The sequence below is a fragment of the Aegilops tauschii genome, chromosome 5, assembly GCF_002575655.3.
Source record: "Aegilops tauschii subsp. strangulata cultivar AL8/78 chromosome 5, Aet v6.0, whole genome shotgun sequence".
In the NCBI taxonomy this organism is placed as follows: Eukaryota; Viridiplantae; Streptophyta; class Magnoliopsida; order Poales; family Poaceae; genus Aegilops; species Aegilops tauschii.
This window is the reverse complement of record NC_053039.3, coordinates 183,454,396-183,526,484: the sequence shown is the minus strand read 5'-3', so window position 1 is coordinate 183,526,484 and position 72,089 is coordinate 183,454,396. Positions and strand designations below refer to the sequence as shown.

General features: G+C 42.8%; 2 protein-coding genes across 2 annotated transcripts; one reads left to right on the top strand and one right to left on the bottom strand.

Moving 5' to 3' along the window:
• Positions 1 to 36,344: 36,344 nt before the first annotated feature.
• On the top strand, positions 36,345 to 40,991 carry LOC109747980 (uncharacterized). The gene is made up of 5 exons (XM_020307027.4): positions 36,345 to 36,752; positions 37,657 to 37,809; positions 37,890 to 38,031; positions 39,465 to 39,706; positions 40,513 to 40,991. Exons 1-5 carry the CDS (start codon positions 36,408 to 36,410, stop codon positions 40,717 to 40,719), a joined length of 1,089 nt encoding a protein of 362 aa, XP_020162616.1. The 5' UTR covers positions 36,345 to 36,407; the 3' UTR covers positions 40,720 to 40,991.
• A 1,938-nt stretch (positions 40,992 to 42,929) lies between these two features.
• On the bottom strand, positions 42,930 to 47,224 carry LOC109747979 (proteasome subunit alpha type-5). Its single transcript, XM_045228604.2, has 9 exons — positions 46,982 to 47,224; positions 46,763 to 46,844; positions 46,171 to 46,251; positions 45,356 to 45,469; positions 45,178 to 45,279; positions 45,035 to 45,093; positions 43,711 to 43,813; positions 43,379 to 43,444; positions 42,930 to 43,292 (listed from the first exon to the last, which is right to left on the bottom strand). The coding sequence occupies exons 1-9, from the start codon at positions 46,993 to 46,995 to the stop codon at positions 43,200 to 43,202; spliced, it is 714 nt and encodes a 237-aa protein (XP_045084539.1). The 5' UTR covers positions 46,996 to 47,224; the 3' UTR covers positions 42,930 to 43,199.
• Between the last annotated feature and the right edge of the window lie 24,865 nt (positions 47,225 to 72,089).

Sequence of the window (72,089 nt, the reverse complement as noted above, 5' to 3'; positions counted from 1 at the left end):
AGGCCCCGGACGGGAACGACTCGGAGATGGGAAAACGCGGCAGTGGAGTCGCAGATTGAGAAGAGGAGAAGGGTTATAACTGGTTCTGTTGCGGCGTGGGGCTGTAGTCTGTGGAGAATAACAGGAGGTGTCGAGGGGTGGAGGGATAGCCTGGCCGGCGGTGGGGTAGCGCTTCGCAGCGATGCGTGCTAAGCAGAGCCGCTAGCCGCCGAAGGCCGGACCAGGCGGTCCCGGTGACGCTGGAGGAAGAAGACGAGAGATTGAAGGTGCATGCCGACCGTTGGATATAAATCCAATGGTTGTGGATGACACAATCATTTGTTGACCAAGTTGACAACGCCCTGCGTAGGCTTCGACCTATTGGCCCACATGTCAGCCTGCAAAAATGTGGCATATATTTAACCCATGTTTTCTAGAATGTACAGTCCATTTGCTGGGGTGGGTGAACAAATAATTTCGCGTCAATCAGGCCCATTTATATTTTCTAAGAAATCCCAGCCCATTTGCACTTCCTTGAAATACACGTATTAGGTGGGCTCGTTATATATATAATGTTATGTTAGAAGGAGCAATTAATATCAAAGAATAAACCGGAGAGGCACATTTTATATATATATATAATTAAGAAATTAGCGAGTTATTGCTCAAAATAAAAATGAGCGCGTTATTATTAAATTGGTCCTTAAAATCTTCGCAAGCTTTTGTACGCAATCACCAGGATTTTCCTTGCCTGTGAGTCAAAAACAACCAGGATTTTCCTTGCCAACTTCCGTTAAACATTTACTTTTATAAGTTAATAACACGTGGGATGTTTTTATAATGTATGTATAAGTCTCTATAAAATATACGATAATAGTAATAATATAAATATATGTAATGTGGTTAGAAGGGAAAACATAAATTGGACACAGCATTACTTTTATAAGAGACCTGCGTTTTATACCCCACAGTAGGCATACTAACAAGTTCACACACAAATACAACAGAAAAGGTAAACATTCATATCAAACTCAGGTTCACAGGACACATTCATATTCATAGCCAACATTCACTATCAACAACTCAAAAGATTCATATATACACAAGCTCAGCATATCTATGCATCCAAATGATTGATAGATCACACGACAATATTCATACATAATTCACAAAAAGATTCAGATATACACATGTTCGGTATGTTTATGCATCCAAATGATTGAGATCACAGCCAATATGATCCATGGACGAACTTTAATTACCTAGGGTACAGACTGGTAAATGGTGTTCAATCGGAGGTACTTCTTGCTAAAATTAGTTCTTGTACGAGTAAACTTTCGAGTACATAAGAGGCAGCACAGACAATCTGAACTTTGCTTGTAGGTTTATCCTCAAATAGTGGCCTTATGCTGAGGGAGGTTTGAGCAACTTGGACACTACTTTCATCCAACTAGTTTACTGGCTCATCTTGGTCCTATATCTCGCCAAAATTCTACATTGCAGACGAGAAAGGAGGCGGTTGAGAAAATGAACCACCCAAATTTTTTGTGCAGTTCAACTGAAATGGAGCATCCTTGGCGTGCAGACTGATTAAGTGCCAGATGAATATATGCGTCAACCAACTTGTCTGGAATCTTTAGACTCCATGCCATATAGTTCGCTACCATATGTGCCGATAACCAAAAGGCACAAGTTGGGACCAAAGACTGGACTGCGTTTTTCTGGGCTATGCACCAAGCAATATTTTTGGCGTTCACTCTCCTAATACTTGGAGTTTGACAATTGGTTGACGCCGGTTGATACTCGAATGAATATAGGCACTTCTTGTCAACATCGATGCTTGTCTGAGTGAACTTTGGAGTACATAGCAGCAGCATAAGTACCTGTCCATCTGATCATTTTGTGCAGTTCTACTGAAATCACCCCATGTAATGATTTTCCTGCGAGTTCAGGCTCCAAATTACTCCTTTATGAAATTGGCAAACAGTAGCACAATACCAAATTACCAATACATATGACAGGCACAATAATCAGGATAAAGACCAGTACCAACCTGTGTGAGGTAGCATATCAATTACTATTTCCTTTGACTGGAAGCCGAGATAAGCCAAGCGACTGACAGCAAAGGAAGAAAGCAAGCGGAGATTAGCGACTGACATGAAAGGACGGAAGCTGTTGAGGCAATGAAGCACCCAAAGTTTTTGTCCAGTTCCACCAAAATCGAGCATCCCTATTGGCACATATATTGAGAGAGTGAGATTACTGTAATAGTGGGACTAGTTGATGAAACATACACTAACAAATAGAAGCACCCTCATTATCTTAATGGGTAAAGTTAGCAACATAGTAGTCTTGCTTAAAGAGAGGTATTAGTTTATTTAATCAGTGCCAATTAGCTCAACTCAACACTCAAAGCATTGCCATTTATCATAGGTTGCAAAACTTTAACGTGCAAAGATAAAGGAGTTTCTCATGACAGTAGCATGATACAAATAGAGATGACAGCAAACTAATATGGATGAAGGCCTTAGGCCCGTACCAACCTGAGAAAAAAAGCTTATTCATGTAGTCCCATAAGAGATGATAAAGCACTCACTGGAATCACACAATAGAATATATTTTTGTGCACTTCAAATGTATGGTTGAAATCACTCTTGTTTACCAGTGCTGAGATTATATCGAAAGATTATCAAGAACTTCCAGCAGAGTTAAAGCACTAGCTGGGATACAGTTCATTGTATTGTCTTGTGTAGTTCCACTAAAATGTATGATTGGCACAACATGGTCCCTGTTTGCACAAGTAGGAATAAGGTGAAACCTTCATTAGCTTAGTGAGAAAGGATAGGAAGACATTAGCATATTACTCAAACAGTAGCATCAAATTCATGATGGACAATACGCAAAACATTGCCTCATTGAACCAATGGCAATAAATTGACATGCAAAACAATAGCACTATTATGTCATGACACTAATAATATTCCCTCCCTGCTCCACCACATGATTCACCTCCATAGACAAACATACACACGTACATGATTCAGCATAGGGTCCTACTAAAGATTTGTTTAACTCCAACAGGAAAATTAGGCAGTAATAAATTAGTGGTACTTAAGTACTCCTAATTAATTAAGTGAGACAGCAGAAGTGGAAGGGCTCCCTGGAGGATCGTCTCACATGTAAGGTAGTCATTGCCGGAGCCCTTGAATGGCCTCGACTGAGGCCTCTGGCTTTAGCAAGATCGCCTTGGCACTGTTTATTCTTCTTCTTCTTCCTCTTCATGCTCTGTTTCTCTTTCTCCTCACCAGTTGGTGAAACCAAGTACATGATTGGCCTTCTAATTCAGAATTGGTTTTGTCAGTGAGGGAGTACAAGTGTACTAGTAAAAAACAGCATTATTTTCTCATGGCAGTCAGAAAATAGAGATGAACACATGCATTAAATATCATTCTTACCTAAAGGAAGGTTATGGCGCCAATATGGATGATGAGGATTGGAACACAGATCTCCCTTTGTGCAGTTCCACCAAAATGAACCAACTGTTCCATTCTGACATTCCAGTTAAACAGCACAAAAGTCACTTCTTTTAAGAAGAGTTTTGTGCAGTGCACCAAAAGGTCACAACAGCAACCAGGTGAATTGGATATCCCTGTTTGCACAAAAAGGCACAGAGGAAACAGTCAGAGTCTCAAACAATTACAGGCAAAAACATTTGGCTAAACTTGTCATGGCTTATAACAGTGGCATGGCTTCATTTTTACCAGGGACATTAGATTAAGAACAGCTAAGGCTGCATTCGGTTCACAGGTTTGGTGCAGGATTTTCGTAGGAACACAATTCCTACGGTATTCTTTCCCTTCCAACCGTTCGGAACACGGGAAAGGTGAATAGTGTTTCATAGGAAAGCTGGTCTGGTAGTACTGATTCCATAGGATTAGAAACATCCACGCGCTGCTCATTTTTTGGGCGGAAGCCCGAGGCAGGCGCTCGCTGCCATGCGTTAGACAGGTTGCTGTGCTGTGTTGCCGGAATAAAAAAATCAACCTATGTGTGGTACGTGAGGTGAGGACAAGAGTAGTCACTGTGCAGCTGAATAAACAAATAGCATCTCATACTGCCAAGCATGCTACTCTAAAAAACAAATCTGTACATTCGTAGTCCATCCGAGCACATTCTCTTGAGAGTTTCCTCCGGTTCGCTGTTCCATAGTTTTATACCTACATTCCTTTCCTATTCCTCTATTTTCATCAAGACCTATGTTTTCTGCCCCTTTATTCTGAACGGAGCCTAAATATTTGGTATAAGGGCATGGGACAGTGGGTGCACCAGCAGTCCAGCACCATGTACGTAAACAGGGGCATAAAGTGGTGATTCATAGTTTGTTGCCCCGAGAAACAAACATCCAAGAAACATATCTGGGTTGGTCCCATTTTTGTTCACTCTAGCCACCTACTCCTATGTGTGGATAGCAAATCTAGTCCTGGTCATACCACTGTGTACAGCGTTACCCCTATATTTCCCTTTTCGACCAAGAGACCGGTTGGATGACCAGTCTGTACTACTTTCACCCACTTTCCTTCCTGTTTGTACCAAGTCCGATGTACATACTAAATTCCCCCACCCCTACTTTATTTCTTGTTTGAACCAAGTACTCCCTCCGTCCGGAATTACTTGTCATCAAAATGGATGTGTCTAGAACTAAAATACATCTAGATACATCCATTTCAATGACAAGTATTTTCGGACGGAGGGAGTACAAGATTCGACTCCATGAAGTAGCTTTACCTCTAACAATAGAAGAAAAAATATATGTGACGTTGGACCATCCGATCGAGAGGGGCTGAGAGGTAGAAAATGATGCACATGCAGCTACGTAGCGAGCTGGGGAAGTAGAGCTAAGGCGGTTTCGAACGAAGATATACCTGAAGGTCGTCGGGATGTGGATAGGTGGGCGGCGGGAGGCCGGATCCGCCCACAGGCAACAACGAAGGGATCGGAGGACCTCCCGCGCCGGCGCTCGGCCAGAGATAACGGTGCGGCCGGCAGTGGGTCTCCTCCCTCGCTGTCGACGACGGCCTAAACACTACCCCTCCTCCCCTTCACCGACAGAGGGGGATACGTCCGGATCTGTAACCAGCAGTGAGGATAGAAAGCCAGTGTTTTTTGAAGGGAGAAAGACAGTGTTACTACCCCTATCTTGTTTAGATCTGGAGAGGATGAGAGTGTGTGAATAGAGCAACCCTAGCAAGCAAGCGCGGAGGCTCCGGCCTATATATACGTAGTGGGGTAGTTTTCCTTTTTCACTCCATCAAAACAATCGTTTAAAATTGTGTACTACTACATGCCAGGTCGCGGTTTTTTTTAGTTGTTGATTGTTTTTTGAGATAGCTACCCGCTTGTTCCAAGTGGTTTTACGGTGTGCCAAGTCGCACTTTGTATCGTGCAAGTCTGGTACTACAAGTCCCTCCATTAAATGAACAACCGCCCCCTCGTAAAAATTGTGAACAAGCCCACGGCTAAAATTAGCGGAAACGTGGGTTGCCCCAACATGCATTATTATTTATATTTTCTACTCCCTCCGTTCCTAAATATAAGTCTTTTTTATTAGCCACACCTAAGACAAGAATTTTTTTATTAGCAGTGAACCCCACATGTCATAGACACAAAAATTGTGGCAAGATTCCCTTAGGCAAGCCAAAGTGTGTCTAACAATTTGAGCAACTCAGGTTAGGCAAGTGTGGCAAGTGTGGGAAAAATAATGTGGCAACATAAGACAAACATAGTCACAATCCAAACAGCCCCGTAATTTTTTGTGACATGCATGAAAATTTGGTTAGTTAAATTTATAGTCAAAATTTGGCAAGGTGCATCAAATCAACACATGCAAGTATCAAAAGGAAAGTCACGGCATGCATGCATGCGCTGTACTCCCTCCGTTTCCAAATATAAGTCTTTTTAGAGATTGCAACAAGTGACTACATACGAAGCGGAATATGTCTACTCCTACATACGAAGTAGCCCATTTGAAATGTGTAAAAAGAGTTATATCGAGTGCAGTGCTTTGATCTGTCGCGTCAACTCGTACAAGACCGAGAAATTTGATTACTACAACGCCCTCTCCCTCGCGGACTGAGCTCCGGTGCCTTAACTGCACCTGCCTTTGGCTGCATGACAGGAGGGTCAACCACCTGTTGGGCCCACCTGTCATAGACGCAAAGGCAGGAGCAGTAAGTAGAAGCTTTCGCTACATGCTATCGCACCCCCACGAGGTGGACGGACATGCAGCAGTGGATTCGATACTGTAGAAGTAGGAGTAACATCATTGTTCGTCTTCTCGAAGAGGCGAAGAGCCAAGCGCAACCCAAACGTGGCAGTTGCGAACGCTCGCGTGGTGCGGTTCCTTGGAGTACTAGCCAGGCTCTTGCATGAGACAAAATTGCTATTGTTTAACAATTAAACTCCATTATCCATTGGTTGATACTCATTCTGCATAGGTCCACGCGCTTAGCACCGTTTCCTCCTGGGGTCACCAATGTTTATTTGCTAATTAATAGCATTGCATGCAATGAACTAGCCATTGCAAGTCATTAAAAGCATGCACACCTCTCATCTCTTATTGGTTGATATGTCAAGAAACAAGAAACAAGGTAGAAGTTAATGCACCGCGCCTAAGTATTTTTGGACTATTTGGTTTTCGTAAGATGACTTACACACCTAGACGGAGGGAGTAGTACAGCCTTGTAAACCGGAAAGGAGTATTTGCCTTTCTAGAGATTTCAACAAGTGACTAGACTACACCGTGTGCAGTACTCCCTCCCTTCTGGTTTATAGGGCTCAAATCTCAAATCTCATGAACCAAGGCATTTTGCGATTGGAGGAATGTATCTCGTACTTTACAAAACTACCCTAATTAAACTCATGCATTAATTACGTAGTTCTCTCGTTTTCCTCTCCGCCTTGGTCACAGTGCACAATATTGAGCACTCCTATATGACTAGCCGCTCTATCTACATGTGGGACATTTCAAAGCATCCGGGCCCGCGTGCCATCCACCAAATCACAGCTAGGTGCTACAGTCGAGACTCACCTGTCACCCCGGTGTGGCCGTCATGACCCGTCATATCACAAAACCCACACCTTTACCAGCAGTGGTAAGGTGGCCTCCAAGTTGGACTGGACGAAGCAACCATCATTTCACTGGAACGCTCGTTCAAGACCTTTCTTCCCTTTCTTGAAGAAAACCTCACTCCAGGCTACTCACTTCTGCCATTTTTCTTCTGTACCGATGAAGGAAAGGTGGGCGAATCAGTTATGCTGCTATATTTTCATTCCAAGAATCTTCTTTTTGCGAAGCACCGACCGATTCTCATATCCTATTCTTTTCCCGTTTTCATTGCGATTGTGGTTTCCTTTCGATTGCTTTTTGTTTGTTAGTTCATTGATGGATCCTGGAGCACTAGGCAAAGAGTTGCCGGCGGACAACCCACTAGAGACAGCGATCTCCAGGAAGCAAGCACCGACCAACGAGTTGACCATGTTGGCGGGCCAACCCATGGAGACGAAGAACTCCAAGAAACAAGCATTGGCCAAAGAGTTGAGAACGTTGGCGGACGAACTCCTCAAAGAAAGTTCGAAGAACAGCAAGGGCCCCACCGTGCCTACCCAGGAACTCTGATTGCCACCTATGTGAGGCTCAAGACCGAGTTTGAGGAGATAGTCGCCGTTGAGAAGCAGTATTCCCCTGGCAAGGTGATGGCCCCCATCGAGGACGAGGAGATGGCCCCCGGAGGGATGAGATCCCCCGGTGAGCTGCACAAGGTAAAAAATAATGGCTTATTACCATAGTTGTGGTTTTTGATTATTTGCAATGTGCTTGCTAATATGTTAGGGTTGTGCAGGTGCCGGTGGACGTCCTTGATGATTCTGATGTCGTGGCCCGTCCTGTTGGCATCGCCCCGGAGATCGATTCCGATGCCGCTGTCATCCTGTGGACATCGCCCCAGAGATCGATTCCGATGTCGCGGTCAGTCCTGTGGACATCGCCCCAGAAATCGATTCCCATGCCATTGTTCGTGCTGTGGTCATTGCCCGAGAGATCGATGACAAGAAATAGTTGGCCGCGCTAATCCTTCAGGGTAGTTTGCATTGCCCTGTGTTTAATTACCAGAACGATGCGTGTTATCAAACCATCTTAGGGCTAGTGCACTGTCTTGTGTGGGCGGATCTTGCTACTTTTGTTTGATAGTGAATCATGCGATGAATCATGCGAACCCTCTCCGAGTTATGGAAACAGATGTATCCTCACCAGCTTTTGATGTAATATATGGCATGCTTAGATGTAAGTTTGAACTGTTTATCATATCAGCAGGGTTTGTTTGATGATTCTTGGTGTTAGTAGGCTAGCTACTGTGCGAGCTATAGTACTTGCAAAACACTCACCGAAGAGAAACGTTGGGGCTGATGAGCTCGTGGTACGCTTATACTTATCCCTCGTTGATCGACCAATAGCCCTAGCTCCTAAAATTGTAGGCTTAGCGATCGATCAGACAATAGTCGACATACATTCAGGCCTCATTTGGTTCATAGGGTAGAAAAATCGTAGCAAAAGTACAAAGAACGTGCAACACAAAATCATAGCAGTGCAGAGACGTACTCCCTCCGTTCCAAAATAGTAGATGACCTAGGCGGGCTAGTTTGGCCTAGTGGGTTTCAGTGATATGACGTGGTACATTGCCGTCCAGTCTTCGCGTGTGGTAGTAGTATTGCGGGTACAGTAAGTTTTCTTGAAGAAGCGGAATTCAACGAAGTCATGATGGTTCCTTCGTCCGAACAACTTACAGTGGGAAAGGTTGGGCCTGCGATACGACCGGGGTAGACCAGGATAATTTTGTGCATGGCAGGTGGACCAGGATGGTCGACGTCCCACATGTCGGCGAATGAAAGTATTCTTTCCGATATAGAGGACGAGCAACGAGTATTCATTGTTTATTTTTGATGAAAGCTATTGTCTCCACTGTTACGACGGAGGAGTGTGAAACACGGCAGCCCAGTGAACTTGGCATGTGCACCACTCCCTCCTTCCTCATGTAATGCCCAGGTTACAGCTTTTTCTCACTTTCTATCTATCTATTTCCTCTCAAATGTTTTTTACCTTTCTTTTTTTAAGACACAATTGTTTTTTATGCCTTTTTTTAGAATTATTTTTTTATACCTAGGAGCACGTGTAGAGATGGGCTCTTGCAGAGCCCACTCCTTGACTTTGTCAATGCCTCTCTCTCCTCCACATAAGGAGTACTACTTGCTATGCATGCATGCGGCGGGCAGCTGGCGTCTTGAGGGGCCAGGGCGGTGAGAGCGGGCTCCGAAAGCGGTCCGGACTCCAGCATGGCCCACCTCACATTATCACCATATATTTCTTGGAGTCCGTGCGCGGCGGGCGGGCGATCTCTTCTCCCTCCCCCGTTTCTCTCTTCTCAGCCGACGCCCGCCGAGCGATTAGATTTCGGCTATCAACGGTTTATTCAATTACGGTCCCACATGTCAGTGAAATTGCAAGACAACGCGTGTCCCCTCTGGTGAGCGGCGTGTGAGCCGGAGTGTCGGGGTTGCGACGCGTACGAGTCGTAAGTGTGCCGCCTTTTCCTTTAGAACTTGCGAAGCGTAACATTTTCGCGCGATCGATTGATAGAAATCCAGAACAAAATGACGAGGGCGGTGCTTTCCCGGTCGTTAGGCGGGCTAGTTCGAGTGATATGACGTGCTACAGTGCCGTCCACTTGCTCCATTTTTATGTAAGCAAGAGTTTACACTCCTACGCGGGAGGAGTGCGAAACACCGCGGATCTGATTTTGATCGAGGGATAACTGTTCCCTGCCAAATAATGGAGGATTGTTAGCGATTATAGCATGATAGTTAGGGCATCTCCAGCGCTGGCCCACAAATTTACATCGGCATCTGTCCGAGGACACTGATGGATGCCATCCGATGCTGCCTGCATACCTTTCGACAACTATATGAACTAATCGGACGAAATTCGTGCAAACAAAGCAAATTTCAAATTAACCGGATGAAATTCATTACATTTCGAAACTTTTCCTACAAACTGGACGAAATTCATTACATATTTCGCACAAACCGTACTAAAACCTACTGTAAACCTAATCTAAACGATCGCCGGCGCCCGACCACCATGTCCGACCATGAACCCGAGAAAGCCGGCCATTGCGTTTGCCTCCTCCTCATCCGCCTCGATAACCTCCTCCTCCAGAGTGGCGGCGACCTACCATGTACTACTCTTCCTCGCTGCCAGTTGCGCCCGCGCACGCGCGCCGGCTTCGTGGTCGTGGTGGCGGAGGGCGGCCGGGGGGGTGCCGGCGATCTCCTTCGTTTGCTCCTGCGACAGTACGTCGAAGAGAGCTTTGGAGCGCGCCCGGAGCAGAGCCACCGATGTCCCTCGTCTGCTCCTGCGACAGTACGTCCAAGAGAGCTTTGGAGCACCAGGAGGCCATGGTTGAAGTGGTGCCGACAGAAGGAAGGGACCGGAGGAGAATAAGTGTGGGTCTTTGGCTATGGCTGGGAGCTGGGGCTCAAGTTAATATAGCGGGCGAATAGCAATGAGCCGCGGCAGACGGATGGACAACTGGCGCCGGAGTAGGTTCGTCGGGCGTGAATGCGGACGCTGCTTCAGTGACTTAACTGCAGATGCATTTGGGTTACTGACATGTGGGCCCAACGGGCATCTGGCCCGCATGTCAGTGACACACCAATTGCACCTGCAGTTAAGTCCGGTGAATGCGGCATTGACATTCTGGAGAGACGGTGACCGTTTCAGGCGGGAAGCGCGCGCTAGCGATGGAAGGGGTTTCGGTGTGCAGTGGCACTAAGATCGGTCGCTCACGATAGTACATACTCTGTACCATACTACCATAGTACCCTCTCTAGCTTAGGTTGTTTTATAGATTGTCGTTGTGATGGATGATATACATGAGCAAGGCGGTCCGAGTATGACCGTTGGTGTTGAGCCAGGTGAATACATGCTCGGCGTTCATGTAGGCCTCCATCAAATGTCTAAACAGTAATGTCAGGCACCGCTGGGGCGCGCAGGTGATGGGCTCGCCGTTTGCGTTGCGCCATGAGCGGGACTTTGATTTAGAGGGCGACGTGCATGCATTAGCATGCTTTGACAGCGTGAGCATGAGTGTCTGATGCGAAGTATTTCATTTTCATTTGGCTGACGAGGGTGCATTGCAGCGACGAGTCCGTGGTTTGATTCCCCACATACGCATAATTTTGGTTTTTACAGTATTTCTTTCTCCATTGACAGGTAGGCCCGCGTAGATAGATAAACAACACGAGCTGATGAGGCGCATGTGGACTGTTTGACTGGTCAACCAGACAAATACGGAGCTATACGCTGAGCTAGTGACCGTATAATCACCATATCTCGTATACAATGATCAAAGTGAGCTATCAAGACAAGTTCAATGATCGCCAATGCATTTTACTCGGTAATAAATGACCAGGATTGAAGGGGAATCCAAATTTGCTTCGTCTTCTGTCCTTGAGCTCTTGACAAACCAATGCACTATACGGTTGTCCGGCCACTCCACCCCAGAGCTCTCACCAAGCGTCGTTCATGCCACCGCGCCGCACACTGACCGGTAAGGCAGCGACGGCATCCCACCGCGCCGAGTTCCTCGCCGCCCATGACCGCACACAAAATGGTAGGGAAGCGATGGCATCCCGTCGTGCCGAGTTCATCGCCGCTCGCGACCTCACAACTATGTGGGAGGAATTTGAAGATGCCAAGGCCGAATGGGTGGTAGAGCAAGAGGCGGCCAAAGCCGCACAGAGGGAGCGGAAAAGTCAGAAAGCACTCAAGAAAAGAGAGGCCCGCCGCCGCAAGAAAGAAAAGGACGCACGCGCTGCTGCGGAGAGGTCGGCGGAGATCCAAGCACGGTGGGGTGTCGCCGACAAAACCGGGAAGGAGAATGACGGCGTCTGGCCAGCATGTGAGAAGTAGTAGTACTAGTAGTTAGTGTGTGTGTCTGTGTCTGAGTACGAGCATGTACCAATACTACTAGTTACTACTGTAGTTTTTAGAGCAAATTACCAGTACATTAACCTAGACTAAATGGAAAAATTCCTATCCTAAGCATCAAATGGCATCTCTTTCTCTATAGGAATTGAGATGCATGTCATCTCACTTCCTATGATTTTCATATTCCTATCCTATGAACGAAAGAAGGCCTCTGTTGGAGTAACTATTGTAGCTAGCAGTACTGCTGGTACAGTAGTTTTCCTCAAGAAGCGGAATTCAACTAAGTCATGATGGTTCCTTCGTCTGAGCAACTTCAAAGTGGGAAGTGGGCCTGTGATTTGACGGCTCATTAGTCATTGTTACTGCGGCGCGACGACCTGGGTGACTCTCCCTTGGAGTTCTGCGTGCATGGCAAGTGGACCAGGATGGTCGACGTCCCACATGTTGGCAAACGGAAGTATTCTTTCCGATATCAAGGAGCAAGGAAATCGCGTGGTATAGTATCACTGCTGATTGGTTCGCAAAAAATAGTATCACTGCCGATTTATAATTATTTTTAATTTCTGATGAATGCTAGCGTTTCAACTCTTACGACGAAGGGTGCCAAACACGGCACGTGCTGGATGTCCCACACGTCAGCGAAAGGAGTGGGACATGAACAGCATGGTAGAGCCCAGCGTAAAAAAACAGCGTGGTAGAGCGTCTCCACTTCTTCCACTTCTGGGTCGGAGACCACACGTAGTAGTACTTAGTGGTATGAACGATACAAAGTGTGACCTGGAGAGAAAGACACGTCTAGTTGGAAGGTCTCGGGGCATACACGTAAACAAATATAAAAGTTAATATGTGCCTCCAACTAATATAGTAGTAGTAGAGTACTTAGGCAGGTACTCCATAACATCACCGTGCATTGCACGTACAACATTTAGTGGTAGTACGTAGTAAGAGACAAATGTCGCCCAAGAGTTCCCTTCTCGACCTACTTTTGGGTGTTTGGTAGAGTGTATGGAGGGTGCATGAGTCCACACTAGTTTAGCACAAATACACTAGAAGCATGCATGAAGAGAGCATGCATGAAGAGGGGTGTTGAGTTGAGCATGCATGAAGAGGGAACAACTATGCTGAGACGAGAACGCAACCAAACACACCCTATATGCCACACATGTTCATACCATTTGTGCCTTTCTACTTCACTTACTGTGCTACATTACTCAGGTTCGTACGTCCACTCCTGGGTACATGTCCGTCTCGTAGTTCCAGTCCCACGTGTTCTTCATATAGATGGAACGATCCTTACATAACACGTGCACCTTGATGCTAGATGTCTCGCGTGTTGGCAAAAGGACGAACAAAGCTCACGTAAAAAAAATAGAGTGGAAGAACATAGATTCCAGACGACCGAGAAGGAGCAAGGAACCTCGTGGTGGAGCGTCTGCACTCATAATATTTAATATTATTCAGCGATATAAAATTAACCAATCATCTCCACAGTGGACTGGAAGAGTATGAAACACGGCAGCCTAGTGTAGTTACATCATACTAGTACATGGCTAACCCACGCTATCACCATATTTCTTGGCTTCCGTGCGACACCTATCTCTAGTAATCCAGCAGCTTGTATCGCTTCTCCCTCCTCGTCTCTATCAAAGTGCGGCGGGCTGGCGTTTCTGCCGTCTATTGAGGTCGGTTAACTATCACATGTTAGCGACATGCCAAGAGCATTCTAAAAAAAATTCCTTTCACATTCCGTTTTCAAAAAGAAAAAAAATCCTTTCACGTACGAATTTGCCTGTATGCTTTGAGCAACTTGCATGTCCTATACTGCTCCTATTTGATACTCTAACTTAGCTAGAGGTTAGACTAACTCATGACTAACCCTGAACTAACTGAACAAAGAGGTGTTTGGGTGACAGGGTTAGATTGACAATAAATGCACTTCATGGAGAGAGAAAAGTGATTTTTCAGTGGTCCTAATGAGAACTATCTCTAGTTAGCACCTCTTGGGTGGGATAGTTTTTTTTGGTGGGTTCGGTGCAACTTGCTCCAATTTAAACCCTCATGCTTGGATACTTTAGGGCTATTTGAGCCCCAACTAGCTCAAAGTAACTCTAACCCATGGATCCAAACAGGGCCTATGGCCAGTCTCGACGCGGAGCAGTCGCGTGCACCGGGAAGCGGCGCTCTCTCGGCCGTCGCGCCACTTCAAAGCCGGCGCCAGTGAGAGGTCGCCTCCGCTCTGGCCGGGCATTAATGCGGCACTGATGCTCCAGGGCGACGCTGACCGTTTCACGCGGGAAGCGTGCGCTGGCAAGAGAGTATAGGTTTTGAACCGTTTCAGGTGTAGTACTGGTAGTTTGCAAAACTACTCAATTATTGCACTCAGTTTCCTAAGAAATTGTGGTAAAAATGTTACTCCACAGCCCGCTTCCCTTCTCCTTCCTCTTCTACCGCCCGCGCACGTCCGCGGGAAGCGACCGGTCAACCCTTATATAGGAGTGCTAGCACAAAAAGATGCATGCATGACCACTCAAATTTCCATATTAAAGTGCCGCTCCGGCGGGAGTATGGCGTATGTTGTTACCTTCGGCCGGCCCATGGCTACCGGGCGACGGCGACCAGAGAAGAGGCGGTGGGAGGGGAATGAATGCAGCTACTGTTTGGGTTCGCCTTCTGGCTTAAATAAATGCGCAGCATCACGTGTACCCGCAGGTGCACAAATTGTAACATACGTGTCTGCTTAAGTGGGCGTCACGTAACTGGTGTGTGTGTGAGAGAGAGAGATTCTGAGAGACAGAGTGCGTGTGTGCGACTCTACTCTTCGGACATGTACTCAACCTTTTGCATCGGGATATAAGTATAATGGTATTTACTTTAGCTAGTGATTTACGTGGCCATGTTAACGTGGTTGTGTCAAAAAAATGTCACTTCCTGCTCGTGATTTGCGTTATATAATTACAAGCAAGATCCTCGTGCATTGCACGGAACATCAATATGCATTTTTTTACAGAACACCTGTTGTGATTGACCCATGCAGGAGTAATCCCACGTGTAAAAACTAATGATATCTCGAGAATTTTATCGGAAAACTGGTATCTCGAGAATGTCATCGAAAAAATGAAAGATGAGAGATAAGGCGAGGAGGAGTGGAGCGTGGTGGTGACTGGTGGTCGAAATGGGTGGAGGCATGGGGATGGACGACGCCGGTAGGCGGCAGCGGCCACCATGCATGCTAGATTGTTCCAGAGACTTATTCCTTTTTTAATTGCTGAGCAATGAGGTTGCGGGAGATAATGATGTGGAGAGAGGTGCGGGTATCTTTTGTAAAATTATCATAGTTTGCTTTCTATCATCAGATATAGATCATACGGTCTGTATTACAAGATGGCAGGCACACCATCACCACCAACTCATTTTTTATAAGGGTACAGATGATAAGTTTGCTGACTACTAAAGTAAAGTGGAATTTGTCCATGTTATGCAAGTAAATAAAGGTGATTGTTTATCATACGGGTAAGGTTGGATGAAGGGTGGTAGGAACAAATGCTCCGCCTAGAGCATGTGTGTGTGAGATGGAGTCTTAGTGTGTGTGTGGGGTGTGTGTGTGAGAGAGAGAGAGAGAGGAGAGAGAGAGATGGAGTCTTAGTTTGTGTGTGTGTGAGAGAGAGAGAGAGATGGAGTCTTAGTGTGTGTGGGGGGGTGTGCGTGCGTGTGTGTGTGTGTGTGTGTGTGTGTGTTTGTGTGTGTGTGTGTGAGAGAGAGAGAGATGGAGTCTTAGTGTGTGTGGGGGGTGCGCGCGCGTGTGTGTGTGTGTGTGTGCGTGTGTGTGTGTGTCGCGGTGTCCTCTGTGGCAGATGTAATTTAAGTGTGCATGGCTTCATCATAGAGAGGTGATGTGTATGGCAGAGGCCACCAACGATGGGGTGCGAGAGAGAAAATGCCCGTAGAGAGGGAAGAGAAGGTGTGTGCGCGTGAGAGGAGTCGACATCGAGAGAACGTGTTTTTTCAAGAGACACCGAGGAAGACTGCTATATATCGATGGTGCATGTAGGTGGGAATTAAACAAAGGGATGGTCTTATTGGTTTCGGGGATATAGGGGAAGAGTGAGAGGCGGGGGGTAGCTAGAAGGAGATTGTTAAGTGTGAGTGTGTGTTTTACCCATCCAGGCGGAAGTTATGTGCACAAAAGAGGAGAATGATTCGATGTGGCGTTAGGATTGAGGGTAATTAACTACGTATGGAGACATAGAGACCTTGAACGTGCATGTGTGAGAGGTATACATGTATACGTGGGATGTGTGTGTGCGCGCGCGTGCATGATCGAGATAAAAGAAAGAAGACATAAGTCATAAGATCAACGACATGGGAGAGACGGATCGGTATGACAATATGCATGCATGTGAGAATGCAGGGAAGAAGGCCCGACAATTGAGCATGTGTTTTTGTCTTTAAGAGTTAGTGGCGTGGGCTGGAGCATGCATCTATGGCGAGCAGAGGGAGTGAGGCGCAACGATTGTGCAAAAGAGACCAACCTATAAATGCATATGTATGGAGAGACATATATAGTGTGGGTGATAGGAAGCAAGACTCCGTGCGAGAAAGAAATGTTGACGGAGAAACTACAGATAGATACAGAGATGGAGATGCTAGCTAGAGGGACATCCGCTAGTTTGGGTGTTGGAGATGACCGTCGGGTGGTTCAAAGGGTGAAGTTATATATGTGTGTGAGAGGGCACTTGACTGCATGTAGAGAGAAACATATGTAGTGTGCGTGATAGGAATCAAGAGTGAGGGCGAGAAAGAAGGTTGATGGAGAAACAGATAAATAGAAAGATAAAGATGCTAGCTAGTGTGCGTTAGAGATAGGAGTCGAGTGGATCAGAAGGCTGGGTTATGTGTGTGGGTGTGAGAGAGATAGAAAGAGGGTGCATGTGAGTCACATACAAACAGGTATCAGAGAGAAATGAGATCCAGAGAGACGGAGTTTTGTGTCTGCGAGAGAGAAAGATATTTCACAACGAGAGTGATAGCTAGAGAGACATACGAGGGAACGCAAGATATCTCTAGGGAGAGAGGGTGTGTGTGAGCGACATACAAGAGAACAATGGAGAAATATGAGACCCTGGGAGACAGAGTTTGTGTTTGTGTGTGAGAAAGAGATATTGAAGAGGAAGAGTCGTAGGTTCTCATATCTAAGGAGCGAAAGACATCTCTGTATGAGGGGTGTGCGAGTGGCACACATGGGAATAGTAGAGAGAAATGAGACCCCGGGAGACAAAGTTTTGTGTTTGTGTGAGAGAAAGGGATTCCACATGGAGAATCATAGTTAGAGACACATAGCAGGGAGCGAGATATACTTAGAGAGAGATAGAGTGATGAAGGTCGAGGGAGAGAGTACCGTCAGTGTGTTACGAAGATAAAAGATCATTGTCGACATACAGGTAGCACGAGAGATACCTGAGAGACGATGAACGCGTATAGGTCCAGAGAGATAGTCCTATATAAGCATGAGTGGTAGCTATATGAGACGAATATCTGGATTAAAGGGGATTCAAATATTTAAACTGGAGATCACAACATCGATAATATCATAACGCAAATTGGTGTATCAAACATGCATATTCATTTGAATTTGGGCACACGTGTAATGTTATATAGTTTATCAATATTGGTGATCCATAGATTCTTCAGTTACAAACAATGCATGGTTTATATGCAATTAATGTCTAAACGGGATTACACTATATGTTGCGTGTGTGAAACACATTATACATGTTTGAGAAGTAAAAAAAACCCGCATGAAACACACATTAATTGGAGACAGTTAGCGAGGAATGCATACATTGGATTTCAACATAAAGTGGTTTCAAATATTTGAAAATCCAAATTGATGGATACAACCTTATGAATCTGATATCATGCCATTTGTAAACCATATTTATGTATAAATGGTGTTGTGCTTTTGAAAGTATATATAAAAAAATGATGTATATAGAATGTAATTGAAAATGGATCCTGCCCGAAAAAAATAGAATACAAACGGGATTCGAATTGAGTTGGCACGGTAAACGTGCACTCTGCAAAATTTGAACGAAGCGGGGAAAGTCGCAGTAACTGCCCGAAACCAAAATCTGCGAGATGGAAATCACTACTGCCTATCCCTGCCACGCAAAGCCTATCTGCTGGATTTCTATAGGTTTCGATAGGGGTAGGTTTGTAATTTCACCCAAACATGATGTAACCGCCTCTCACCCAGATTCATACACGGTGGGCGCCAAAACACAGTGTGTCCTCGGCCGAAATCGACTCCCTCCCCGATTCATATTCATACACTGTGGGCGCAAAAAACAAACTCTCGTCGGCAAATATTCGGTGTATGCGAGATTACCGTCCTATTCCCAACCGACTAATGTTGTTGTGATGTAGTAGAAATTTGAAATGGGGGCTAAGTTTGTAAATTTCCTCGCATTTGAGACAAGCGCGCCCTGAATACATGGTTCCCCCCTTCCTCTCTACCTCCCTTTTCCCCATTCGTACTCTGTGGGCGCCAAAACACCCTCTCCACCCCACCCTCCTCCGTCCGCCGCCATCCGCCACCCCATCCACCGCCGTCCTCCTCCACCATGCCGGAGCTGATACCCCGACGCCGTCGTCCATTACAAGAGATCGACCTCTCTCATCCACGGCTTCGGACCAGGATCCTTGCATCCCGTCCTCTCGCTTCATCCCCGCCGTCGTCCACCTAGTCGGCGCCGCTCCTACGACCGTCTCGTCCACCGTGCCCCGCCGCCACCGTCTACCCTCCTAGATCTGCTTCCACGCCGCCGACAGCCATCGCTACCGCAGCACTGTCAAATTCTCAGCAGATGCGTACACGGCGCCGCACCAGAGGCGGTACTCTTTCGTATCTGCTCAACTTATTTATCGTAGCAAGAAAATAGATCGCCACTGCTTTACTCTGATTTCTTGTCTTGGTTGCGAAGTTGCCTTTGTCCGGTTTGCACCTTCAGATCCGCCATGGCACGCTCAACACTATACTCCCAATGCTTATGGTTTTCCCATTTATATTCCACACTAGTTAAATCATAGTAGACTAAATTTCAAAATTGGGTCAGTCGATTTTTCAGAGCTCGCCGGAGTTCGCCGGTGCGATCGAAGGGGCTCGGGTGGTTGTGGGGCCTCGCCGAACGAAGAAAACTTGACGCGGGTGGGGGTTGGGGCGGGGTGGGGGTGGGGGTGGCGAAGGAACACGGGCGGTGGGGGCCGGTGGTCCATCCGGCGGCCCGTGCGGTGTTCTGTATGGGAAGAATCAGAGACGAGGAAGAAGAAGGGTTAGGAGACGTAGGATCTTCATCCAACCGCCTGAAATGGTCGAGAGACAGTTGGGAGTTGCATTCTTAATGCGCTCTGGTTCATTATGTGTGGGCACTGCGCAACCAACATTTTATTATCCAAAATCTGCTTGCTCTTCTTTACCATGTTCCTCTTCCATTCTTCTTTAATATGTACTCTCTCTGTTCCTAAATACAAGTCTTTGTATAGATTCCACCATGGACTACATATGGAGCAAAATGAGTGAATCTACACTCTAAAATGTATCTGGATACATTTGTATGTGATCCATAGTGGAAATCTCTACCAAGACTTATATTTTGGAACGGAGGGAGTATGATAGTAGTACAGTATGTTCCTTGTACTGAAGATGAGCAGGGACATTTGCAGTGTAGAGGTCTATACGGTTGGTTGTGATGGACACTTTGAGCCTCTTTGATTCGTAGGATCTTGTAAACATAGGAATAGGATTTGTAGTGGCCTGCCCACTTGAATCCTATAAGAATAGCAAGGAAATGCGGGGAGCTATGTCGCCTTTGAGAGTTACACTGATATTAACAGTACCGCACCTTCACTTTGATGGCAAGTCTATAAACGAATTTCTGGTGAAGTCTCCTGTGCTAAATTTAGAAGACATTGAATGGAAAAACCTTGTTATGCACTGGTCTCGTTCCCAGGATGAGGTACTGTCTATGAAATCACATGACAATTTGAACTTCTACTTTTCCGCATGTGCCTTACGGATCTTTTTTGCAGGAAATCTGCTCGAAGAAGAATTCCGGTTTGACAAGAACGACAGGATATCGCAAATATGCTGCCCGCTGCTTTGCTCTTGTTAGTACCTGTTGTCCTGTATCACTGTACTTGAATACATACCTGGTTCATTATGTGACAGCAGTATGCATGATAGCTTGCTTATCAATTGTTCGCTCCAAATTATCTGATCTGTATGAATGGTTACATTAGTGTAGAATATATCCAATGCCAATGTTTTTTTAGCTCTACATTGTTCTTGTAAGTACATGCTGTCCTTTATCAGTGTACTTATAATGACAGGTAGTTGTTCATGTACCATCACTCTGCAGCTTATTTTCCTTTGCCCTCCATTTTCTACACATCAGATCTATATTTACTCTTACCATAAGGTTGGTACTGAAGAAGTTTAGTTGTGCATTGCTCTTGGCTGTACCTTTTGCCTGTATCGCCGCACTTACATTTATAGCTACTTGGTTGTGTAGCATCACTCTTCATCTTATCTTAAATATTCTCCATTTTTTCGTATATTATCACATCTATATTTACTCTTAACAAAATGTAGAATAAAGGCAATGCTTTTGAAGAAGATTCTGTGGTAAACTTCTTGAATTGCACCCCCCATCAGCATGGACAAGGCCTTTATAGAGCCTGTCTTCACCAATAATGTAAGTTTGTCCATCTCAAGCCTTCAAACTTTGTTGTATATATTTGGTTAGGCATGACTGCAACAGCTGTTTATTTTTGGTGTTTGCATCAAATTGCTTGTTTAAAGTTTATTATGTAGTTCATAAACAAAAGTTTGTCCTTTCTTAATTTAAGTTTTCAGTTGTACAACCAAGTTCCTTCTTCATACCATGTAAATTAAACTATACAAAGCAAGTGATCTTCTTTTGCACTGCATGCATGCTTCTGTTCTTCATCCGTAATCCAGTGGTGTGGTGAACCTACCCACTACAGCACAATGTCATATTCTGCAATGTCTTAACTATGAACAATGTCATATCATTCTACTATTATTTAAACCGTCTCTTTATTTGCCAATCTGAAATGGTATAAATTGACAACACACTAACCATTGATACTTATGAGTTCTTGATCTGTAATCCAGTGGTGTCGTGAAGCTGCCAACTCCTTCACAATGTCATTTCCTGCCATGCCTTGACCTGAACAATACCATATTGTGTTAATGCAATTTTAAACTGTGTCACTTTATTCGTCAGTAAGAAATGTGATGAATTGTCAGCACTGATACTTTTATGTGCAAAACCTATCATATGTCTGCTTGTTTATCTTTCAGAGTGAGGAAGATATAAGTGTTGAACAAGCGCAGTCTCATCATCTTGCTCAGCTGCTTGCGCTGCAGCTCCCCAGCAGGGCTAACCTTTCTTGAACTCTATTGAAGTGCTGTCGGTTTTGTATATTATTTTGACGGCGTGTTTATTTGCACTGGTGGCGATCTTTGATGCCCAGTGTATGTAATCTGTTGTCTGCTTGTGCTTTATTATCATAGTGGCGAACTTTGATGCCCAGTGGATGTAATATGCCATAATTTCTTTATTGTATAGTCTAGGTTTTTTCTTATTCACGATGCTGCAGTTATTTTACTGTATATATATCCTGTCTTCGCAGTAAACCGGCCAAACCGTAAAATTATGGTACATAATCGGGCCGTCATGCAATCACGATGTAGGTTGGGCCTGAAACGTGCCGAACAGCTCACGGGCCGGCAGCAGCCCGAAATGAACCCCGGCCCATGATTGTGCGAATCAAATCACGGGCTTTTAACAGGCCAAAATTGTCTCGGTCCTTGTTTGGCCCAATCAGATATCGGCTGCGAGCAGGCCGGATGCAAACCGGGCCGTAGTTAGGCCCAACTATATGACGGGCTTTTAACAGGCCGAAATTAATATAGGGCCGAAATGTTAAACGGGCCCTTAACAGGCCAAAACTAATATCAAGTTGAATTACTAAGTGGGCCTTTAGCAAGTGGGCCCAAAAGCATAGTGTCCAGTTGACGGGCCGAATCTGATATGGGCCATAATTGAGCCCAAAGCCTCTTAAAGGGTCGGACCTGATCTGGGCCGTAATTTGGCCCAGAACATGGTAGGCTTTTAACGGGCCGGATCTCATATGGGCCACTATTAGGCCCGGAGCGTGGCAGGCCATTAATGGACCGGATCAAATATGGGCCGACATTTGGCCCAAAACATGGCAGCCAGTTAATGGGCCAGCCTACTAGGGTCCTCAAAATCTTGTGGGCCTACAGCTGGGCCGGCCCATTAATGTCGACGAAATCTCGTGGGCCTTTAGCTGGGCCGGCCCATTATGATCCGCAAGAATCTTGTGGGCCTTTACCTGGGCCGGCCCATTATGGCACACAAAAATCTTGTGGGCCTTTACCTGGGCCGGCCCATTATGGCCCGCAAAATCTTGTGGGCCTTTAGCTGGGCCAGCCCATTATGGTCCGCAAAATCTCGTGGGCCTTTAGCTGGGCCGGACCATTATGGTCCGCAAAATCTTGTGGGCCTTTAGTTGGGCCGGCCCATTTAAACTTGATGGGCCGGTCCACGTGTCAACATATCATAGGCGCGTCTCGACCATTGGATGAGTGACACCTGTGCCAACGCGGACCTGACACGTGTCTCCTCCAGCCAATGATGATTTTACACGTGGAAAATCCCCATTGGTCGGGGCTGTTAACGGGTTATCAGATCCAAAACCCGACCCGATAGCTTAACGACGTTCCGTTACGGTGGATGCCACGTGTCGGTCACCCTTGACGAAAGCACTTATGTGACGCGCGATTTATCGTCATGGAAGTGAACACTTCCGTGATGATAATTTTAATGTCATGGAACACTTCTACGACAGTACAGGTATGACTATCTTGAGTCTGTCATAAATTTGTCATGGATGTACATGCATGACAAAAAACGCGACCTACTGTGACAAACACGTATCATCACGGAAGTGTCTTTTTTTGTAGTGTTACAACCTAGGGCGATACGACACTAGCTCCAATTCATAAATACAATGTAGGCATGCATTCCGTAAATAGTCATATGTGCTTATGAAAAGAACTTGTATGGCATCTTTTGTCCTACCCTCCCATGGAAACGGAGTCCATAAGGAAACTAAGGGATATTAAGGCCTCCTTTTGATAGAGTACCGGAACAAAGCATTAGCACATAGTGAATACATGAACTCCTCAAATTACGGTCATCACCGGAAAGTATCCCGCATATTGTTACTATAGGGTTTACGGATCATAACACGTAATAGGTGACTATGACTTGCAAGATCGGATCTAGAACATAGATATAATGGTGATAACATAAACGGTTTAGATCTGAATTCATGGTACCCGGGCCCAAAGTGTCAAGCATTAAGCATAGCAAAGTCATAACAACATCAATCTCAGAACATAGTGGATACTAGGGATCAAGCCCTAACAAAACTAACTCGATTACATGATGAATCTCATCCAACTCCTTACCGACTAGTGAGCCTACGAAGGAATTACTCACTCCCTGTGGAGAGCATCATGGAATTGGTGATGGAGGAGGGTTGGTGATGACGAAGACCAAAGATTCCCCTCTCTGGAGCCCCAAACGGACTCCAGATCTGGCCTCCCGATGAAGAACGCGAGGTGACGGCGGCTCCGTATCACGAAACGAGATAATTCTTCCTTCCTGATTTTTCTACGAAAATAGGATTTTATAGCGTCGGAGCTAGGGTCTGCGGGGCCATCAGGTGGGCATAACCCACCTGGGCGCGCCTGAAGGGGGGCGCCTTGGTTGGTTGTGCTTACCCAGGGGCCCCCCTCTGGTGGTTCTTGGCTCCTGTATTTTCTTTATTTATATAAAAAATCTTTGCAAAGTTTCATTCCAATCCGAGAACTTTTATTTCTGCACAAAAACAACGCCATGGTAGTTCTACTAAAAATAGCATCAGTCCGGGTTAGTTTCATTCAAATCATGCAAATTAGAGTCCAAAACAAGAGGAAAAGTGTTACGAAAAGTAGATACGATGGAGACGTATCACCTTTCCCAATGACAGTAGGGGCAGCAAGGCACGTATTGTATTGTTGCCATCGAGGTTAAAAAGATGGGGTTTTCATCATATTGCTTGAGTTAATTCCTCTACATCATATCATCTTGCTTAATGCGTTACTCTGCTCTTTATGAACCTAATACTCTAGATGCATGCTGGATAGTGGTCGATGTGTGGAGTAATAGTAGTAGATGCAGAATCGTTTCAGTCTACTTGACACGGATGTGATGCCTATATTCATGATCATTGCCTTAGATATCGTCATAACTTTGCGCTTTTCTATCAATTGCTCGGCAGTAATTTGTTCACCCACCGTATTATTTGCTTTCTGGAGAGAAGCCTCTAGTGAAATCTATGGCTCCCAGGTCTATTTTCCATCATATAAGTTTCCGATATACTATTTTGCAATCTTTACTTTTCGATCTATAAACCAAAAATACCAAAAAAATTTACTTTATCGTTTGTTTACTTTCATCTATCTCTATCAGATCTCGCTTTTGCAAGTAACCGTGAAGGGATTGACAACCCCTTTATCGCGTTGAGTGCAAGTTGTTTGAATGTTTGTGCAGGTATTCGGTGATTTGTGTGTTGTGTCCTACTGGACTGATACCTTGGTTCTCAAACTGAGGGAAATACTTATCTCTACTTTGCTGCATCACCCTTTCCTCTTCAAGGGAAAAAAATGCAAACTCAAGAAGTAGCAGGAATAATTTCTGGCGCCGTTGTCGGGGAGATATACGCCAAGTCAAGACATAGCAAGTACCCATCATAAACTCTCATCTCTTGCATTACATTATTCGCCATTCGCCTCTAGTTTTCCTCTTCCCCACTTCTAAAACGATTTTCGAAAAGATTTTCCTTTTCTTCTCCCCTCTTCCGTTCGTCTTCTTGGTTTGCTTTTTGTGTGCTCGTGTGTTGGATTGCTTGCTTTGTCACGATGGCTCAAGAGAATACCAAATTGTGTGACTTCTCCAACCCCAATAATAATGATTTTATTAGTACTCCAATTGCTCCTGCCACTGGTGCAGAATCTTGTGAAATTAATTCCGCTTTGCTGAATCTTGTTATGAAAGATCAATTCTCTGGCCTTCCTAGTGAAGATGCCGCATCCCATCTAAACAATTTCGTTGATTTGTGTGATATGCAAAAAAAAATGATGTGGATAATGATATTGTTAAATTGAAGCTATTTCCGTTCTCACTTCAAGATCGTGCTAAAACTTGGTTTTCATCTTTGCCTAAAAATAGTATTGATTCATGAAATAAGTGTAAAGATGCTTTTATTTCCAAGTATTTTCCTCCCGCTAAGATCATCTCCCATAGGAACGATATTATGAATTTTAAACAACTTGATCATGAACATGTTTCATAATCTTGGGAGAGGATGAAATTGATGATACAAAATTGGCCTACTCATGGTTTGAATTTGTGGATGATTACACAAAAAATTTATGCCGGATTGAATTTTGCTGCTAGAAATCTTTTAGATTCGGTCGCGGTAGGTACTTTTATGGAAATTACTTTAGGAGAAGCTACTAAACTCCTAGATAATGTTATGGTTAATTATTCTCAATGGCATACCGAAAGATCTTCCACTAGTAAAAAAGTGCTTGCGATTGAAGGGATTAATGTTTTGAGTGGAAAGATGGATGATCTTATGTAAATTATTTGATAGCAAGAGCGATTCTATTGATCCTAATTATATGCCTTTGTCTACCTTGATTGAAAATAATAATGAATCTATGGATGTGAATTTTGTTGGTAGGAACAATTTTGGTAATAACGCGTATAGAGGTAATTTTAATCCTAGGCCGTTTCCTAGTGATTCCTCTAATAATTATGGTAATTCCAACAACAATTCTTATGGAAATTATAATAAGATGCCCTCTTATTTTGAGAATAGTGTTAAAGAATTTATGAGTTCGCAAAAGAATTTCAATGCTTTGATTGAAGAAAAATTGCTTAAGATTGATGATTTGGCTAGGAATGTGGATAGAATTTCTCTTGACGTTGATTCTTTGAAACTTAGATCTATTCATTAATGAGTCTCTCAAAGCTATGAGAATTTCCATTGATGAGTGCAAAGAAAGAACCGCTAAGATGCGTGCTAAACGAGATTGGTTTGTAAAAACGTGTTCTTCTAGTTTCCACGGAAATAATGATGAAGATCTTAAAGTGATTGATGTGACTCCTATTGAATCTTTTTTACAATATAAATCTTGATAAAGATGGGACTAGAGATGAGTCAACTTTAGTTAAAAGGCGTCCCAATGATTCGGAGTTTTAGATCTTGATGCAAAAATTGATAAAAGTGGGATTGAAGAGGTCAAAACTTTAAGTAGCAATGAACCCACTCTTTTGGATTTCAAGGAATTTAATTATGATAATTGTTCTTTAATAGATTGTATTTCCTTGTTGCAATCCATGTTGAATTCTCCTCATGCTTATAATCAAAACAAAGCTTTTACTAAACATATCGTTGATGTTATGATGCAATCTTTTGAAGAAAAGCTTGAATTGGAAGTTTCTATCCCTACAAAACTTTATGATGAGTGGGAACCTACTATTAAAATTGAGATTAAAGATTATGAGTGCCATGCTTTGTGTGATTTGGGTGCTAGTGTTTCCACGATTCCAAAAACTTTATGTGATGTGCTAGGTTTCCGTGAATTTGATGATTGTTCTTTAAATTTGCATCTTGCGGATTCCACTATTAAGAAACCTATGGGAAGGATTAATGATGTTCTTATTGTTGCAAATAGGAATTGTGTGCCCATAGATTTCATTGTTTTTTATATATATTGCAATCCTACATTTCCTATAATTCTTGGTAGACCTTTCCTTAGAACGATTGGTGCAATTATTGATATGAAAGAAGGAAACATTAGGTTTCAATTTCCATTAAGGAAGGGCATGGAACACTTTCCAAGAAAGAAAATAAAATTGCCATATGAATCTATTGTGAGAGCTACTTATGGATTGCATACCAAAGATGACAATACCTAGATCTATTCGTCTTTTTATGCCTAGCTAAGGGCGTTCAACAATAGCGCTTGTTGGGAGGCAACCCAATTTTATTTTTGTTTTTGATTTTTAGGTTCTGTTTTGCAACAAATAATTCATCTAGCCTCTGGTTAGATGTGGTTTTGTGTTTTAATTAGTGTTTGTGCCAAGTAAGACCTTTAGGATGGCTTACGGTGATAGTTGATTCGATCTTGCTAAAAAATAGAAACTTTTGTGCCCAGGAAAATGTGCTATTTTATATTATTTTTGGGACTAACGTATTAACCTAGAGCCCAGAGCCAGTTCCTGTTTTTCCTTGTTTTTGAGTTTTGCGGAAAAGGAATACCAAACGGAGTCCAAACGGAATGAAACCTTCGCGATGATTTTTCTTGGACCAGAAGACAACCAGGAGACTTGGAGATGAAGTCGGAGGAGCCATGAGGCGGCCACAAGGACGGAGGGCGCGCCCCCCACCCTTATGGGCCTTCCGTGCACCTCCTGACCTAATTCTTTCGCCTATATATTCCCAAATATCCCCAAACCACCAGAGGCATCCATGAAAACACTTTTCCACCGCCGCAACCTTCTGTACCCGTGAGATCCCATCTAGGGACCTTTTCCGGCACCCTGCCGGAGGGGGATTCAATCACGGAGGGCTTATACATCAACTCTATTGCCCTTCCGATGAAGTGTGAGTAGTTTACCACAAACCTACGGGTCCATAGCTATTAGCTAGATGGCTTCTTCTGTCTCTTTGATGTTTTTGAAGATCTATCCGATGTAATACTTTTTTGCGGTGTGTTTGCCGAGATTAGATGAATTGTAGATTTATGATCAGCTTATCTATGAATATTATTTGAACCTTCTCTGAATTCTTTTAGGCATGATTTGCTATCTTTGTAGTTCTCTTCGAACTATCGGTTTGGTTTGCCCAACTATATTGGTTTTTGTTGCAATGGGAGAAGTGCTTAGCTTTGGGTTCAATCTTGCGGTGTCCTTTCCCAGTTACAGTAGGGGCAACAAGGCACGTATTGCATTGTTGCCATCGAGGATAAAAAGATGGGGTTTTCATCGTATTACTTGAGTTTATTCCTCTACATCATGTCATCTTGCTTAATGCGTTACTCCGTTCTTTATGAACTTAATACTCTAGATGCATGCTGGATAGCGGTCGATGTGTGGGGTAATAGTAGTAGATGCAGAATCGTTTCGGTCTACTTGACATGGACGTGATGCCTATATTCATGATCATTGCCTTAGATATCGTCTTAACTTTGCGCTTTTCTATCAATTGCTCGGCAGTAATTTGTTCACCCACTGTATTATTTGCTTTCATGAGAGAAGCCTCTAGTGAAACCTATGGCCCCCGGGTCTATTTTCCATCATATAAGTTTCCGATATACTATTTTGCAATCTTTTACTTTCCGATCTATAAACCAAAAATACCAAAAATATTTACTTTGTCGTTTGTTTACTTTCATCTATCTCTATCAGATCTCACTTTTGCAAGTAACCGTGAATGGATTGACAACCCCTTTATCGCGTGGGTGCAAGTTGTTTGATTGTTTGTGCAGGTATTCGGTGATTTGTGCGTTGTCTCCTGCTAGATTAATACCTTGGTTCTCAAACTAAGGGAAATACTTATCTCTACTTTGCTGCATCACCCTTTCCTCTTGAAGGGAAAAACCAACGCAAGCTCAAGAAGTAGCAGTATGAACCATGGAAAAGTTAGAATACAGTAGATATTACACCAATATAAATAAAGAATGAGTTCACAACAGTACCAAAAGTGCTGATTTATTTTCTTATACTAACAGAGCTTATGAGATTTTTCTGTTGAGCTTTGTGTTGTGAAGTTTTCAAGTTTTGGGTGAGGATTTGATGGACTATGGAATAAGAAGTGGCAAGAGCCTAAGCTTGGGGATGCCCAAGGAACCCCAAGGTAATATTGAAGGACAACCAAGAGCCTAAGCTTGGGGATGGCCCGGAAGGCATCCCCTCTTTCATCTTCGTCTACCGGTAACTTTACTTGAGTCTATATTTTTATTCACCACATGATATGTGTTTTGCTTGGAGAGTCTTGTATGATTTGAGTCGCTTTTTAGTTTGCCACTATCATCCTTGTTGTACACACCTTTTGAGAGGGACACACGTAAATCGTGATTTATTAGAATACTCTATGTGCTTCACTTATATCTTTTGAGCTAGGCAATTTTGCTCTAGTGCTTCACTTATATCTTTTTATAGCACAGCGGTGGTTTTATTTTATAGAAATTGTTGAACTCTCATGCTTCACTTATATTATTTTGAGAGTCTTTAAACATGTAACATCCCAAATTTTCAATTTGGAATGTTATACATAGGTCATCATATGCATATCATATTTTATTTGCATTTTGGATTTTGATCCAAGAAATTCTAAGCAACTCAAGGACCCACGGAGAGAGTTGGGGATTTCATTCATTTTCATATTTGAATTTTTCTCAAGTATTGAAAAGAGGATCATTTTGGTTTTAATTATTTTTCTCTCCAAAAATATTTCCAATATAAAAGTAAATGAGAGGAGATAATATGACTTCTCCAAAATAAAAGAAATATTGGAGGGAAAATGTTAAAATCAAATAAATAATTTTATTTGGATTTTATTGCTATTTTATTTGAATTAGGAAAATATGCATTTTTCAAAATTGCATTTTTAGGCCAAGAAAATGTTCACTTTGTTCTAAATATTTTATTTAGACGGTGAAAATTGTTTTTGGCATTTTTAGATTTTATTATTTATTTAGGATTTTTTCCTTTTCGGCGGAATTGTTTTTTTTTAGTTCCTGGACCGAACTGGGCCGAAGCCCAGCCGGCCCAGCCGCCGTCACCGCCTCCCCGCACCAGCACCACGCCCGAGCCGGACTCCGGCAGGAGTCCGGGACGCCCCCGCCACCGCGGCTTGCCCCCTCGGCCAAGTCGGACCCCCTCCCCTTTAAATGCCGCCCCGCCGCCCCCTCCTCTCCTCGACCCGCCCCGCCGCCTCTGCACCGCCACCGAGCCGCCGCCCGCACTTGCGCCGCCGCCGCCCCGCAGCCGCGCCTCGCCGAGCCACCGAGCCGGAAGCCGCCGCCGTCGTTTTTTTTCTCGGTTGTAGCTAAAAACCGCCAGTTTTTCTTAAAACCTTAGATCATTTTTTTTAGATCGGTTCGGTTTTTCTCGGTTAGTTCCATTTGCGAACGTTCGTTCGTTCATTTTAACGAACGAATTCGCCTGTTCGTCTCTGTTAGCGAACGTTCGTCCGATAGATTTTTCTTTTTCCGTTTATTTTTGGCCAGGGACCTATCCGCGACTATTTCTATCGCATATTAGCCCTGATCTTCAAACCCTCGCAACTTTTTAACCGTTCGTCCAAATCCAGTGAAACCAACGCCAAAATCTTGGAGCCCCTCTTTCTGCTTAATCAACTTGAACAAGGTTTTGACAATTTAAAATTTGGTTTCAAGAAGATTTGAATTCGAAGTTCTTTTGACCGTAGTTTCGGTTCCGTAGCTCCGATTTGACCGATTCTTTTTGCAAATCAAATCTCTTCAGTTGAACTTTCAGATTGGATCTTCTTATTTGAGTTTTACCCTTGCATCTATGCTTGAGTGCTTATGTATGCTATTGTTTGTTTGCGATAGAATTTCCGGAGTGCGAAGCGTGCTACTACGAGTCTCTAGGGTTTGCGGATCGTCAGCAAAGCAAGTAACACATTGATCATACCCCTTTATTATCCAGTTTTTATGCATTAGTTACAACCCTCAAACACTGCATGATTAGGTTGTGATTAACATGTGGCTATTGGGAATTAGTTGATGAGGTAGAACCTATTGCCCTTTTATTATCAAACCCTTGGGAGTTCTCCTACGTTATGCTTATATTGCCATGCTATGCTCGTAGATGTGGATTGGGTTTGAGTGTATCCATGACAGATGTGAGATGTTAATTAATGGTTAACTTAAGGTGGCTACTTAAATACACATCTGGGTGGATTGGTTGCGGGCACCAGGAGAATCCAGTGTTGTCCTAGGATATCCCGGAGTACCCGTGTGATCATTCTATGGTTCGCCACCCAGGCTCAAAGGGATCATAAGATTATTCATGCTAGAAACTTCCGTGTGCAGCCACAAGCTATTGGGCTCTAGCATAGTTGAGTATGTTGCATGACCTCTTTCAGTGGTAGGCTAGCAGATGTAGGGGATGTAGGTTGGTACTATCTACCCAGAGTAAAGAGTTAATGCTTCTGAAAGACTGTGTCTCGGTCATCCGTTTCGCAAACACCATGTAGTGCGAGAAATCCAACGGAGGAGATCGAGTCTTGTGGGGAAAAGTGCGCAAACCTCTGCAGAGTGTACAAACTAATCATGGTTAGCCGTGTCCCCGGTTATGGACATCTTGAGTATCTGGTTCTTGGATTATCATGTTGATCTCATCACTCTAATTAATTTGTTGGGTTATTAATACTTCTTAATTGGGATTGAGTTGGAAGAACCTTCTCAATGTTTAACAACTACCATGACAGTTAAACAAAATATATTCCTTTGTTGTAGGGAAAATTGGCTTTTCGCAAAACATTGTAACCATAGAGCCTCCACCAGCCATATATGCATGTAGTGATAGCATTTATTCTGTTCATTGCTCTACTGTGTTACATTGCCAGCATATTCCATGTGCTGACCCGTTTCGGACTGCAACATATCATGTTGCAGACTTTTCAGACGAAGAGTAAGGTGCGCTAGGTCGTTGTCGTGCACTCAGCTATGCCGTTGGAGTTGATGGACTCACTTTATCTTCCAAGCCTTCCGCTGTTATATTATTTTAGATGGCCTTAAGCCGTATTTATTGTAATAAGTTCTCTTTTTGAGACATTCGATGTAATAAGTGTGTGATTGAACTCTATTATAAATCCTTCAAGTACTGTGTGTCAGCATTACCGATCCAGGGATGACACTTATGCACAGAGATTTGACCATCTGAGGTCGGATCGCTACAAAACAACATGGTAATTTGCTTTGGTTATAAATTTAGTCCTAATATGATAGGCATCCAAGAGGGATATAATAAAAACTTTCATATAAAGTGCATTGAATACTATGTGAAGTTTGATTCCTTATGATTGTTTTGAGATATAAAGATGGTGATATTAGAGTCATGCTAGTGAGTAATTGTGAATTTGAGAAATACTTGTGTTAAAGTTTGTGATTCCCGTAGCATGCATGTATGGTGAACCGTTATGTGATGAAGTCGGAGCATGACTTATTTATCGATTGTCTTCCTTATGAGTGGCGGTCGGGGACGAGCGATGGTCTTTTCCTACCAATCTATCCCCCTAGGAGCATGCGCGTAGTACTTCGTTTTGATAACTAATAGATTTTTGCAACAAGTATGCGAGTTCTTTATGACTAATGTTGAGTCCATGGATTATACACACTCTCACCCTTCCACCATTGCTAGTCTCTCTAGTGTCGCACAACTTTCGCCGGTACCATAAAGCCACCATATACCTTCCTCAAAACAGCCACCATACCTACCTATTATGGCATCCATAGCCATTCCGAGATATATTGCAATGCAACTTTCCACAGTTCTGTTTATTATGACATGTTTCATCATTGTCATATTGCTCTGCATGATCATGTAGTTGACATCGTATTTGTGGCAAAGCCACCGTTCATAATTCTTTCATACATGTCACTCTTGATTCATTGCACATCCCGGTACACCACCAGAGGCATTCATATAGAGTCATATTTTGTTCTAAGTATCGAGTTGTAAGTAAATAAAAGTGTGATGATCATCATTATTAGAGCATTGTCCCATGTGAGGAAAGGATGATGGAGGCTATGATTCCCCCACAAGTTGGGATGAGACTCTGGACGAAAAAAAAGAGGCCAAAAAATGAGAGAAGGCCCAAATAAAAAAATGAGAGAAAAGAGAGAAGGGACAATGTTACTATCCTTTTACCACACTTGTGCTTCAAAGTAGCACCATGATATTCATGATAGAGAGTCTCCTATGTTGTCACTTTCATATACTAGTGGGAATTTTTCATTATAGAACTTAGCTTGTATATTCCAATGATGGGCTTCCTCAAATTGCCCTAGGTCTTCGTGAGCAAGCGAGTTGATGCACACCCACCTAGTTTCTTTTTGAGCTTTCATAAACTTATAGCTCCAGTGCATCCGTTGCATGGCAATCCCTACTCACTCACATTGATCTATTGATGGTCATCTCCATAGTCCGTTGATACGCCTAGTTGATGTGAGACAATCTCCTTCTTTTTGTCTTCTCCACAACCACCTTCTATTCCACCAATAGTGTTATGTCCATGGCTCACGCTCATGTATTGCATGAAAGTTGAAAAAGTTTGAGAACATCAAAAGTATGAAACAATTGCTTGGCTTGTCATTGGGTTTGTGCATGATTTGAATATTTTGTGTGATGAAGATGGAGCATAGCCAGACTATATGATTTTGTAGGGATACGCTTTCTTTGGCCATGTTATTTTGAGAAGACATAATTGCCTGGTTAGTATGCTTGAAGTATTATTATTTTTATGTCAATATTAAACTTTTGTTTTGAATCTTATGGATCTGAACATTCATGCCACAATAAAGAAAATTACACAGATAAATATGGTAGGTAGCATTCCACATCAAAAATTCTGTTTTTATCATTTACCTACTGAGGACGAGCAGGAATTAAGCTTGGGGATGCTTGATACGTCTCCAACGTATCTATAATTTTTTATTATTCCATGCTATTATATTATCTGTTTCGGATGTTTTATATGCATTAATATGCTATTTTATATTATTTTTGGGACTAAACTATTAACCTAGAGCCCAGTGCCAGTTTCTGTTTTTTCCTTGTTTTTGAGTTTTGCAGAAAAGGAATACCAAACGGAGTCCAAACGGAATGAAACCTCCTCGATGATTTTTCTTGGACCAGAAGACTTGGAGATGAAGTCGGTGGAGCCACGAGGTGGCCACAAGGACGGAGGGCGTGCCCAGGGGTGTAGGGCGTGCCCCCTACCCTTGTGTGCCCCCCCCCCCCCCGTGCACCTCCTGGCCTAATTCTTTCGCCTATATATTCCCAAATATCCCCAAACCACTAGAGGCATCCACGAAAACACTTTTTCACCGCCGCAACCTTCTGTACTTGTGAGATCCCATCTAGGGACCTTTTCCGGCACCCTGCCGCAGGGGGATTCGATCACGGAGGGCTTCTACATCGACTCTATTGCCCTTCCGATGAAGCGTGAGTAGTTTACCACAGACCTACGGGTCCATAGCTAGTAGCTAGATGACTTCTTCTCTCTTTGATTCTCAATACCATGTTATCCTTGATGTTTTTGGAGATCTATCCGATATAATACTTTTTTGCGGTGTGTTTGCCGAGAACCGATGTATTGTGGATTTATGATCAGCTTATCTATGAATATTATTTAAATCTTCTCTGAATTCTTTTATGCATAAATTGATATATCTTTGTAATTCTCTTCGAACTATCGGTTTGGTGTGGCCAACTAGATTGGTTTTTGTTGCAATGGGAGAAGTGCTTAGCTTTGGGTTCAATCTTGTAGTGTCCTTTTCCAGTGACAGTAGGGGCAGCAAGGCACGTATTGTATTGTTGCCATCGAGGATAAAAAGATGGGGTATTCATCATATTGCTTGAGTTAATTCCTCTACATCATGTCATCTTGTTTAATGTGTTACTCCGTTCTTTATGAACTTAATACTCTAGATGCATGCTGGATAGCGGTCGATGTGTGGAGTAATAGTAGTAGATGCAGAATCGTTTCGGTCTACTTGACACGGACGTGATGCCTATATTCATGATCATTGCCTTAGATATCGTCATAACTTTGCGCTTTTCTATCAATTGCTCGGCAGTAATTTATTCACCCACCGTATTATTTGCTTGCTTGAGAGAAGCCTCTAGTTAAATCTATGGCCCCGGGTCTATTTTCCATCATATAAATTTTCGATATACTATTTATGCACCGTTTGTTTACTTTCATTTATCTCTATCAGATCTCACTTTTGCAAGTAACCGTGAAGGGATTGACAACCCCTTTATCGCGTTGGATGCAAGTTGTTTGATTGTTTGTGCAGGTATTCGGTGATTTGTGTGTTGTCTCCTACTGGATTGATACCTTGATTCTCAAACGGAGGGAAGTATTTATCTCTACTTTGCTACATCATCCTTTCCTTTTGAAGGGAAAAACCAACACAAGTTCAAGAAGTAGCAGTAGGCATGTGAACTGGTTATTTTGACAGTTCTAGAAGGATTATTTGTGCTAGGAAAGATAGAGAGGAGAGAGATTGACAAAGAGAGGACAAACATGAGAGAGTTATTTCTACTGCTGCTTTTTATTGCGAGCTATTGCTGCTTGGTACTTATACACAGAGAGAGAGAGTTTGAGAGACATGTAGATAGTTTACTGACTGTGCTACCGCTATCCGTACTAACTAAACGCAGTCCCATTCTTACTATCCACTTAAGCTTAGACACATTTTTTTTTATAAAAAGGGGTTTTCCCCGCCCCATTTTATTGTAAAAATGAGGCAAACAGACCAGACCAAATCGTTTCCTGCGCTGAGGCCAGGTCAAAGTAGCTGGACCAGATTACAAACAAGTTCTTAGGAGTGGAGCGAGCTACAACACAACTCAACAGGGTTTTGCTTAGACGCAATTCCATTATCAACATCCAGTTAAGGTTAGACACAATCACGAATTGTCCGGGAGACAATTTAATGGTGCGAGAGCACAGCACATTGTGCTGGAACTTTTGCAATTGAGAATTGTTGAAAGTTTTTCTAATCTCTACCACATGTGCATAACCGTCTATATTTTTTAATTGATAGCTAAAGTTCTACTCCATCGGTTTCTAAATATAAGACTTTTTGGAGATTACACTATAAACTACATACGGATGTATATAAACATGCTTTAGAGTGTAGATTCACTCATTTTGTTTTATATGTAGTCTATAATGAAATCTTTAAAAGGTTTTATATTTAGAAACGGAGTGAGTATTTTTCTGCATGTAATCATGTTAGATCTGTGTAAAAATTATGTATCCCTAGCAACGCACGGGGAATTACCTGGTTCTCGTAAATTCTTGTAAGAAGAAGGCTACCAACCGCAGAGACGTTTCCACGCCCTACAAACTTCTCCCTGACCAGTGATTCCATTCCCCTCTGCACTGCCCCCTCCTTCCCATGGAGCTCGACGCCGCCCAAAATCCTAACCCCGACCCCCCCATCTCCGCCTACTACCAGACGCGGGCGGAGCACCATGCCGTCGTCTCCAGCGACTGGCTCGATCACGCAGCCGCTGCCGCCTCTCTCCCCGATGCGCACGCCGACGCCGACACCGCCCAACCCCCCTCCCCAGGGAGCAACGGCGGGGGCGTCATCGAGGAGTTCAACTTCTGGCGCCGCAAGCCGGAGGCCGCCGAGGCGGTTGCCGCCATCATGGCGCTCGCCGCCGTCATCCGCTCCAGCAGGGCCACCACCATGATGGAGCTCGAGATCGAGCTCAAGAAGGCTTCCGACAAGCTCAAGGTCCCTAAAACCCAGTGCAGCCCCCCCCCCCCCCCCCCCCCCATTCCATCGTACGGCTTTCATGTGGTTGTTTGGTGTTGTGTACCGCATTGCAACTGACAAGATTTTTCTCGCAGTTTTTATCTTCTTGGTACTACTCCCTCCGTTCCAAAATAAATGACCCAACTTTGTACTATAGTTAGTATAAAGTTGGGTCATCTATTTTGGAACGGAGGGAGTATTAGCTAACTATTATTAGTTCATCACTGTCGCGATAAATGAGTTTCTATGACATTCCGATCGATGATTACTTACTTTAGGGTTGCCGTTGTCAAGTTAGGAAGGATAGTAGACAATATTTTTCAGTGACAAACTGGGCCTTCAGCTGTCTGACTCCACTCTTTTGGTAGCATAAATCATGTTTCTGAATCTACATTCTAGTGGGGTTAAAATATTACTCTCAAAAGAAGAGATAGCATTTTGTACAAAATATTTTTTTTCTTTCTTTGTGAGAAGCTTATGAAAATACAATGTGTAGTGCTTCTTATTATGGCTGTCATGGTCTCAAGTGTTCCACTCAGATTGTTTCACAACTAAATATTTTTTCTACAAAAGATATAATCAGAAACGTCAGTTGTGTTCGCCTGCTTTGCCTTTTTGCACTATCTCCGATGTTTTCTGTGGTGTTGGAAATAAACTCCCTTCTGCAATGGCATAAAATCTGCTTGGTATGCTTGTAGTGGCATGTACAAAATTCCACCCATCATGTTCTCTCTAGTCCTTAGGGTTTGAATTATGTTCACAAGTTGATGTTGTCTAATGATGAAGTGATTAAGCTGCTTATAGTCTTTGAACGTTTCGTTATGGAAGCCCTCATGCAGTGCTGACTACTTGAATTCACACTGAAAACATGTCTATATTTCAGTCCTGGGATGCTACTTCCATTTCTCTGTCTGCTGCTTGTGATTTGTTCATGCGCTTTGTAACAAGAACATCACATTTGGAGCATGAGAAATTTGATGCAGCAAAATCACGCCTAATTGAGCGAGGGGAAAAGTTTGGAGAGATATCATTAAAGGTTACCTGTAATTTACTATCTACTGTTCTTGTAAGATGGTTTATGCTTTGAACTAATTTGGTAGAAGAATATTTGTGTAGGCCCGTAAGACAATTGCAATGCTCAGCCAGGATTTCATCTCAGATGGGTGCACTATGCTGGTACATGGTTATTCCAGAGTGGTGTTGGAAATCCTGAAGCTAGCTGCCTCAAATCGCAAACTCTTCCGTGTATTATGCACAGGTATTTTGATCTAGTCTTTTTTCTATTCAGTGGTCTCAACACGCTTGCAGTGTATTCTCCCTTCAGGGTCATCTGTGTGATATTTTACCATAGTTAGAAAAGGCGCGCCTAAGCGAGCGCTTAAGTACGCCTAGGCTCTATGCGATAGCAAAACGCCTAGCGCATAACTGCGCTTAATCTGCGCATAATTGCGCGTAAGCATGCGCTTTGATCAGAAAAGCGCAAGGCGGTGGCAAAACACACAATTAACGCCTAGCGCTTTTTTGAACTATGTATTTTACTGTGAGGGCTTGGGAGATCGTATTCATGCAGAAGGCGGTGAGGGTTGAGGTGATCTCAACATCTTTTTCATGTACGAAAAGTAGACGGCGTGTGAGGCTTGGGAGATCGTATTCATGCAGAAGGCGGTGAGGGTTGAGGTGATCTCAACATCTTTTTCATGTACGAAAAGTAGACGGCGTGTGAGGCTTGGGAGATCGTATTCATGCAGAAGGCGGTGAGGGTTGAGGTGATCTCAACATCTTTTTCATGTACGAAAAGTAGACGGCGTGTGAGGGTTGGGAGTGATCTGAACACCTTTTTCGTGTACGAATGGTAGACCGCAATGAGGGTTGTGACTGATCTCAACACCTTTTTCGTGTACGAAAAGTAGACCGCATTGAGGGCTAGAGATCATATTCATGCATGAAACTGCACCCTAATGTGTTTCGACTGAAATTCTATTTTCTATACCATTATATAGTGTAGCAGTTTTGAATGAATATAGAGCATCAACCCTAACCATTGGTATCTTAAATCCAACAGTTGAAAGCAGCAGGATTCGCATGAACAGTAACCAGCAGGTGCTTCCATGCTTTTCTAGAACCATCACATCACCCTTGTCATTAAAAGGTCCATGCTTCCCAAGCCAGCTTGCAGCGCTAGCAGAGGACGTATTTAGCGGGTTTGAGATAGTCTAGAAAGGAAACGCCGGAACGGGAAGAGAAGGAAGCTAAAGTAAACAGTTAGATTAGATAGTGTGGATCCCACAAGTTATAGTTCGCCAAAAAAATCCCCACCGGCTCCATACTCTTTGTTTTTTTACAAACAACAATCAATGGGGTTTATGCTTTTCTATTATTTCATTTCTGCGTTTCCTCCGCGTTGAATAATTTCACAAGGCAATCTACTGTTTATCTACTTTTACCAAAATCACTTCGTAACGTTCAGACGTGCAATGCTAGTATACAGTAGTTATTTAGTCATATCTTACCTTTTTTTAATCTCAGCGGTTAGATGTCGTGTTGAATGGGTACATCTTGAGTGGAGAGATTTGCAGTTCTAATGTTTTGTTGTTAGCCTACCTCATGGCTAGTAATCACGATAACCAATGTGGCAACTTGTCTGTTAAGTGGAATTTCTCATGTTTATCTGTTATGTTTATTTACCTGCAGAGGGCAGACCAGACAGAACTGGCCTACGAATGTCAAATGAACTTGCAGCATTAGGTATTCCTGTTAAGGTGCTAATTGATTCAGCTGTTGCTTACTCCATGGATGAAGTTGACATGGTATTTGTTGGTGCTGATGGGGTTGTTGAAAGTGGAGGAATTATTAATATGATGGGGACTTACCAGATAGCTCTTGTAGCTCATAGCATGAATAAACCTCTATACGTGGCCGCTGAAAGTTATAAGGTACTGCCTGCTATGATAGGCTATTTAAAAATTGTTTCACTAGTTGCTCTGCAAACTATTCTCATGTTACTTTCTGTAATAGGAATAAATGAAACATAACTGTTGAATATTTAAGAACAGCGAGTAAAAATTGTTGTATATTTAAGAATATACTCCCTCCGTAAAGAAATATAAGAGCGTTTAGATTACTAAAATACAGAGGGAGTAGTAAGGACCTCTATTTGACATGGAGACTCACACTTGTTAGGGTGTTGCCGTTTTCTTTATTGTTTTTAGAGATAATTTTCATGGATCCTTAAGCTGATCAGTCATCCATAATGTGAGAGCAATTTGATATGGAAGTATCGTTTCAAACTTCCACTGTTATCCACCATATGTCCTGTACATTTTAAGGAACTTTGTCTTAGTATTCTGCACTCCGCAGATCTACACGTCATAACTTGCGGGAAACTACTTGCACAAATCATTCATCACTTTACTGCATGTCTTATTTCAGGATTTCTTATATCTCGCAGTAGGTATTCACCAAAGTTTATTTTACTTAAACTGTCGCAACTTAAGTTCACTTGATGATTACATAGTAAATTAGTTCTAGATTGTAGACAAGTGTATTAAATGATGGTTTATCTTACTTGCATCCTACTCCCTCCGTTCATAAATAAGACGTACCACGTCACTTATTTGTGAACGGAGGTGGTATTATATAACTATTCATGACTGTTTTTGTCTATAGCATATGATTGATCGCTTGCTGGAAGTGTCAGTGTGTTTGATAACATAGCCCTGTATATTTGATACTCTTGTAGTTTGCTCGTCTATATCCCCTGGACCAGAAGGACATGACACCAGCTCATCGACCAATAGATTTTGGAGTTCCGATACCTGCTGGTGTGGAAGTTGAGACATCGGCAAGAGACTACACTCCTCCCCAGTACCTCACACTTCTTTTGACTGATCTTGGTGTTCTGACACCATCCGTTGTGAGCGATGAGCTCATCCAACTGTACCTATGATCACTGCTAAGATATATGTTCTCCAGATCAGATCTAATGTACTTTAGTTGAATTGAGGTTTTCCCTGTCTCTCACTGTATGTTGTTATCTTTTCCCCCTCTGCTGAAATGTCTAGAAGAGTTATCTAAAACCTTAGGTGAGAGGATGATCCATTTTACCCGAGCGTTGTTCTGGAGTCGAGCAATAATTTTGGTCTCAAGTGACATCGAGCAATTTGCAGTGTTCACTCGACTGGATTCGAATGAGTGCAAAGTTTAACTTTCCTTGTGGCATTTGTTAATTTACAGAATACCTCATCTTTGGTATTGTACCTTCTGCCATTGGATCGATTGCTAACGATTGAGTTGAATGGTACCGTCTTGCAGTGCTAAACAATATGGCAAACTGGCGGTTGATGCCAACTATCCTAGGGATTTGAATGGTGACATCGGATATGGAGCATAAAATAACATCACGTCTGTTCTGAATTATAAAATCTTTTGGATATTTCAATATGGATCAAAAGTTAGCAACACATGATTCGTGTTCAACTGCAGATAGGTCGACCTAAGGCAGCCCATAGTTGCTGCTGCATGCCCTTACGGGGTCTCTCTTGGAGGTACCCTAGTTTTTCTAGTTACTCATTCTCCGTGCTCAAGGACCTCGCCGGAAGCGCAATACGCAAGACACGCCAGAGAGGTCTTTTGCGAATAGGCATAGATCTATTTACGAGAGTTCACAGAAAGTATAAAGTATCACAAACATAATAAAAATTAAATTGAGATTCATATACCATCGAACAACTACTACTATCGCCACAGCGAGCGATCAACGCGCCGCTAGCGCTGCTTTCATACTAGAGCATGCCTCACTTTATTGATGACAGTCGGAAAGTCTTAGTCCACGTGCCCCTAAGGACCAATCAACACTCTGGGGCCGCAGTCGTCGTTGCAAAATTGGGGAATTTGTGCCTATCGGCATTTCATGAGTTATGAAAATGCAAGAAAGGATACTAAATCTCGTCGTTAACTGAATTCTGGATAGAATGATTAAGAAGAAGAACAAAGTATCCAAGCCAAAGAACTTATCGGCAAAAATCCTGACAAATGATGTTGACATGAGAGTGTGTTTTTTAACCACGAAAGACTTGGTTTCCATTTAAGTTGTAGAAGTAGCCAACTTGCTACCATAAAGGTCTTTATTGGTCTTGACACTAGAAGCGGCGCATTTCGTGGTTAAATCGCGAATTACAAATAGTTGAAGTGTCTAACACCAAATCTCACCATCGTGCACGTACGGCGAGAAACTCTAACCTCACCGCCTCAAAGAGACGAACAGGAATCTACGCCGGAGCTCCTCGTTTGCAATACCTTTTGATAAAAGAAAGGGCTCTCGTGTATAGAGAGGGCCTCACCGTTCAAAAGGGAACCATAGAAACAATGGAATCCAGTATTTCTTTAGTATTATTAGAATGAATCTAGTATTTCGTATAGAAATAACTGAATGGAGTGGAATAAAAAATCATGGCTAGGAAAGTTACTATAGCAAAAGCCATTGAAATCAATATTTTATATATATCAAAATAATTAGTTTTGTTATTGATGAGAAAAAAGTGGCTAAAACAAGAGAAATCATTAGTTATTCATAATTTTATTCAATGACCGAAGTTCCATGAGGATATATAGCCCAGAGATGACGAACAAAAATGTGTTCATTTGCCTCAAACTTTAGAGGCGCTCATTTAAGACTTAATCGAATGATTACCAACAGGTAAAAAGAGCTTTTGTTTCCTCTCATCAAGAGGGACATCATCCGCCCAAGGGGTGATTCCTCTCATCAAGAGGGACATCATCCGCCCAAGCATCACCCCTGCAAGGACTAACAAACCCTAACCTAAACTAAACAGGAGTCTATACTTTTGTTGTTGAAAGTTTGTCTCAGATATTTTTTAAGAACGTCAAAAAGCGTGACGATATAATCCACAATATGAAGGGAACAAAAATGAAATGATATTTTTGTTGTTGAAAGTTTCGGGCACAACTGTTATTACGTGACACCTTTATCTACGCTAAAAGCAGTCTCATCAGCAGTGAAAGAACAACTTCCTAGCCGAATAAAAAGTTTCTGAAGTGAAACCTAGCGGCCTTTAAGTAGTCCAGTCTAAGAGGAAGCGAAGAAAAATGGCTATGTCCAACAGAATAATAATCCAAAACATACGGTGCAAAGGACAGTTGTTGCTGAAATACTGCATGCTATTGCCACAAATCCTTCGTATCAAACAAAAGGGTGTAGTACAATCTCCTTGCCGGCAAGTGACAAGGCAACAACAGCTAGGCCTCTACACCTTGTCAACACAAGATAATCAAACGAAAAGAGGAAAACATCAGTGTCCATATCATAGAGCAATTGTGCTTCTGCTAATTTGAAGGCATCGGGATGTCAGACACACAGCACAAGGAACATATGAATCCTGGTTGACATTCGACAAAGATTTCTGCGTTTCACAATCGTGCTATGACTGCTTCGACCTCTGCAGGGGTGTAAAGGTGGTAGTTCGGCGCGACCATGGCGATGTCGACATTATTTGGAGTCACCTGTTCCAAATAGCAATTTAACTCCAGACACTTGGTGGGGGTTCTTAGTGACTGCAATCACAAAGACTGGACTGAGACGCCTTTACCTTTTCTTCCATAACCTGTTTCAGGATAGATAGAGCAATGGTTTCAGCCTCCTGAAGGGTCAGCTCCTGCAGAAGAAACTCAATCATCAGCTTTCAGAAACATGGTGCAAGTATCGACATACAGCCAAGAGTGGTGTGGTCACGTCATGGTTTTCTTCACACAAGATTAGAAACACACCACTTTCAGCATTATGGTCTCCTAGCTATAGCTATACTATTCCCAGAAAATCCAATATGATCAATCGAGGTTAGCATTACAGCTTCCTTTGCATATATGCAAATCGTGTTCAAGTTATCATACAGTTCAGAGCTATTTGATCTTGTTGTGTTACCTTGTTGAACTGCTCCTGCAAGGAACTATCGGCACCCTCAGAGCCTGACCCTATTGCCTTGGCATTGCACTGCCAAAAAGTTCCAGATGGGTCAGTGTAGTACCTGCGACACAAAATGCAGACAGAGAACTTCAACAAATCTATATAGATTCCTTCTTTTACACCGTCTAGGCACTCCTAATTTGCCTTCTAAAAAGAAACAATTCTAGGCTTAGTATAACAAGCTACTTTATTTTATTTTTTAGTAAGGAGTGAGGGGTGTAGAAAAATCGTTGCCACATGCAATACAGCAATGTGACTAAGATGCGAAAAAGACAAACTTATAACCAAGGGACCATTCTGCCGTTTGCTATTCAACAATGTTTAAGAGGTAGCAATACTTGAGAGGTTTAACTTTCCGAGAATACATCCTACCCAAAATATAAAATTTTAGAGCATTGGCTGTGGCTGGGCATAAGCTCACACATCAAATTAAATTGGTGGACGCAGCAAATCCCAACTATATTAAGCAACATGTAATATTTTGTTGTTGGTTAAATATGATGCCATTATCCATTCTGCTACTGATCATCTTACCATAATAACTATGAGAAGATTATGAAAGATTTTACTCAAGGAGGAATGGTCATCATGGAAGCTATTGGTTATCAGTCAGAATATTGGGCACAGCTGGCCCTTGCAGCACAACGCATAAGAGTGTGGTGGCACTATACTATAGGTGCATGAGTCCAACTGTTTATTGTCAACTCCAATCTTATGGGGCAGCAAGGAGCCCGTAAAAATTGAATCAGGAGTTGGTTGGGAAATATAGTCCAGAAGAATTAGCAAGCCAAATGTTTCCAGTTAGGAAACTGTTAAGACATGTAAGAAGCTAACATCCCCTATATAAGGATGCCTAGGACTCAAAAAATAGTAAATACAAGGATGCCTAGGACTCAAAAAATAGTAAGGAGTGAACAACCAACGTCTCAAAAGTCTTGGTACCCATTTGTGAATTCACCGCACAGAAAGGTTCAAACGGCCAGAATCAAGGGTAGATGACATACTAAGGCTTATGCAAGCAAAGAATCGATAATATAAGAGAAACTGTGACAGGATAAGAATAGGTCCTAACTTCTAAGTTATTGTGTAAGATAAGTTGCAAATTGCAACTAACATTAGTTTTTTTTGTTTGTCACCACAGGAAGTCAATGAGCACGACTACAACATCAAATAATACTAGAACAAACAAGCAAAACTGAAAGCACACACAAAGACAACTGTGCAAGTATGCCTCCTGAATTCAATTATAAAGTCTTTGTCAGTTGTGATGATTGGTACTTACAAGCTCGGCCCATTTTCATCATGACCAGCAATAAGGAGAGAAACTCCAAAAGGTCGTGACTGCAGAAGGAAATAAGTAGATCAGAAACTCCTGTGGTAGTGTTGTGTTGGGATAGTAACACTGTAATAGCACTAAATGCTCACCATAGACTCTTCTTCACCTTCTCCAAAGCGAAGAGCTAGATCACAAATAGCTTGTGTGGTGGACTCAACTGTCATCGGTTCCCCATATGAGAATCTATGGTTCTGATTATGAGTATAAAGTGAGATAACAGATAAGGTAATGAACAAAGTGAATAAAGTATACAAGAAAGAGAAGTACTTGGGTCTCCACTCGAGCATGCTCAACCAATGTTCTTGCATCAGCAATAAGGCCACTCATGGCACAGCCTACATGCTCATCAATTTCCATAATTTTCTCAACACTGCTAGGTTCCTGTATGAAAGGCAAATTGGTAATCTTACTTTTGACACAATTGGACATCACACGAAGCAATATAATCAGTACAAAAATATTGTGGCAACCAAGACACAAAATACTTCTGAAAAATGGAAATGGAAGAGTTTTAAATTTTTTACCAAATATCCAAGATATAATGTCATAAGTTGCAATATATTCAAAAAAATTGTGTATGTCAGTCACTCATAATATATGAAGCATCACAGGATGAGGAAACCAATTGAGCAGAAAGATTCCATGATCGTAAATCTAAGACTTGATATGTGCCTTTTACATTATTCATTATATACACTAGAAAGTCGAATATCACAAATAACAAACAACTGACACATTTATATGGAACATAAACTGGAAAAGATACAGTACCATGGAAACCTGAGTACTGTTACTATTGAGACGATTTAATCCACTGATGCATTGGAACCAGCAAAAAGAAGCCCAAGAACAAAATCCCTAAGAGGGACAGGATTATCCTAAAGCAAAACTAAGCATAATAAGAACTCATCCATCACACCGAAAACTAAAGGATCAGTGATACAGAAATATAGGAACATTGCATTGAAATTGAGTACAAAATAAAAACAAATAACAGTCCCAAAGGTAAGGTACACTTCAATGATACAAGTGAACAACCAAACAGCATTTTTTTTTGCAGGGGCACAACCAACAGCAGTTACCAGCAATGGAGACGTCACACGTTTCTCCACAGCAAGAACAACCCCATCCTTCGTCTTCAACCCGATTGCAGTAGATCCCAACTGCAAAAGGCATGGGCATCAACAAAACCATCACTCATATGCACATACAAATTTAAACAGTGAGATTCCAGCTTAATCTCGCTACAACTATCACGACAATGACCCAGAAAATGCCAACGATATAATCAATGAAATCACCTACAAATATATAGACTTCAACTTGCGAGTCGACAAGAAGACATAACCAAGCCTAAATGAGCGTAGAACCCTAGTCCAAATTAGGGTACTTCATTGCAAGCCCCTAAAGACTACTAAAGTTGTCGCCCTGATTCACAATGTCAGGAAACAGCGATCCATGCTGCATCTAGCCATTGGTTCGTCCTAACAACACGAATCGAGCGGCCTAAAACATACATCTTCCGAAACAACCCCGGGCAACTACTCCAGACAACCGATTCCTAACAGCAGACTGCAGCTGCCTCCTCACCAAATCTACACCCAGATCGGGGGCAAGGGAGGGGGGGGGGGGGGGGGGGGGGGGGGGGGGCTCAGAAGGGATCGGCTCACTCACCTTGATGGCCTCGATGGCGTACTCGACCTGGAATAGCCGTCCCTCCGGCGAGAAGGTGTTCACGCCGCGGTCGTACTCCGTCCTGCGCGAAACAACCCCACAACAAAATTTATCCCGAAATAAGATGAAAAATCCACAGCACTGACAACACCGCGGGCGCGGAATCCAGCAGCGGGTCGGGGCTGTGAAGACTTTTGACTGAGAAGGGTCGATTCTAACCTCGTGAGGAACATGGTGGCGCGCGGTTTGCTTGGGCTAGGGGAAGATGGGTTTGCGGCTTGTGGGAGACGAGACTACGAGAGGGGGAGGTTCTGCTTTATGGCTTGTTCCGTTTAGGCAGCGATTGGAGATGTTTGAAGGGGATTAATAAGGGGGGATTAAAGTCCTTGCAAGTCAAGATCCCCCTCAAACCTCTCCAATGCCCTCATTCTCATTTTTTTTGGGCTCAACTCTCAGGAGGTGTTTTTTTTTTTGAAGCGAGATCCTTAAAAATAAATAATATGAAATTATGTACAAACAACCGAGACAAATCGATGTGATGTTTAAGCTACTACAGCAAACCATGGGATGTAAAGCAAAACCGTTGAAATAGCGGTTTAATAAATGATTTTCCAGATTAGTAGGCTAGGTACATCTGAACAACCCGCAATTCACCGAGGCAAGTATTTCCCAGATTTGTCCAGAATTGAATAGCTCTTCATGTCTCTTCAGCCTATGAAGCTCCAAGGAGAAAGATCCATACACGTCCACGCGGAGATAGCTGTAAGCTTGTAATTCCTTAGGAGGTGTTTGGTTTCGAAAGAGTAACATAAACTTCATTAGTTGCGCTGATAATGTGAACGTAATTGAAGAAAACAGAAACCTGTTTGGTTAGTTATAATGTAACGTTAACGGCTAACGTTAGTCAGCGCTCAATGTCCGACGCCATCTTCCTCGCGCTCGCGTTCTCGCAATGCGTGCTCGCTGCGGCATCCTCCCTCGCCGCTAGTGTGTCGCTGCACTCCAGGTTGCTCCTTGTTGACTATATGTATAGGCTATCATCGTATGTATGGTTAGGATCTTTTTCTACCTAGCCCCGCCTCGTGTTTCCTTATATAGTTGAGGCCGTGGGCTATATCATGTACATATATACGTGCGTGTATGCATCCAATTCAATTGAGAGCTGCATTGCCTTACAATATGGTATCAGTTTCCCTAACCCGATCCTAAACCTAAGCCTTCCGCTCCTGCCGCCGCCACACCTTCTAGGTCGCCGTCGCCGCACCACCTAGGTCGTCGTCGCAGCGCACACTACCCTACTCTCTCAAACCCCACTGATCGCCACCTCCAAACCCTACTATCTACCCCAGCCGCCCATGTCTCCTTCCTTGTCGCCATGGCCTCACCCGGCTCCTCTGTCTACGGTGCCATCAATCCCTTTGCCGGTCTCGATCCCACCCTCATCCGTGATCTCAACATCCACGCCCGTATTCCCGTGTGCCTCGATCAATCCACTTCCACCTACTACGCCTGGAAAACCTACTTCTCCTTGGTGTTCCGTGAGTACCATCTTCATGATCACATCGACGACTCTGTCGACTCAAGCCTCATGCATGGCGATGACGAGTGGATGACCATCGACGCCACGCTCATTCATTGGTTCTACCTCACAATCTCCAAGGATCTCTTCCACACCGTGGTCAGCGATGAGGATGATGCCCTCACTGTTTGGACGAAGCTCAACGGGCTCTTCACCAACTATCAACTCTAGCGCCGGGTCTTCCTTTCAGCAAGAATTTTTTGGATGCCACCAACTTGACTCGTCCATTGATGATTTTTGCATGTGTGTCAAGAAACTTGGTGATGAGCTCCGTGATCTTGGTGAGACGATCTCTGATGAGCTCCTCCTCAGCACCCTAACCGCCGGTCTCAACGAGGAATTCGACAAGCCGCTTCGAATCTCACATGATCCCCTCGTCGACCTTCCCCGAGGTTGTGGCATACTTACGCTTGGAGGAGTGTCGGATGAAGATGGCAAAAACTAGGGCTACCCACACCGCCCTTGCTGTCGGGACATCCCGTGGCGGCCAACAGCAGCAGCACTCACCGGCGCCTCCTGTGCCACGATTCCCCACGTCGGGACCACCGTACTCCTAGTACCCGCCGCCACCGCCGGCGGGCTTCTTCCAGCAGCAGCAGCCACCCTAGTCGGCCTCCTCCGACCGCCGCTGTGGTGGGCGCCGTGGACGCAAGCAGCAGTCCAACGCCCCCGGAGGCGCGCCCCGCCAGCAGCAGGCTCCAGCGCCCTGGCCCGCCGCCTAGAACCCTTGGACGGGTCTGGTGCATGCATATAGCATGCCCGTCCCGCATCCTCCGATCCTTGGCCTTCTTGGCCCGCGCCCAACTGCGCACCACGCGATGTACGCCGCGCCATAGTAGCCCGGGTAGCCGCATGGCGGGCTTCCCATGCCCCTGCCCCTAGCTTCACCACCGCACGTCGGTGCCCCCTACTACAACCCCCTGGTGGCCCCACTCCCTCCTGGCCCATGGGATCCGGCGCTGCTCGCGACTCTTCACTCCACCCCTTCACCGATGCTACTTCTTGAGCTTGCGTTGGTTTTTCCCTTGAAGAGGAAAGGGTGATGCAGCAAAGTAGAGATAAGTATTTCCCTCAGTTTGAGAACCAAGGTATCAATCCAGTAGAAGACAACACACAAATCACCGAATACCTGCACAAACAATCAAACAACTTGCACCCAACGCGATAAAGGGGTTATCAATCCCTTCACGGCTACTTGCAAAACTGAGATCTGATAGAGATAGATGAAAGTAACAAACGATAAAGTAAATATTTTTGGTATTTTTGGTTTATAGATCGGAAAGTAAAAGATTGCAAAATAGTAGATCGGAAACTTATATGATGGAAAATAGACCCGGAGGCCATAGGTTTCACTAGAGGCTTCTCTCATGATAGCAAATAATACGATTGGTGAACAAATTACTGCCGAGCAATTGATAGAGAAGCGCAAAGTTATGACGATATCTAAGGCAATGATTATGAAATATAGGCATCACGTCCGTGTCAAGTAGACCGAAACGATTATGCATCTACTACTATTACTCCACACATCGACCGCTATCCAACATGCATCTAGAGTATTAAGTTCATAAAGAACGGAGTAACGCATTAAGTAAGATGACATGATGTAGAGGAATTAACTCAAGCAATATGATGAAAACCCCATCTTTTTATCCTCGATGGCAACAATACAATACGTGCCTTGCTGTCATTGGGAAAGGACACCGCAAGATTGAACCCAAAGCTAAGCACTTCTCCCATTGCAAGAAAAACCAATCTAGTTGGCCAAACCAAACCGGTAGTTCAAAGAGAATTACAAAGATATCAAATCATGCATAAAAGAATTCAGAGAAGATTCAAATAATATTCTTTAATAAGCTGATCATAAATCCACAATTCATCGGATCTCGGCAAACACACCGCAAAAAGGTATTACATAGAATAGATCTCCAAGAACATCGAGGAGAACATGGTATTGAGAATCAAAGAGAGAGAAGAAGCCATATAGCTACTAGCTATGGACCCGTAGGTCTGTGGTAAACTACTCGCTTCATCGGAAGGGCAATAGGGTTGATTTAGAAGCCCTCCGTGATCGAATCCCCCTCCGGCAGGGTGCCGAAAAAGGTCCCTAGATGGGATCTTACGGGTACAGAAGGTTGTGGCGGTGGAGAAGTGTTTTCGTGGACTCTGATACGTCTCCAACGTATCTATAATTTATGAAGTATTCATGTTATTATATTATCTGTTTTGGATGTTTACGGGCTTTATTAAACACTTTTATATTATTTTTGGGACTAACCTATTAACCCAGAGCCCAGTGCTAGTTTCTGTTTTTTCCCTTGTTTCAGTGTTTCGCATAAAAGGAATATCAAACGGAGTCCAAACGGAATGAAACCTCCGGGAGCGTGATTTTTGGAACGAACGTGATCCAGGAGACTTGGAGTTGAAGTCAGGGAAGCTTCGAGGTGGCCACGAGGCAGGGAGGCGCGCCTGCCCCCTGGGCGCGCCCCCCACCCTCGTGGGCCCCTCGTTGCTCCCCTGACCGACTTCTTTCGCCTATATATATATCCATATACCCTAAAAACTTCGGGGAACGGAATAGATCGAGAGTTCCGCCGTCGCAAGCCTCTGTAGCCACCGAAAATCAATCTAGACCCGTTCCGGCACCCTGCCGGAGGGGGAATCCATCACCGGTGGCCATCTTCATCATCCCGGCGCTCTCCGTGACGAGGAGGGAGTAGTTCACCCTCGGGGCTGAGGGTATGTACCAGTAGCTATGTGTTTGATCTCTCTCTCATGTTCTTGAGGTGATACGATCTTGATGTATCGCGAGCTTTGCTATTATAGTTGGATCTTATGATGTTTCTCCCCCTCTACTCTCTTGTAATGGATTGAGTTTTCCCTTTGAAGTTATCTTATCGGATTGAGTCTTTAAGGATTTGAGAACACTTGATGTATGTCTTGCATGTGCGTATCTGTGGTGACAATGGGATATCACGTGATTCACTTGATGTATGTTTTGGTGATCAACTCGCGGGTTCCGTGACCTCGTGAACTTATGCATAGGGGTTGGCACACGTTTTTGTCTTGATTCTCCGGTAGAAACTTTGGGACACTCTTTGAAGTTCTATGTGTTGGTTGAATATATGAATATGAGATTGTTTGATGCATATCGTATAATCATACCCACAGATACTTGAGGTGACATTGGAGTATCTAGGTGACATTAGGGTTTTGGTTGATTTGTGTCTTAAGGTGTTATTCTAGTACGAACTCTATGATAGATTGAACGGAAAGAATAGCTTCGTGTTATTTTACTACGGACTCTTGAATAGATCGATCAGAAAGGATAACTTTGAGGTGGTTTCGTACCCTACAATAATCTCTTCGTTTGTTCTCCGCTATTAGTGACTTTGGAGTGACTCTTTGTTGCATGTTGAGGGATAGTTATATGATCCAATTATGTTATTATTGTTGAGAGAACTTGCACTAGTGAAAGTATGAACCCTAGGCCTTGTTTCCTAGCATTGCAATACCGTTTTCGCTCACTTTTATCATTAGTTACCTTGCTGTTTTTATATTCAGATTACAAAAACCTATATCTATCATCCATATTGCACTTGTATCACCATCTCTTCGCCGAACTAGTGCACCTATACAATTTACCATTGTATTGGGTGTGTTGGGGACACAAGAGACTCTTTGTTATTTGGTTGCAGGGTTGTTTGAGAGAGACCATCTTCATCCTACGCCTCCCACGGATTGATAAACCTTAGGTCATCCACTTGAGGGAAATTTGCTACTGTCCTACAAACCTCTGCACTTGAAGGACCAACAACGTCTACAAGAAGAAGGTTGCGTAGTAGACATCAAGCAGTTTCTGGCGCCGTTGCCGAGGAGGTGAGTGCTTGAAGGTATATCTTTAGATCTTGCAATCGAGTCTTTTAGTTTCTTGTTTTATCACTAGTTTAGTTTATAAAAGAAAACTACAAAAAAATGGAATTGAGTTTGCCTCATACGCTTCATCTTTTTAATATCTTTCGTGAGTATGATGGAAAGGAAAATTGTGCCAAAGTGTTAGAAGAAGAATGCAATTAAATGTTTGGCACTAAATCTCTGAATGATGAGCATGACTGCAATGTTGTTAGTATGAACTCTTTGGATATCCATAGTACTAATGATGATTGCACTAGTCATGATGAAAATATCTCTTATAAGCATGTCGATTTTTGTGGAGTGCATAGAGTTTGCAAGTACATACCAATTAGGGAAAATAGATTTTGCAAGAGGCATAAGTATTTGGAAACTAAATGGTTGCAAGAAAGGCTAGATGTTTGTGCTGAAAATTTAAACTTTCTTAGCTGTACTTGTGAACTTTGCCATGAACGTGATCATTTCAATAACCAATGCAAATTGTTTCATGATCGTATCGTGTCCAAAAATTGTGATGACTTGATTTCCCTTGCACATCATAATGAACTTAGTTTTCTCTTGGGTTATGAAGAAATGAAACGTATAACTAAGGTTATTCCAGAATTTGCCCTTGATAGAGTTCTTGATTTTGATCTAGAGAAAATTTATATGTATTGTGCGGTGAATTGCATTGAAAATCCTTATATTGCCAATTACATAAAGAAAAGAAAAGAAATAGAGGATGAAGAGAATACTAATGAAAGGGAAGAGACTACCCAATATTCTCCTATTATTTCTTATGATGAATCAGGTAACGAGGAGGAGCCTTCTATTCAACCAATCTCATTAATAAGGAGCCCCAAAAAGAGGATTGAACCCACACATGATGTGAAGAAGAAAAAGAAAAGACGGGGAAGCAAAGGTAGAAAGGTATCTCTCCCAAATGATGTTGCTCCTATTACTCATCGTGATGATGATAATTGCTATACTATTGGTGCTATTCATACTATTAATGATGAGAGTGATTATGCTTATGATATGAAAAGGCCCAATCTTGAGGATGCTATGTTTGATGAAGATGATGTTTTTGAGAATATATTTGCTGCAATTAATGTTTGTCCCAAGCTTGGGGATGCTACGTTTCATGAAGATGATATTTTTAGTCTCCCGAGTTTTGATATGCAAATTTATAATGATGATAGCATGCCTCCTACTTATGATGATTATATTGATGAAAGTGGGTTTGGAAGAGTGTCAACTTTAGGAAGTAATGATCCCACTATTTTGGAGGATGTTGAATCTTATTATGATAATTATGAAAGTGGATTTGGAGAGGTCGTGACTTTATTTAGTAATGATTCCACTATATTGGAAGAGGTTTCAATCAATTATGATGAGAACAAAGTTGCTACTTATGATGATTATTGTGATGACACTTATGCTATAAAAAGTAGTGATGATTATATTTATAAAACTTGTCATGGTTATGATTACCCTTTTTTTGAACATTACTCATTTAATGTGGAAACAATTTATAGTATTCGAGTTTCTTATGATACTCCCACTATTCCGAATGAGAAGAATTTTGCTTATGTGGAGAGTAATAAAAATTCTATGCTTGTAGATCATGAAAAGAATGCTTTAGGTGTTGGTTATATTGTTGAATTCATTCATGATGCTACTGAAAATTATTATGAGGGAGGAATATATGCTTGTAGGAATTGCAATAATATCAAGTTTCCTCTCTATGTGCTTAAAGTTTTGAAGTTATGCTTGTTTTGCCTTCCTATGCTAGTTGATTATTGTTCCCATAAATTGTTTGATCACAAAATCCCCATGCATAGGAAGTGGGTTAGACTTAAATGTGCTAGTCATATTCTTCATGATGCTCTCTTTATGTTTCAATTCTTAGCTCTTATGTGAGCATCATTGAAATCATCATGCCTAGCTAGGGGCGTTAAACGATAGCGCTTGTTGGGAGGCAACCCAATTTTATTTTAGTTTCTTGCTTTTTGGTTCTGTTTAGTAATAAATAATCTATCTAGCCTCTGGTTAGATGTGGTTTTATGTTTTAATTAGTGTTTGTGCCAAGTTAAACCTATAGGATCTTCTTGGATAATAGTTATTTGATCATGCTGAAAATTCCAGAAACTTTCTGTTCACAAAAACAATTGTTAAAAATTAGCAGAACGTGATATGATACTGATTCCAATTGCAGCAGATCAATAAACAAATTATTTGGGTCTTCCTAGTTTGGTAGAATTTTTAGAGTTCAGAAGTTTGCGTTAGTTACAGATTACTACAGACTGTTCTGTTTTTGACAGATTCTGTTTTTCGTGTGTTGTTTGCTTAATTTTGATGAGTCTATGGCTAGTAAAAGAGTTTATAAACCATAGAGAAGTTGGAATACCGTAAGTTTAACACCAATATAAATAAAGAATGAGTTCAATACAGTATCTTGAAGTGGTGTTTTGTTTTCTTTCGCTAACGGAGCTTACGAGTTTTCTGTTAAGTTTTGTGTTGTGAAGTTTTCAAGTTTTGGGTAAAGATTCGATGGACTATGGAATAAGGAGTGGCAAGAGCCTAAGCTTGGGGATTCCCAAGGTAATATTCCAGGATAACCAAGAGCCTAAGCTTGGGGATGCTCCGGATGGCATCCCCTCTTTCGTCTTCATTCATCGGTAACTTTACTTGGAGCTATATTTTTATTCACCACATGATATGTGTTTTGCTTGGAGCGTCATGTCATTTTATTTTGTTTTGCTTGCTGTTTGAATAAAGTATCAAGATCTGAAATTCTTAAAATGGGAGAGAGTCTTCACATAGCTACATAATTATTTAACTACTCATTGATCTTCACTTATATCTTTTTAGAGTAGTTTGTCATTTACTCGTGTGCTTCACTTATATCCTATGAGTAAATAGTTGAATGATTTGAATATCATGTTGGGGAACGTAGTAATTTCAAAAAAATTACTACGCACACGCAAGATCATGGTGATGCATAGGAACGAGAGGGGAGAGTGTTGTCCACGCACCCTCGTAGACCGACAGCGGAAGCGTTATCACAACGCGGTTGATGTAGTCGTACGTCTTCACGATCCGACCGATCAAGTACCGAACGCACGGCACCTCCGAAGTTCTACACACGTTCAGCTCGATGACGTCCCTCAAACTCCGATCCAGCCGAGTGTTGAGGGAGAGTTTCGTCAGCACGACGGCATGGTGACGATGATGATGTTCCACCGACGCAGGGCTTCGCCTAAGCTCCGCGACGGTATTATCGAGGTGTAATCTGGTGGAGGGGGGCACCGCACACGGCTAAAATATCGTATATCAAGTGCGTTCTTAGGTGCCCCCCTGCCCCCGTATATAAAGGAGCAAGGGGGAGGCCGGCTGCCCTAGGCGCGCCAAGGAGAGAGGGGGAGTCCTCCTCCTAGTAGGAGTAGGACTCCCCTTTCCTAGTCCTACTAGGAAAGAAGGGGGGAAGGAAAGAGAGGGAGAGGAAGAGGGAAAGGGGGCCGCGCCCCCCTCTCCTAGTCCAACTAGGACTCCCCTTGGGAGGGGGCGCGCCACCTCCTGGCTGCTGCCCTCTCTCTCCCCTCAAGGCCCACCAAGGCCCAATACTTCCCCGGGGGGTTCCGGTAACCCTCCGGCACTCCGGTTTAATCCGAAACTTCTCCGGAACACTTCCGGTGTCCGAATATAGTCGTCCAATATATCAATCTTTACGTCTCGACCATTTCGAGACTCCTCGTCATGTCCGTGATCACATCCGAGACTCCGAACAACCTTCGGTACATCAAAACATATAAACTCATAATATAACTGTCATCGTAACTTTAAGCGTGCGGACCCTTTGGGTTCGAGAACTATGTAGACATGACCGAGACACCTCTCTGGTCAATAACCAATAGCGGGACCTGGATGCCCATATTGGCTCCCACATATTCTACGAAGATCTTTATCGGTCAGACCGCATAACAACATACGTTGTTCCCTTTGTCATCGGTATGTTACTTGCCCGAGATTCGATCGTCGGTATCGCGATACCTAGTTCAATCTTGTTACCGGCAAGTCTATTTACTTGTTCCGTAATACATCATCCCGCAACTAACTCATTAGTCACAATGCTTGCAAGGCTTATAGTGATGTGCATTACCGAGTGGGCCCAGAGATACCTCTCCGACAATCGGAGTGACAAATCCTAATCTCGAAATACGCCAACCCAACAAGTACCTTTGGAGACACCTGTAGAGCACCTTTATAATCACCCAGTTACGTTGTGACGTTTGGTAGCACACAAAGTGTTCCTCCGATAAACGGGAGTTGCATAATCTCATAGTCATAGGAACATGTATAAGTCATGAAGAAAGCAATAGCAACATACTAAACGATCGGGTGCTAAGCTAACGAAATGGGTCAAGTCAATCACGTCATTCTCCTAATGAGGTGATTCCGTTAATCAAATGACAACTCATGTCTATGGCTAGGAAACATAACCATCTTTGATTAACGAGCTAGTCAAGTAGAGGCATACTAGTGACACTCTGTTTGTCTATGTATTCACACATGTATTACGTTTCCGGTTAATACAATTCTAGCATGAACAATAAACATTTATCATGATATAAGGAAATATATAATACTTTATTATTGCCTCTAGGGCATATTTCCTTCAGTCTCCCACTTGCACTAGAGTCAATAATCTAGATTACATAGTAATGATTCTTACACCCATGGAGTCTTGGTGCTGATCATGTTTTGCTTGTGGAAGAGGCTTAGTCAACGGGTCTGCAACATTCAGATCCGTATGTATCTTGCAAACTTCTATGTCTCCCACCTGGACTAAATCCCGGATGGAATTGAAGCGTCTTCTGATGTGCTTGGTTCTCTTGTGAAATCTGGATTCCTTTGCTAAGGCAATTGCACCAGTATTATCACAAAAGATTTTCATTGGTCCCGATGTACTAGGTATGACACCTAGATCGGATATGAACTCCTTCATCCAGACTCCTTCATCCGCTGCTTCCGAAGCAGCTATGTATTCCGCTTCACACGTAGATCCCGCCACGACACTTTGCTTGGAACTGCACGAACTGACAGCTCCACCGTTCAATGTAAATACGTATCCGGTTTGCGATTTCGAATCGTCCGGATCAGTGTCAAATCTTGCATCAACGTAACCCCTTACGATGAGCTCTTTGTCACCTCCATAAACGAGAAACATATCCTTAGTCCTTTTCAGGTATTTCAGGATGTTCTTGACCGCTGTCCAGTGATCCACTCCTGGATTACTTTGGTACCTCCCTGCTAAACTTATAGCAAAGGACACATCAGGTCTGGTACACAGCATTGCATACATGATAGAGCCTATGGCTGAAGCATAGGGAACATCTTTCATCTTCTCTCTATCTTCTGCAGTGGTCGGGCATTGAGTCTTACTCAATCTCACACCTTGTAGTACAGGCAAGAACCCTTTCTTTGCTTGATCCATTTTGAACTTCTTCAAAACTTTGTCAAGGTATGTGCTTTGTGAAAGTCCAATTAAGCGTCTTGATCTATCTCTATAGATCTTAATGCCTAATATATATGCAGCTTCACCGAGGTCTTTCATTGAAAAACTCTTATTCAAGTATCCCTTTATGCTATCCAGAAATTCTGTATCATTTCCAATCAGTAATATGTCATCCACATATAATATCAGAAATGCTATCGAGCTCCCACTCACTTTCTTGTAAATACAGGCTTCTCCAAAAGTTTGTATAAAACCAAATGCTTTGATCACACTATCAAAGCGTTTATTCCAACTCCGAGAGGCTTGCACCAGTCCATAAATGGATCGCTGGAGCTTGCACACTTTGTTAGCTCCCTTTGGATCGACAAAACCTTCTGGTTGCATCATATACAACTCTTCTTCCAGAAATCCATTCAGGAACGCAGTTTTGACATCCATTTGCCAAATTTCATAATCATAAAATGCGGCAATTGCTAACATGATTCGGACAGACTTAAGCATCGCTACGGGTGAGAAGGTCTCATCGTAGTCAATCCCTTGAACTTGTCGAAAACCTTTTGCAACAAGTCGAGCTTTATAGACAGTAACATTACCATCAGCGTCAGTCTTCTTCTTGAAGATCCATTTGTTTTCAATGGCTTGCCGACCATCGGGCAAGTCAACCAAAGTCCATACTTTGTTCTCATACATGGATCCCATCTCGGATTTCATGGCTTCAAGCCATTTTGCGGAATCTGGGCTCACCATCGCTTCTTCATAGTTCGTAGGTTCGCCATGGTCTAGTAACATGACCTCCAGAACAGGATTACCGTACCACTCTGGTGCGGTTCTTGATCTAGTTGACCTACGAAGTTCAGTAATAACTTGATCTGAAGTTTCATGATCATTATCATTAACTTCCTCACTACTTGGTGTAGGTGTCGCAGAAACTGATTTCTGCGATGATCTACTTTCCAATAAGGGAGCAGGTACAGTTACCTCATCAAGTTCTACTTTCCTCCCACTCACATCTTTCGAGAGAAACTCCTTCTCTAGAAAGGATCCATTCCTAGCAACGAATATCGTGCCTTCGGATCTGTGATAGAAGGTATACCCAGCAGTCTCTTTTGGGTATCCTATGAAGACACATTTCTCCGATTTGGGTTCGAGCTTATCAGGTTGAAGTTTCTTCACATAAGCATCGCAACCCCAAACTTTAAGATACGACAACTTTGGTTTCTTGCCAAACCATAGTTCATAAGGCGTCGTCTCAACGGATTTCGATGGTGTCCTATTTAGAGTGAATGCAGCCGTCTCTAAAGCATAACCCCAAAACGATAGCGATAAATCAGTAAGAGACATCATAGATCGCACCATATCTAATAAAGTACAATTACGATGTTCGGACACACCATTATGCTGTGGTGTTCCGGGTGGCGTGAGTTGCGAAACTATTCCGCATTGTTTCAAATGTAGACCAAACTCGTAACTCAAATATTCTCCTCCACGATCAGATCGTAGGAATTTAATTTTCTTGTTAAGATGATTTTCAACTTCACTCTGAAATTCTTTGAACTTTTCAAATGTTTCAGACTTATGTTTCATTAAGTAGATATACCCATATCTGCTCAAATCATCTGTGAAGGTGAGAAAATAACGATATCCGCCACGAGCCTCAATATTCATCGGACCACATACATCTGTATGTATGATTTCCAACAAATCTGTTGCTCTCTCCATAGTACCGGAGAACGGTGTTTTGGTCATCTTGCCCATAAGGCACGGTTCGCAAGTACCAAGTGATTCAAAATCAAGTGATTCCAAAATTCCATCAGTATGGAGTTTCTTCATGCGCTTTACACCGATATGACCCAAACGGCAGTGCCACAAATAAGTTGCACTGTCATTATTAACTCTGCATCTTTTGGCTTCAACATTATGAATATGTGTATCACTACTATCGAGATTCATTAAAAATAGACCACTCTTCAAGGGTGCATGACCATAAAAGATATTATTCATATAAATAGAACAACCATTATTCTCTGATTTAAATGAATAACTGTCTCGCATTAAACAAGATCCAGATATAATGTTCATGCTCAACGTTGTCACCAAATAACAATTATTTAGGTCTAATATTAATCCCGAAGGTAGATGTAGAGGTAGCGTGCCGACGACGGTCACATCGACTTTGGAACCATTTCCCACGCGCATCGTCACCTCGTCCTTAGCCAATCTTCGCTCAATTCGTAGCCCCTGTTTCGAGTTGCAAATATTAGCAACAGAACCAGTATCAAATACCCAGGTGCTACTACGAGCATTGGTAAGGTACACATCAATAACTTGTATATCACATATACCTTTGTTAACCTTGCCATCCTTCTTTTCCGCCAAATACTTGGGGCAGTTCCGCTTCCAGTGACCAGTCTGCTTACAGTAGAAGCACTCAGTTTCAGGCTTAGGTCCAGACTTGGGTTTCTTCTCCTGAACAGCAACTTGCTTACTGTTCTTCTTGAAGTTCCCCTTCTTCTTCCCTTTGCCCTTTTTCTTGAAACTAGTGGTTTTACTGACCATCAACACTTGATGCTCCTTTTTGATTTCTACCTCCGCTGCCTTTAGCATTGCGAAGAGCTCGGGAATTGTCTTATCCATCCCTTGCATGTTATAGTTCATCACGAAGCTCTTGTAGCTTGGTGTAGTGATTGAAGAATTCTGTCAATGACGCAATCATCCGGAAGTTCAACTCCCAGTTGAACCAAGTGATTATTATACCCAGACATTCTGAGTATATGCTCACTGACAGAACTATTCTCTTCCATCTTGCAGCTATAGAACTTATTGGAGACTTCATATCTCTCAATCCGGGCATTTGCTTGAAATATTAACTTCAACTCCTGGAACATCTCATATGCTCCATGACGTTCAAAACGTCGTTGAAGTCCCGGTTCTAAGCCGTAAAGCATGGCACACTGAACTATTGAGTAGTCATCAGCTTTGCTTTGCCAGACGTTCATAACTTCTGGCGTAGCTCTTGCAGGAGGCCTGGCACCTAGCGGTGCTTCCAGGACGTAATTCTTCTGTGCAACAATGAGGATAATCCTCAAGTTACGGACCCAGTCCGTGTAATTGCTACCATCATCTTTCAACTTAGCTTTCTCAAGGAACGCATTAAAATTCAACGGAACAACAGCACGGGCCATTTATCTACAATTAACATAGACAAGCAAGATACTATCAGGTACTAAGTTCATGATAAATTTAAGTTCAATTAATCATATTACTTAAGAACTCCCACTTAGATAGACATCCCTCTAATCATCTAAGTGATTACGTGATCCAAAGCAACTAAACCATGTGTGATTAACACGTGAGATGGAGTAGTTTCAATGGTGAACATCACTATGTTGATCATATCTACTATATGATTCACGCTCGACCTTTCGGTCTCTGTGTTCCGAGGCCATATCTGTATATGCTAGGCTCGTCAAGTTTAACCTGAGTATTCCGCGTGTGCAACTGTTTTGCACCCGTTGTATTTGAACGTAGAGACTATCACACCCGATTAACACGTGGTGTCTCAGCACGAAGAACTTTTGCAACGGTGCATACTCAGGGAGAACACTTTTATCTTTAAATTTTAGTGAGAGATCATCTTATAATGCTACCGTCAATCAAAGCAAGATAAGATGCATAAAGGATTAACATCACATGCAATCAATATAAGTGATATGATATGGCCATCATCATCTTGTGCTTGTGATCTCCATCTCCGAAGCACCGTGCTCGTGATCTCCATCTCCGAAGCACCGTCATGATCACCATCGTCACCGGCTCGACACCTTGATCTCCATCGTAGTATCATTGTCGTCTCGCCAACTTATTGCTTTTACGACTATCGCTACCGCTTAGTGATAAAGTAAAACTATTACAGGCGATTGCATCTCATACAATAAAGCGACAACCATATGGCTCCTGCCAGTTGCCGATAACTCGGTTACAAAACATGATCATCTCATACAACACATTATATCACATCATGTCTTGACCATATCACATCACAACATGCCCTGCAAAAACAAGTTAGACGTCCTCTACTTTGTTGTTGCATGTTTTACGTGGCTGCTTCGGGCTTAGCAAGAACCGTTCTTACCTACGCATCAAAACCACAACGATAGTTTGTCAAGTTGGTGGTGTTTTCACCTTCGCAAGGACCGGGCGTAGCCACACTCGGTTCAACTAAAGCGAGAGAGACAGACACCCGCCGGTCACCTTTAAGCAACGAGTGCTCGCAACGGTGAAACCAATCTCGCGTAAGCGTACGCGTATTGTCGGTCCGGGCCGCTTCATCTCACAATACCGCTGAACCAAAGTATGACATGCTGGTAAGCAGTATGACTTATATCGCCCACAACTCACTTGTGTTCTACTCGTGCATAGCATCAACGCATAAAACCAGGCTCTGATACCACTGTTGGGGAACGTAGTAATTTCAAAAAAATTCCTACGCACACGCAAGATCATGGTGATGCATAGCAACGAGAGGGGAGAGTGTTGTCCACGCACCCTCGTAGACCGACAGCGGAAGCGTTATCACAACGCGGTTGATGTAGTCGTACGTCTTCACGATCCGACCGATCAAGTACCGAACGCACGGCACCTCCGAAGTTCTACACACGTTCAGCTCGATGACGTCCCTCGAACTCCGATCCAACCGAGTGTTGAGGAAGATTTTCATCAGCACGACGGCGTGGTGACGATGATGATGTTCCACCGACGCAGGGCTTCGCCTAAGCTCCGCGACGGTATTATCGAGGTGTAATCTGGTGGAGGGGGGCACCGCACACGGCTAAAATATCGTATATCAAGTGCGTTCTTAGGTGCCCCCCTGCCCCCGTATATAAAGGAGCAAGGGGGAGGCCGGCTGCCCTAGGCGCGCCAAGGAGAGAGGGGGAGTCCTCCTCCTAGTAGGAGTAGGACTCCCCTTTCCTAGTCCTACTAGGAAAGAAGGTAGGGAAGGAAAGAGAGGGAGAGGGACAGGGAAAGGGGCCCGCGCCCCCCTCTCCTAGTCCAACTAGGACTCCCCTTGGGAGGGGGCGCGCCACCACCTGGCCGCTGCCCTCTCTCTCCCCTCAAGGCCCACCAAGGCCCAATACTTCCCCCGGGGGGTTCCGGTAACCCTCCGGCACTCCGGTTTAATCCGAAACTTCTCCGGAACACTTCCGGTATCCGAATATAGTCGTCCAATATATCAATCTTTACGTCTCGACCATTTCGAGACTCCTCGTCATGTCCGTGATCACATCCGGGACTCCGAACAACCTTCGGTACATCAAAACATATAAACTCATAATATAACTGTCATCGTAACTTTAAGCGTGCGGACCCTTTGGGTTCGAGAACTATGTAGACATGACCGAGACACCTCTCTGGTCAATAACCAATAGCGGGACCTGGATGCCCATATTGGCTCCCACATATTCTACGAAGATCTTTATCGGTCAGACCGCATAACAACATACGTTGTTCCCTTTGTCATCGGTATGTTACTTGCCCGAGATTCGATCGTCGGTATCGCGATACCTAGTTCAATCTCGTTACCGGCAAGTCTATTTACTCGTTCCGTAATACATCATCCCGCAACTAACTCATTAGTCACAATGCTTGCAAGGCTTATAGTGATGTGCATTACCGAGTGGGCCCAGAGATACCTCTCCGACAATCGGAGTGACAAATCCTAATCTCGAAATACGCCAACCCAACAAGTACCTTTGGAGACACCTGTAGAGCACCTTTATAATCACCCAGTTACGTTGTGACGTTTGGTAGCACACAAAGTGTTCCTCCGATAAACGGGAGTTGCATAATCTCATAGTCATAGGAACATGTATAAGTCATGAAGAAAGCAATAGCAACATACTAAACGATCGGGTGCTAAGCTAACGAAATGGGTCAAGTCAATCACGTCATTCTCCTAATGAGGTGATCCCGTCAATCAAATGACAACTCATGTCTATGGCTAGGAAACATAACCATCTTTGATTAACGAGCTAGTCAAGTAGAGGCATACTAGTGACACTCTGTTTGTCTATGTATTCACACATGTATTACGTTTCCGGTTAATACAATTCTAGCATGAACAATAAACATTTATCATGATATAAGGAAATATATAATACTTTATTATTGCCTCTAGGGCATATTTCCTTCATATCATAAATCTGAAATTTTACATGTTTCATATGCTTATCCCATGGGGAGTAATGACTTTACATATAAGAAGTAGAGGTGGTAAATTTCTTGAAGGTTAGCAAACATTGTATTGGTCACTTGAACAATTCATGAAAGAATATTGAGGGAAGAGAGATTTCACATATAAATATACTATCTTGGACATGTTTTGTAATTGTGAGCACTCATTAAAATATGACATGCTAAAAGGTTGATGTTGGACAAGGAAGACAACGTAATGGGTTATGTTTTCTTATATCCGAAATAAAGTATATTGTCATGGATCGCCCAACACGTTGAGCTTGCCTTTCCCCCTCATGCTAGCCAAATTCTTCGCACCAAGTAGAGATACTACTTGTGCTTCCAAACATCCCTTAAACCAGTATTGCCATGAGAGTCCACCATACCTACCTATGAATTGAGTAAGATCCTTCAAGTAAGTTGTCATCGGTGCATGCAATAAAAATTGCTCTCTAAATATGTATGATCTTTTAGTGTGGAGAAAATAAGCTTTATACGATCTTGTGATATGGAAGCAATAAAAGCGACGGACTGCATAATAAAGGTCCCTATCACAAGTGGCAATATAAAGTGACGTTCCCTCGCATTAAGATTTTGTGCATCCAACTATAAAAGCGCATGGCAACCTCTGCTTCCCTCTGCGAAGGGCCTATCTTTTATTCTTGTCTTTTACCTTATGCAAGAGTCATGGTGATCTTCACCTTTCCTTTTTACATTTTATCCTTTGGCAAGCACATTGTGTTGGAAAGATTCTGATATATATATATATCCAATTGGATGTAAGGCATCATGAGCTATTATTGTTGACATTACCCTTGAGGTAAAAGGTTGGGAGGCGAATCTATAAGCCCCTATCTTTCTCTGTGTCTGATTAAAACTTTGAACCCATAAATATCGCGTGAGTGTTAGCAATTGTGAAAGACTATTTGATAGTTGAGTATGTGGGGTTTGCTAAATCAAAGCTCTGACATAGACTCTTCCTAAAAATAAGATGAATTGTAATTGTTTGATGACTGATAACACGGTTTGTTAGTTTTCAAGAAAGTTTATGATCTATACTTTAACATGTGAATAGCTTGTTACTTGATCATGAGAAGCTTTATGAGATGAGCTACTGTTATGATATATAATGATGCTAGAAAAGGCGATTGAAATTATCATTGATCAAACTTGTGCACCTGCTAGCATTCACACTTCATAAATTATTTCTTTTATCATTTACCTACTCGAGGACGAGCAGGAATTAAGCTTGGGGATGCTGATACGTCTCCAACGTATCTATAATTTATGAAGTATTCATGCTATTATATTATCTGTTTTGGATGTTTATGGGCTTTATTAAACACTTCTATATTATTTTTGGGACTAACCTATTAACCCAGAGCCTAGTGCCAGTTTCTCTTTTTTCCCTTGTTTCAGTGTTTCGCAGAAAAGGAATATCAAACGGAGTCCAAACGGAATGAAACCTTCGGGAGCGTGATTTTTGGAACGAACATGATCCAGGAGACTTGGAGTTGAAGTCAGGGAAGCTTCAAGGTGGCCACGAGGCAGGGAGGCGCGCCTGCACCCCTGGGCGCGCCCCCACCCTCGTGGGCCCCTCGTGGCTCCCCTGACCGACTTCTTTCGCCTATATATATCCATATACCCTAAAAACTTCGGGGAACAGAATAGATCAGGAGTTCCGCCGCCGCAAGCCTCTGTAGCCACCGAAAACCAATCTAGACCCGTTCCGGCACCCTGCCGGAGGGGAATCCATCACTGGTGGCCATCTTCATCATCCCGGCGCTCTCCATGACGAGGAGGGAGTAGTTCACCCTCGGGGCTGAGGGTATGTACCAGTAGCTATGTGTTTGATCTCTCTCTCTCTCTCTCATGTTCGTTTATCACTAGTTACCTTGCTGTTTTTATATTTTCAGATTACAAAAACCTATATCTACCATCCATATTGCACTTGTATCACCATCTCTTCGCCGAACTAGTGCACCTATACAATTTACCATTGTATTGGGTGTGTTGGGGACACAAGAGACTCTTTGTTATTTGGTTGCAGGGTTGTTTGAGAGAGACCATCTCCATCCTACGCCTCCCACGGATTGATAAACCTTAGGTCATCCACTTGAGGGAAATTTGCTACTGTCCTACAAACCTCTACACTTGGAGGCCCAACAACGTCTACAAGAAGAAGGTTGCGTAGTAGACATCAGACTCCTCTGGTGGTTTGAGAATATATGTGAATATATAGGCGAAAGAATTAGGAGGGTCACGGGGGGGCCACAGACAGGGGGCGCGCCCTCCACCCTTGTGGCCGCCTCATGGCTCCTCCGACTTCATCTCCAAGTCTCATGGGTGTCTTCTGGTCCAAGAAAAATCATCGCGAAGGTTTTATTCCGTTTGGACTCCATTTGGTATTCCTTTTATGCGAAACTCAAAAACAAGGAAAAACAGAAACTGGCAGTAGGCTCTAGGTTAATAAGTTAGTCCCAAAAATAATATTAAATAGCATATTAATGCATACAAAACATCCAAAATAGATAATATAATAGCATGGAACAATAAAAAATTATAGATACGTTGGAGACATATCAAGCATCCCCAAGCTTAATTCCTGCTCGTCCTCGAGTAGGTAAATGATAAAAACAGAATTTTTGATGTGGAATGCTACCTGACATATTTATCCATGTAATTTCTCTTTATTGTGGCGTGAATGTTCAGATCCATAAGATTCAAAACAAAAGTTTAATATTGACATAAAAACAATAATACTTCAAGCATACTAACAAGGCAATTATGTCTTCTCAAAATAACATGGCCAAAGAAAGCTATATAGTCTGGCTATGCTCCATCTTCATCACCCAAAATATTCAAATCATGCACAACCCCGATGACAAGCCAAGCAATTGTGTCATACTTTTGATGTTCTCAAACTTTTTCTACTTCCACGCAATACATGAGCGTGAGCCATGGACATAGCACTATAGGTGGAATAGAATATGGTGGTTGTGGAGAAGACAAAAAGAAGGAGATAGTCTCACATCAACTAGGCGTATCAACGGGCTATGGAGATGACCATCAATAGATATCAATGTGAGTGAGTAGGGATTGCCATGCAACGGATGCACTAGAGCTATAAGTTTATGAAAGATAAAAAAGAAACTAAGTGGGAGTGCATCCAACTTGCTTGCTCATGAAGACCTAGGGCAATTTGAGGAAGCCCATCATTGGAATATACAAGCCAAGTTCTATAATGAAAAATTCCCACTAGTATATGAAAGTGACAACATAGGAGACTCTCTATCATGGAGATCATGGTGCTACTTTGAAGCACAAGTGTGGAAAAAGGATAGTAACATTGCCCCTTCTCTCTCTCTCTTTTTTCTTTTTTTGGGCCTTCTTTTTTTTGGCCTTTTCTCTCATTTTTTATTTCCTCACATGGGACAATGCTCTAATAATGAAGATCATCACACTTTTATTTACTTACAACTCAAGATTACAACTCGATACTTAGAACAAAATATGACTTTATATGAATGCCTCTGACAGGGTACCGGGATGTGCAATGAATCAAGAGTGACATGTATGAAAGAATTATGAACGGTGCCTTTGCCACAAATACGATGTCAACTAAATGATCATGCAAAGCAATATGACAATGATGATGCGTGTCATAATAAATGGAACGGTGGAAAGTTGCATGGCAATATATCTCGGAATGGCTATGGAAATGCCATAATAGGTAGGTATGGTGGTTGTTTTGAGGAAGGTATATGGTAACGGCGAAAGTTGTGCGGTACTGGAGAGGCTAGCAATGGTGGAAGGGTGAGAGTGCGTATAATCCATGGACTCAACATTCGTCATAAACAACTCACTTACTTATTGCAAAAATCTATTAGTTATCGAAACGAAGTACTACGCGCATGCTCCTAGGGGGATAGATTGGTAGGAAAAGACCATCTCTCGTCCCCGACCGCCACTCATAAGGAAGACAATCAAAAAATACCTCATGCTCCAACTTCGTTACATTACGGTTCACCATACGTGCATGCTACGGGAATCACAAACCTTAACACAAGTATTTTTCAAATTCACAACTACTCACTAGCATGAATCTAATATAACCATCTTTATATTTCAAAAGAATCATAAGGAATCAAGCTTCTCATAGTATTCAATGCACTTTGTATGAAAGTTTTTATTATATACCTCTTGGATGCCTACCATATTAGGACTAAATTTATAACCAAAGCAAATTACAACGCTGTTTGAAGACTCTCAAAATAATATAAGTGAAGCATGAGAGTTCAATAATTTCTATAAAATAAAACCACCGCCGTGCTCTAAAAAGATATAAGTGAAGCACTAGAGCAAAATTGCCTAGCTCAAAAGATATAAGTGAAGCACATAGAGTATTCTAATAAATCACGATTCATGCGTGTCCCTCTCAAAAGGTGTGTACAACAAGGATGATTGTGGCAAACTAAAAAGCAAAGACTCAAATCATGCAAGACGCTCCAACTAAAACACATATCATGTGGTGAATAAAAATATAGCCTCAAGTAAAGTTACCGATAGACGAAGACGAAAGAGGGGTTGCCTTCCGGGGCATCCCCAAGCTTAGGCTCTTGGTTGTCCTTGAATATTACCTTGGGGTGCCTTGGGAATCCCCAAGCTTAGGCTCTTGCCACTCCTTATTCCATAGTCCATCAAATCCTTACCCAAAACTTGAAAACTTCACAACACAAAACTCAACAGAAAATCTCATAAGGTCCGTTAGTATAAGAAAATAAATTACTGATAACCCACAAGTATAGGGGATCGCAACAGTTTTCGAGGGTAGAGTATTCAACCCAAATTTATAGATTCGACACAAGGGGAGCTAAAGAATATTTGAAGGTATTAGCAGCTAAGTTGTCAATTCAACCACACCTGGAGATTAATTATCTGCAACAAAGTGATCAGTAGTAAAGTAGTATGATAGTTTTGATAGTAGCAGTAGTAACCGTAATAGTGATATCAATAAATTTTGTAGCAAGTGTAACAGTGATAACAACAGTAGTAACTTAGCAAGACTAATATAAGATAAATTCGTAGGCATTGGATCGGTGACTTGTTGGATGATATTCATCATGAGACAGTTATAAACTAGGGCGATACGACACTAGCTCTAGTTCGTCAATATAATGTAGGCATGTATTCCATAAATAGTCATACGTCTTATGGAAAGAACTTGCATGACATCTTTTTTCCTACCCTCCCATGGCAGCGGGGTCCATATTGGAAACTAAGGGATATTAAGGCCTCCTTTTAATAGAGAACCGGAACAAAGTATTAACACATAGTGAATACATGAACTCCTCAAACTACGATAATTAATCACCGAAAGAAGTCCCGATTATTGTCACTCCGAGGTTACCGGATCATAACACGTAGTAGGTGACTATAACTTGCAAGATCAGATCTAGAATATGGATATAATGATGATAACATAAATGGTTCATATCTCAGATCATGGCACCCGAGCCCAAAGTGACAAGCATTAAGCATGGCAAAGTCATAGCAACATCAATCTTAGAACATAGTGGATACTAGGGATCAAGCCCTAACAAAACTAACTCGATTACATGATGAATCTCATCCAACTCCTCACCGACCAGCGAGCCTATGAAGGGATTACTCACTCCCGGTGGGGAGCATCATGGAATTGGCGATGGAGAAGGGTTGGTGATGATGAAGAACGAAGATCCCCCTCTCCGGAGCCCCAAACGGGCTCCAGATCTGGCCTCCCGATGAAGATGGCCTCCCGATGAAGAAGAGGAGGTGACGGCGGCTCCGTCACGTGGATCACGATAATACTTTCTCCCTGATTTTTTTTCTGGAAAATAGGATTTATAGCGTCGGTTTCAGGGTCTACGGGGCCACGAGGTGGGGACAACCCACTTGGGCGCGCCAGGAGAGGGGGGCGTGCCCTGGCGGGTTCTGCCCACCCAGGGGGCCCTCTCCGGTAGGTCTTGGCTCCAGAAATTCTTACTCCCTCCGTTCGGAATTACTTATCACAGAAATGGATGTATCTAGACGTATTTTAGTTCTAGAGACATTCATTTCTGAGACAAGTAATTCTGAACGGAGGGAGTATATATTATATAAAAATTTCTCGCAAAGTTTCATTCCATTCTGAGAACTTTTATTTCTGCACAAAAACAACACCATGGTAGTTCTACTGAAAACAACGTCAGTCCGGGGTTAGTTTCATTCAAATCATGCAAATTAGAGTCCAAAACAAGAGGAAAAGCGTTAGGAAAAGTAGATACGTTGGAGAGGTATCAACTCCCCCAAGCTTAAAACTTTGCTTGTCCTCAAGCAATTCAGTTGATAAACTGAAAGTGAAAAAGAAAAACTTTTACGAACTATTTTGCTCTTGTTTGCATAAATAAGCTTAAACAACACCAAGGTTTTCAGCCAACAATATAACTAACCATGTCGACAATAACTCTTAAAGATTATAATGACTCATATCAATGACATAATCAGCTAGCGAGCAATAATAAGATATCTCAGACGACAACACGTTGCCAAAACAACCATGATATAATATGACAGTAGTGGTATCTCGCTAGCCCTTTCTGAGACCGCAAAACATAAATGCAGAGCTCCTCCAAAGTTCAAGCAGCGACTAAACATTGTAATTCATGGAAGAAAAGATCCAGTCATGATGCACCCAACATTAACTACACACAATGCATAAGTCATGACAGTTGTGCTCTCAGGTTCTAGCGCTTGTTTTTGAAGCTGATGACGCAACATAAAAGTAAATAGATAGTCCCGTCGCAGAGGGAAGCAGTGATTTGCAGAGGTGCCAGAGCTCACGTTTTTTAAAACAGAGGTAAATGATATTTTGAGACATTCACCCTTCTCATTTAATTCACGACCATCAGTTATCAATATCTTCCATGCTAAGCATGCTAGTGGCGGTTCCCAAGTGATAAAAGTAAAGGTTTTAACTCCATTGGAAGTTTTTGTTTGATTATTTAAGAGATTAACTCTTTTTCAGTTTGTAGTTTGGGACTGGGCATCCCTATTACCGCCCTTTTCTCGTGCGATCGCGAGTGAATAAACAATCGACCTGAGAATAACCCACTTAGCATGGAAGATATCGACCACCTCCTGTCGTTCCATGAACGATCTAGACACACAAAAAGGATATTTATTTAGAAGTTTTTGGAGGTGGCACATGCAAATTTACTTAGGATGGCAGGGTAATACCGCATATAGGTAGGTATGGTGGACTCATCTGGAATAACTTCTGGGTTCAAGGTTTTTTATGTATAAGCAGAATTCCCACTTAGTACAGGCGAAGGCTAGCAATTAGATTGAGAAGCGGCTAGCTAGAGAGCAACAACGATCATAAACATGCATTATGCATAAGTAACATTGGACACTAGCATGAGTAGGATATGAACACCATGAACATAAATATCATAGAGGCTATGTTGGTTTTGATTCAACTACATGCATGAACATGTGCTAAGTCAAGCCACTCGAACATTCAGAGGAGGATACCATATCATCATACTACATCACAATCACTTTAACGCAATGTTGATATCCAAGATAAATCATTATCCACTCCCAACTACTTATGCATGGCATGAGAAACTATAATCTCTAATTGTCATTGCAAACATGTTTAATCATAATGGGCTGAATCATGGATACTAGGTTAAACATATTTACACAAACAGAACAAGTCAAGTTCATACCAGTTTCTCTCTGCCACGACCATTTCATCGAATGTCGTCATTATTGCCTTTCACTTGCACGACCAAACGATATGAAAATAATAATAGTGCATGAGTGCTGTGGACTAAGCTGGAATCTGCAAACATTTTATTCAACAGGAGAAGACAAGGTAAAATGTGCTCTTTATTATTTTTTTGCGCATAAAAATGTGCTCTTTATTAGATCAACAATTATTCATATGAGAGCCACTCAACATTTTCATCGTGGTCTTCTCCTTGGTACAACTCAAATAAAAAGAAATGAAATTCAGAGAAACACACTAAAATATTTTTGGAGTTTTTGGTTTTCTTGAACAAGCAAATAAAAGGGGAAAG

What these genes read in the sequence shown, in the direction of transcription:
- LOC109747980 (XM_020307027.4), top strand. Translation starts at nt 36,408, where the DNA reads ATGGAGCTCGACGCCGCCCAAAATCCTAACCCCGACCCCCCCATCTCC. An exon ending in AGGCTTCCGACAAGCTCAAG is followed by an intron (nt 36,753 to 37,656) that starts GTCCCTAAAACC and finishes TCTATATTTCAG; the next exon opens with TCCTGGGATGCTACTTCCAT. An exon ending in TGGCCGCTGAAAGTTATAAG is followed by an intron (nt 39,707 to 40,512) that starts GTACTGCCTGCT and finishes ATACTCTTGTAG; the next exon opens with TTTGCTCGTCTATATCCCCT.
- LOC109747979 (XM_045228604.2), bottom strand. An exon ending in GTGTGACGTCTCCATTGCTG is followed by an intron (nt 45,470 to 46,170) that starts GTAACTGCTGTT and finishes CCTTTCATACAG; the next exon opens with GAACCTAGCAGTGTTGAGAA. An exon ending in TGCAGGAGCAGTTCAACAAG is followed by an intron (nt 43,445 to 43,710) that starts GTAACACAACAA and finishes TTTCTTCTGCAG; the next exon opens with GAGCTGACCCTTCAGGAGGC.